Here is a 61,272-nt window from a genome sequence, read left to right on the forward strand (position 1 = left end):
TCACTTGCGTTATCTCCTCTGCGGCACAAATACCCAGGAGGCTTGGTTCGCGGGGAATGGCTTTAGCTGTACCAGCCTCTCCCTGAGAACATTTAAAATGTTAAAAGCTCAGAAGATGACTCCTTTAAGTGCTTTTGCAATCAGAAATCAAAGGGGAGGAGGAAACCTTTTGAAATCAGAACAGGCCTGGGGGCGCCTGGGTGGTTCAGTCTGTTAAGCGTCAGACAGCGGCTCAGGTCACGATCTCACCGGTTGGTGAGTTTGAGCCGGCTCTCTGCTGACAGCTCAGAGCCTGGAGCCTGCTTTAGATTCTGTCTCTCTCTCTCTGCCCCTCCCCTGCTTGCACCCTGCCTCTCTATCTCCCCAAAATAAATAAACACTGAAACATTTTTTTAATTAAATAAAAGATAATAATCAGAATAGGCCAGGAGTGGACCACATGCCCCCCAAAATGCATGAGCGCACACTGATGGGAGGGGATACGTGCACGGGGTTTGGGGTGCGGGGGAACATGTGGCCACTTCTGCTTGGGGAAGGAGGAGGGCCCAGGAAGAGAAGGACAGAAGGAGAACTTTAAACGGCACTTAAGGGGCGCCTGGGTGGCTCTGTCGGTTGAGCGTCCGACTTCGGCTCAGGTCATGATCTCACGGTCCGTGAGTTCGAGCCCCGCCTCAGGCTCTGTGCTGACCACTCAGAGCCTGGAGCCTGTTTCAGATTCTGTGTCTCCCTCTCTCTGACCCTCCCCCGTTCATGCTCTGTCTCAAAAATAAATAATAAAAAAATTTTAAACGGCACTTAAAGATGACGTGGCGTTCACCAGGCCACAGCCAGCCAGCTGTCCAGGGGCCAACCAGACCTCTGTCCTCAGTGCCTGTGCTCATGAAAAAATCCCATCACCGTCAGGGGGAAGGGATCCAAACCCCCGAAACATCGAATGTTAAGAGTGAGAAAACATGGAGGTTTCTTGTTTTCAAATGTTCAAACAGATCTAAGAATTGTGAGGAAGTGAGTAAAACTTGGCCGGGAATTCCTGGCAGGAGGGTGGCGTGGACACTGCTCCCTGGATATCGCTCTCAGCCTTCCCTCCTCCCGTCCCGACAGAACACTCCCGAAATGGCCACCAGAGAAAGGGGAAGATGTGCGTCGGCCCCGGGAACCAGCCATCCACGCGGAGGAAACCAGAACTTTCTGTCAGGGCCAAATAGAAGGCATCTTGAGAGAAGGCAGGCTGCTACCCCATTGGACAGAGGCCACGTGTCCAGGACAAAGTAGGGGATGCTGGCCACCCAGGAAGTGCCCTCACTCAGCAGGCAGGGTGGCCCGAGAGGTGGGGGGGAGAGGGCCACCCCTAAGCTTCCCTCCTACCTCTGCACGCCTGCAGTTTTCTGACCACCCCGAGTGTACTTTGCGTGCCTGGGCTCGTCGCACCTGGGCACAGCCACAGAGAAGCCCTGAGAAGCTACTGGTAGTTCTCCGAAGCAGAAAAGCCTCCTTTTCTGTTCCTTTTCTTCCTGTTGCCAGGAATTCCCCCAAACCTTTGATGAACTCATTTGCAATGGTTAATGGCTTCTTGAGAATTTAAAAATAATACCAGCCCATTTTTTCCCCCTTTTCTGAGAATGCATCCACAGAGGTGGCACAAACTCAACCAGAAGTGGCCGCTTACCTCCTTTCTCTCACACCTCCTGGGCTGCACCATGTCCGACATGATCATTCCCCCTCTGTTCTGTCTATTTTCCTCAATTCCTGTGGCCTGAACCTGGTGACCCTCTGAGAGAGATTCAGGCAGGAACTCTTACCAACCTCCCACTGAATGTGTCTCGGTTCCTTGACTTGAGTCATTGTTGGATAGGCCAAAAAAAAAAAAAAAAAAAAAAGGTATCCCTTTCTTTCCCTCCCCTCATCGGAGACAAAGGTCACAGGAATTAGATAACTGAAGATCAAAACCCCAGGTTTATCACTGACAAAGGGGACTAGAGAGTGTGGCTTTGGCTCCTTAGACACATAGGCTCCCTAGTCATTGACACTTGACCTGGACGGACTTGGCAGGCAGCCCCTGACACTGCCCCCTGCAGGACTAAGCCTGCTATTGCAGGCACAGAGCAGCCCAGGAAACACTGAGAAGGAGCTGAGCCGCAGTCACCAATCAGAGAAGACACTCCTCTGAAGAATGGGACAGACGCCTCCCCTTGTCACCACCCCTAATCTCACCCCCACGTGGAAAATGAAACTGGGGAATAAGTATTCTACCCTGACATCCATACCGGGCAGACTTCCCTCTGTGAGGATGAGGCAAATGAAAGCTCATAGGATCTGGGAAGTTTCTGCAACTCAAAAGATAAATATCCCCGGAAGGGTTCTGTAGAAGCTGCCTCCCTGGGGGAAAATTTTTTTACTGCAGCACAGGTTCAAAAATATATATATCTGAAAAAGAGAAAAAATAATAAAAAATCAAAAAATATATCTGAATATCTGATTTGAATTTTCAATAAGATTCCAGGGCTGGGCACCTGGGTGGCTCAGTCAGTTAAGTGTCGGACTTCGGCTCAGGTCGTGATCTCCCAGTGGGTGAGTTCAAGCCCTGCATCGGGCTCTGTGCTGACGGCTCAGAGCCTGGAACCTGCTTCCGATTCTGTGTCTCCCTCTCTCTCTGCCCCTCCCCTGCTCGCACTCTGTCTCTCTCTCTCTCTCTTAAGAATAAATAAACATTAAAGAAATAAAAATAAAAAAAGATTACGGGGGCTCTGGAAAAGATCTAGAAACTAGAAAAGGTCATAATAACGAGGCAGAAATCTAAGAGCAGGAAGTAAAGCAGGGAGACAGAAACCACAATAGCTGGGTTAAAACCCGTGATGGAGGCTGTAAATAGATGAGACACTGGAGACAATACAATTAACATGGTCCAGGGTCAGACGACAAAGAGATGAAAAGGAAAGGGGCAAGCAGTCAGGCACAGGGGATACAACCTGGAATAATAGGAATTCTGGAGAGAAAAGAATACGTACAACAAAAGTAGTGATCAAAGACCTGGCAGGAGAAAACGTTGCTGATATACAGAAAGAACTCAGTTGGAAGCTGAGCATATGTTCGGAGTCCCGAGCAAAAGTTGACAAGAAGAAGAAGGCCACATTTAGACACACTATGGTGGCATTCTCAAAGTGAAAAATAAAAGTTAAAATTTCTAGAACACAGGCACACGCACACCGCCCTTGGAATGAAATTAAAGACAGATTTTACTTTTCTTCTGAGAATCCGTTGTTCTGGGGTATGTTGTGGGGGGGGGGGGCGGGGGGGCGGTTTAAAAAACACCACATGCAGGGATGCCCGGGTGGTTCAGTCAGTTAAGCGTCTGACTTCAGCTCAGATCATGGTCTCGTGGTCTGTGAGTTCGAGCCCCGCGTCAGGCTCTGTGCCGACAGCTCAGAGCCTGGATCCTGCGTCGGATGCTGTGTCTCCCTCTCTCTCTGCCCCTCCCCCACTCTCACTCTGTCTCTCTTTCTTTCTCAAAAATAAAACAAACATTAAAAAAAGCTTAAGAAACACCACATGCGTGTATTTCTTTTATATTTTAAAAAATAAGCTTAGATGGGGGGAGGGGCAATAAATTAGGATCTTACAGACAAAAGGGGAGAAGAAAAAATAAAAGCCTAAATTACAATGATCTCAAAGTTCTCACGTCATCCAGAGAAGTAAATGTCAATATCTTTTCTTACCTAAACTCATTGCTAGAAATACATTTTTTACTTTTGGGGGGCCTGGGTAGCTCAGTCGATTAGGTGTCCAACTTTGGCTCAGGTCATGACCTCAGGGTTTGTGAGCTCGAGCCCTGCCTGCGTCGGCCTCTGTGCTGACAGCTCAGAGCCTGGAGCCTGCTTCCGATTCTGTGTCTTCCTCTCTCTCTGCCCCTCCCCCACTCATGCTCCTCTCCCTCTCTCTCTCTCTCTCTCTCTTTCTCTCTCTTTCAAAAAAAATATGAAAAAAGAAATACATTGTGCTTTGTAAACCATAGATAAGTATGGAGAAAAGATACAAAAATTCTAAATCTACCTCTTACTTAGATCTTCAGACATTCATGATGCAAAAGTTACCTTCAGTGCACTTCAATATTTTCTATTCTTGTCTCTGTCCTTCTGTGCTTTTTCAAATGCCATCGCAATGTATTAAGTTGAGTGCGTTGTGACCCGGGTTGCAAATCCACTGATGTAGAAAACCTAAAGGAAAAGCCATGCTGTCATTCATGAATGAAGGCCAACAGAAAGACCTTCTTAGGTGCGGAAGTTGTTTAAAAAATAATCCCTCCCGAGTACTTTCCTTGAATAAATCAAAAACTCCTCTTGAAAATGTCTGGTAGGAAACTACAGGAAAAAATCAGATGCAGGAACTCGTGAATGAGAAAAAAAATCCACCTGGAAGCCCTTGCTTCGAGGTCTAGGGAAAGGACAACTTTCATATGTTCTCAGAAGGATTCAGATACTGCAATCTTCTGGTAATGTTTTTTTCAAAAATTGAAATGTACACACTCATTTCACTCTTGCAAATCTATATACAAAAGTAAAGACAGCAGTATAGGAGGAAAGATGAATTAAGATGGTTCTTAGAGCAATGTGTGTAACGGCAAAGTAATTAGCAATGATCAACATGTCCAATAGCTAGTTCATGGTTTCATAAGTGACGGTATATCCATACTAAAGTAGTATACATCGCGTAGCTGTTTGTAATAAATTAGCTATGTACACATTAACCTGGAAGAGTGTCTGTGATGAAATAAACCTAGAACAATGTCTGGGATACAATGATGTTAACAAGCAAGGAGTTGAATCATTTCTGCGTGATCCCATTTCTATAAAACGTAGAGGGGGACCTATTCAGGGCTTACATCTGCATGTATTTACGAGAGCAGAGAGAAAAATGTGGAGGGAAGAAAACAAACTGTCAAAGCTGGTTAATTCTATATTATTCAGCCATAAAAAAAAAAAAAAAGAAAGAAATCTCGCCGTTTGCAACTACGTGAATGGAGTCAGAGGGTATCATGCTAAGCAAAATAACTCAGAGAAAGACAAATACCATATGATTCTGCTCATATGTGGAATTTAAGAAAGAAAACAAACGAGCAGAGGGGAAAAAAGAGAGAGAAACCAAGAAACAGACTCTTAAGCATTGAGAACAAACTGATGGTTACGAGAGGGGAGGTGGGTGGGGGGGGATGGGTGAACCAGGTGATGCGGATTAAGGAAGGCACCTGTCGGGATGAGCACCTGAGCACCAGGTGATGGATGTACATGTTGAATCACTATATTGTACACCTGAAACTAATGTAATACCGCACGTTAACTAACTGAAATTTAAACAAATAAGCAAGGGGTGCCTGGTGGCTCAGTCAATGAAGGCTCTGACTCTTGATTTTGGCTCAGGTCATGATCTCAGGGTTGTAAGATCCAGCCCCGAGGCTGGCTCCTCGCTGGCAGTGCAGAGCCTGCTTGGGATTCCCTCTCCCTCTCTCTCTAAGTTTTTTTAAACTTAAAAAAAAAAAAAAAGAAAGAAAAGAGGGGCACCTGGGTAATTCAGTTGGTTGAGCATCCGACTTCAGCTCAGGTCACAAACTCATGGTTCATGAGTTCAAGCCCCGCATCGGGCTGTGTGCTGACAGCTCAGAGCCTGGAGCCTGCTTCGGATTCTGTGTCTCCCTCTCTCTCTGTCCCTCCCCAACTCATACTGTCTCCCCCTCTCAAAAATAAATAAACATTTAAAAAAAAAAAGAAAAGAAAGAAAGAAGAAAAGGTGGGAGTGAATGGGGGCAAACTGATTTTCCACAACAGGGAGTTAAAATCATAGTTCCCTACAGACAATGATCATTAAATATCACATCCACAACATCTGAAAACCTTCAAGGTAAACGCAAGTAGAATGAACAAAGAACTCTAATTCTTTCCTTCTAAATTATTGAGCATTACAGTAAACGGTCTACACAGCACTAGAAAGGAAATTAACAACAATTTTAAGCGCTGCTTTGGCATGTGGTGAAATGAGGAGGACCTTGAATGGCCTGACCGCCGAGTTCCCCTCCCCACTTTGCTCCTCAAATAAGGTCCCCCAGCCAAAGAGCTCTCCTTATCAGGGGTACCAAGAGCAGGTGCGGCTTATTCCTGAGGAACAAGTTTCAGTTCCCTGCTAGCCTGCATAATTATTCAAACAAGCCAATAATGTTCTCCCACGAAAACCAGGGGTTATCACACCCCTTTGATAGTGTAAAGCCTGCCTTGCACGGCCTGTTGGTACACTCTGTTCCTGAACACAAACCTCCTATGACCCTGCACAGGGTACTGTTTTCCCCTCCCCTGGGCAGTGAGTATATGTGACTAATAAACTGCCCAGAATTGGGCATCATGTGTTCGGCCATCCCAATAACCCTAGGGAAGGAATCCCTCCTTCACCAAAGAGGTGAATAGAAGGCAATTAAAACACAAGAAGATATAAAAACAAACAAACAGAAAAACCCCAGAAAGCTCAAATAAGTTGACAAAAACAATATCAATCCTGGTACTGCTAGGAGAGAAAAGGAAAATAGACTTTCTCAATTCAGAAGAAGGTAGGAAAGGAGGAAAAAAGTGTGGAGAAAATGGAAGGTGAGGAGAAAATATAGCATAATAACGGAAGAAAGTTCAAATAAATCACTCACAGCAATACATATGAATGGATTAAACACACTTAGGAAGATATGGCTTATGAGATTGGATAAAAAATAAAATCTCTATTGTATGTTATGAGTTTTTTCTCCAGCTCTGGAATAATCTCAGCTATCAAACCTTCAATACTATTTCCCTGCCGTTTTCTTCATTCTTTTCCTTTGTAAATCCTATTAGAGGCTCTAGATCTATTCTCCTGTTCTTTGAACTCTTTTCTTTTGAATTTCTCTATTTCTTCTTGCTGAATTTCTATGTATATCCTTCCAAACTATCCTCCAATTCACCAATTTTATTGTTAGCTATATCCAGTCTAAAATTCATCCCATCTTTTGAGATATTTTTTTTATTTCATGACTAAATTTTATCTCTGAGGGGTTTTTTTTGTTGTTTTTGTTTATTTTTTATTTTTTAAAATTTACATCCAAATTAGCATATAGTGCAACAATGATTTCAGGAGTAGATTCCTTAGTGCCCCTTACCCATTTAGCCTGTCCCCTCTCCCACAACCCCTCCAGTAACACTCATGTTTTGTTGTTTAAGAGAGAGAAAGAGCGGGGCGCCTGGGTGGCTCAGTCCGTTAGGCGTCCGACTTCAACTCAGCTCACGATCTCGCGGTCTGTGAGTTCGAGCCCCGCGTCGGGCTCTGGGCTGACCGCTCAGAGCCTGGAGCCTGCTTCCGATTCTGTGTCTCCCTCTCTCTCTGCCCCTCCCCCGTTCATGCTCTGTCTCTCTCTGTCTCAAAAATAAATAAATGTTAAAAAAAATTTCTTTTAAAAAGAGAGAGAAAGAGGGGCGCCTGGGTGGCTCAGTCGGTTAAGCGGCCGACTTCGGCTCAGGTCACGATCTCGCGGTCCGTGAGTTCGAGCCCCGCGTCGGGCTCTGTGCTGACAGCTCAGAGCCTGGAGCTTGTTTCAGATTCTGTGTCTCCCTCTCTCTCTGCCCCTCCCCTGTTCATGCTCTGTCTCTCTCTGTCTCAAAAATAAATAAACGTTAAAAAAAAATAAATTAATTAAAAAAAAGAGAGAGAAAGAGAGAGTGAAAGCAAGCAGGCAAGAGGGGCAAAGGGAGAGAGAAAATCTAACCATGGGATCATGACCTGAGCCAAAATCAACCAACTGAGCCACCCAGATGCCCCTATTTCTGAGACTTATAGTTGCTTATATTTCATTTCATTTTTTTTTAAAGATTTTTTTAGGTAACCTCTACTCAATGTGGGGCTTGAACTTACACCCCAAGGTCAAGAGTCACGTAGTCTCCCGACTGAGCTAGCCAGGTGCCCCACTTATATTTCATTTCTATATGTTCAGTTTATTTTCATCTGCATTGTTTCATAATTTCTTGTTTGTCAAATGATGTCCTCATTTATCTCTCTGAGCATCCTTATTTTCAAGTCTTTGCCAGATTAGTCCGAAAATGAATCTCATCTGTGAGTGCATATTTCAGTTGTTGAGTTGGCTGGTTTATTTAGCATTTGATTTCTTCATGTGCTTTGGAATTTTAGTTTATAGGCTCATTATGGCTGGGAGTTTTTGCTGTGACTTTATGCTATGTTTTTCTCTCTCTCTTCTTTCTTGTCTGGTGGTTTTAGTTTTGTGACTGCATCCACAAGATGATTCCAGAACTGGTCTTGTGACGGCAGCTATGAACTTGTGCTTTTCACCGACTTGGGGGTCTTGCAAACTCAGTCATGGGCTTAGGGGAGGGCTTACCCAATTATTGGCCGTGAAGCTGTCTTTGCTATGCTGCTTCCTCAGGCCCGCAGTTTCGGCCAAAGTCCCTAAGAGCTGGTCAGTTGCCATCCTTTTTTTTTTTTTTTTTTTTATGTGTTTATCTATTTTTGAGACAGAGAGAGACAGAGCGTGAGCAGGAGAGGGGCAGAGAGAGAGGGAGACACAGAAGCAGAAGCAGGCTCCAGGCTCCGAGCTGTCAGCACAGAGCCCGACGCGGGGCTCAAACCCACGGACTGCGAGATCATGACCTGAGCCGAAGTCGGACGCTCCACGGATTGAGCCACCCAGGCGCCCCAGTTGCCATCCTTTTTTTTTTTTTTTTTTAATTTATTTTTTTTAAAGAGAGAGAGTGTGCACAAGCCGGGGAGAGGGGGCAGAGGGAGAGAGAGAGAGAGACAGAGAGACTTAAATAGGCTCCACGCTCAGTGGGGAGCCTGACTCGGGGTTCTTTCCTATGACCCTAGGGTCATGATCTGAGCTGAAATCAAGATTCAGATGCTCAACCACCCAGGCGCCCCCGTTGCCATACTTTTCAGCTGCTTTTGCACAAATCAGGGGCCTTACTCCAGTCCCTGGCTTTAGCCAGAGAGTCTGGCTTTATCCTCTATTTCATGTGCAACATTTTAGCTTCCACTACTCCGTAGGCCCTTGACTTTGGCTCTACTTGCCATCTTGGTTTCCAGTGAGATGTTTATCCTCGTGTTGTGTTTTGTTTGTGTTTTGTTTTTGTTGGTTTGTTTGTGTTAGTCTGTTTATCTTTTTTGTCTCTTGCATGCGTTTGGAACATAGAGAGTATGTCAAAGCATGAACTCTCCAACGTTCCTCCCGTTAACATTTTTGTTTAAGTCACTTGGAGATGGAGTTTCTGCTTCTCACAGTGAAAACGTGCTGGCAGATAGAGTTTGGGGATTAAAGAGATGGGTGTTGAAACCACAACCATGGAAGTACAAGTAATGGGCTTTCGTGTGGGTTTAGTGGGCTGGGCAGGGCTGTGGGTCAAACTAGGAAAAGCCCTTCTGGGCACCTTTTAATTACTGACCAGCTTCGTACAGCGCCTCCACGTGGCATCAAAATGATTTGCAGGAGCAGAATGTTCCAACCAAAGTGCTCTCCTGTTTGGGGGTGGAAACCCAGCTGCCCACCCCCCCCCTTCCTTTTGTGAACTGCATGTGCCCAGCACGGGCTTTTTAGACAACTCAGAAGACCAAGAAAAAGCTAATCCTGCATATGGGCCCTCAACTGGTTAAACAGAAAGATAAGCGATCTGACCCTTTCATTTTTGGAACAATTCATACCGTTGACATACACTGTAAACAAAATAACTGAGAACGAAAAGCAAAAGAGACATAGTGGAGTGTTTAAATCCTTTTCCAGAAAAGAGATTCACGATTTTCAGGACCGGCCCAAAATTTCAGCACAAAATTCTGAACAGACCAATAACCAAGAGGGGGGAAAAAAAAGAAGTTATCAAAGAATTAGCTCCTTGAAGACTCTTGGTTTACATGGCTTTTTGGGGTGTTTTTTTTTTCTGACAAGGCTTTTCTAACATTTAAGGAACAGCAGTGTCTATTGTTGTATAAATTATTTCAAACACAGAATAAGGAAAGAATGTTCCTCGATTTGTGTTGTAAACTGATATAACTCTCAGATTTACCAAAAAATAAAAAGAACAAAGAAAACCATCAACTAGGGTTTTCAAATACAAGTGTCTATAAGCCAGAAAGGAGTATAAGTGGGTGAAGTTGCTTAGGTGTGAAATGACGGGAAAGTGGGGGGTGCTGGAACTAGAGAGAAATTCAAATCCAGACACCTCAGGGGCACCTGGCTGGCTCAGTCGGAAGAGCATATGACCCTTGATCTCAGGGTCGTGAGTTCGAGCCCCGCGTTGGGTGTAGAAATGACTTAAATAAATAAACAAACTCAAAAAAGAAACTCAAAGCCCTGGGCTGCTGAAACAAACAAGTCCCATGAGTCACCAGTCTGCAGCCTCTGGTGTAGGTCGGGCTATGTTGTAACCACAGATGCCAAAATTCTAAAATCAAATACTAGCAAATCCAATTCAACCTATACTACAATTAAAAAAATAATCTGATAAGACCAAGTTACATTTACCCTAAGAGATGTAAAAAAATGTTTTAATATGTGGAAATTGTTTTTTGTTTTTTAAATAACCCATTATCTCAACAGGTCGCCTAAGAAAAACCCACAGGATCATTTCAATAGATGCTGGAACTTATTTCCTGACAAGCAGAAGCCCCGGGACCCAGAGCTGCATTGGCCGTGGGTTGGCAGAAGGTGTCCCAAAGGTAGCATCGTGGGATGAAGCCAGCACCGGGCCCAACAGACAGCCCAGTGAAGTGTCCATCCAAGAGAACCAGACGGAGAAGTGGAAACCAAAAGAAGGCCAGAAGACAGAGCTTGGGGAGATGCTGGGAGGCACAGCCTCCGGGCTTCACCGCAGGGCCCTGCACACCCTCTGGTCCTGAGCCAAGTTTGGACGCTAGCTGTTGAAAATGCATTTGAAAACATTCAGCATCCAGGTCTTATAAATAGCTCCTAAAACCGAGACTAAGGAGAAAGCCTTCACACAAGAAAGACTATGTCATACAAGCAGTCCACTTAAAATGTAAAAAATGTTTTAAAAAAACAAACGTAAAAAATGTTTTTCCTGTTCTGAGTTTTAAGGAGCCATTTTGTATTTTCAAGAATTCTCTACAATAAAAGGAAAAATAAAAGGATGGAAGTTATAGGGGAACCGGAAGAAACGAGGAGACCGTGGGGAACAACGAACCTCGCATTTTCTATGGTCAAATCTAAATCAATCTATGCATGTTATAGCTCAGTAGGAAGTGTCTTAGAAAAATTAGTAAAATCTAAACGGGTATTGAGAGAGTAACCGAAAAGAAAAGCTAAATAAAGACTTCTGCACCTCTGCCTCATACCATAACACAAAACAAATTCCAGGTGGGTTAGGACGTAAATGTAAAAATGTAAGATAAAAATCGGAGGAGAAAATGTATGACACCGAATTCCTCACGAAGGACAGGAGACATCTGCTACACCAGAACGGAAAACGAGAAGCCACAAAACAAGAGAAACATACTTGATCCTCCAAAAAGTTAAATATTTTTAGAAAGGTCTGAAAAAGTCCAAGTGCTGTGATAAATTGAGGGACACTTTCAATTTTTAAAATGATGAAAACCCCTTAAAATGGATAAGAAAAAGGTAAATAATGCAATTGCAATAGATAAACTCAGGAAGACGGTGAAGAGGCTGTTTTGGGAGGAGCAAATCCAAACAGTCAAGAAACCAATTAATACGCACCCCCCAGCAGAGAACTGAAAATTAAAAAAACCAAGGAGGTCACTTCTCAGTTATCAGATTAGCAAAAATTAAAAACAGAGCGCCTGGGTGGCTCAGTCAGTTAAGTGTCTGACTCAGCTCAGGTCAGGATCTCACGGTGCCATGAGTTTGAACCTTGCATGGGACTCCCTGCTGTCAGCATGGAGGCTGCTTCAGATCCTCTGTCTCCCTCTCTCTCTGCCCCTCCCCTCCCTCTCAAAAATAAAGAAACATTAAAAAAAAGATAAAAATCTGCCGCTGAAAGGAAAATTAACACTCTCGGACAGTGCTGTTGGAAATGTGAATTGTCACAGCATTTGGGGAAAGCAAGTTGGCAATGCTATTAAGATTTTAAATTCTTGGGGTGCCTGGGTGGCTCAGTCGGTTAAGCATCTGCCTTCAGCTCAGGTCACGATCTCGTGGTTTGTGGGTTCGAGCCCCCCATCGGGCTCTGTGCTGAGAGCTTGGAGCCTGGAGCCTGCTTCAGATTCTCTCTCTCTCTGCCCCTCCCCTGCTCTCTCTCTCTCTCTTGAAAATGAATAAACATTAAAAAAAAAAAGATTTAAAATTCCTTCCCCCCTCCCCCCCCCAAGCCATTTCTGGGAAACTCTACCATAGAAATAAAAGCATCAATGCATAGGGATATGCATAGAACCAGGTTTACCAAAGCCTTGTTGGTAGTGGTAAAAGCTATAAACCAAGTGAATGCCCATTCAAGAAGCGATGGAGGTAAGATAAGGGCGCCTGGGTGGCTCAGTCGGTTAAGCATCCGACTTCGACTCAGACCTGATCTCACCATTCACGCGTTCAAGCCCCGCATGGGCTCTGTGCTGACAGCTCAGAGCCTGGAGCCTGCTTCAAATTGTGTCTCCCTCTCTCTACCCCTCCCCCACGTGCACTCTGTGTGTCTGTCTCTCTTAAAAATAAACATTAAAAAATTTAAAAAAAGGGGGGGCAGATGGAGGGGTGCCTTGGTGGCTCAGTTGGTTGAGTGTCTGCCTCTTGGTTTTGGTTCAGATCATGATCTTGCAGTCAGGGCATTGATCCCTGAGCTGGGCTCTGCACTGAACCTGAAGCCTGCTTGGGATTCTCTGTCTCTCTCTTCCCCTCCCTCGCTCACACTCTCTCCATCTCTCTCAAAAATAAATAAACTTAAAAAAAAAAAAAGATGGCCCTTAAAAAAAGAAAAAAAAAGAAGGGATGGGATATTATGTAGTCATTTAAAAAAATAATGGGTTAGGGGCACCTGAATGGCTCAGTCATTTGAGTCTTGACTTCAGCTCAGGTCATGATCTCGCAATTCGTGAGTTTGAGCCCCACATCAGACTCGCTGCTGTCAGCACAGAGCCTGCTTCAGATCCTCTGTCCCCCTCTCCCTGCCCCTCCCCCGCTAGCTCTCTCTCACAAACAAATAAAACGTTTAAAAATAAAAATTAAATAAAAAAAGAATGGTTTACACCTGTCTCATCCGACTTGGGGGACTTTCTACTATGTATTTATGGTTAAGGGAAAGAAGCAAAATACAGAGAAGTGAGTGTAATATGATTGAATTTTTTAAATATAATGACACTCCTCCCTCCCCCACCAAAAAAGTCTGTGTGTGTGTGTGTGTGTGTGTGTGTGTGTGTGTGTGTGTGTTATTAGGAGAAAGATGAAAGGAAGGAAATTAGGAAAGAAAGAAAGAAGCAAGGAAGTAAACCAAGCTGTTAACATGGTGGGAAAGTGAGAAAAACCCTTGAAAATATTTGAAAACCATGTAATATGACCCCATCTGTGCAAAGTTATGTACGCATAAAGAGATGGCAGAAAAGAGGGTCACCAAAATATTAATGATGATTATCTTGAGGGATGGGATTGCAGGTGACTTTTACTTTATTCCTTATATTTTTTCTGTGTTTTAAATGTTATACGATGAGTATATATTATTTAAATAAGCAGTGGAAAATAAAGCTATTTTCACAGTGTGTGTGGGGGGGGGGACAGTATTGGCAGGTAGAAGTCCCTAGGGGACCTGATTTAATGAGCACACAAGATCAATATTTAATTAACATATCAATTGCTGGCGTGTCAACTGATGTTTTCCAAAATCCTTGAGGGATAGGTTCTCTTAAGTAGCCAAACTGTCATCTGAAACATTGTTTACAATTCTCCCACTTAACTAACGCTGAAGAATGGAATGATTACAAATACCAAAGGGGCAGGAGATGATTAAAGTAGGTCTTAAATTTAAGTGCCATCAAATACTGGATCTCCTGTACTCAACACAGCTTAGAATTCCCTCATCAGGTTTATCTCCTGGCCACTTGCAACATTTACATTGCTTTAAAAAATATATATAGGGGCACCTGGGTGGCTCAGTGGGTTGAGCATCCGACTTCGGCTCAGGTCATAATCTCAGGGCTGGTGAGTTCCAGCCCCGCATCCGGCTCTGCGCTGACAGCTCGGAGCCTGGAGCCTGCTTTGGATTCTGTGTCTCCTTCTCTCTGCTTCTTCCCCTCTTGCACTCTGTCTCTCTCTCTCTCTCTCTCAAAAATAAATAAACGTTCAAATATATATATATATATATATATATATATATATATATATATATGCATATATTAACCATTTCTTTTTCCAGACCACTCTGTAGTGGATCTTAAAGTCTTTATTTTCAATCCTCCAATTTGGTTTTGCTCTTTTTATTGCTTCGTCCCCACGGTGTTTGGCATTGGCTGGGCATGCACTTTTCGGTGGGCACTGCTTTCTCTCCTCTTGGCCCTCTCTCTGTGGACATGCCAGGTTCAGGGGAGGGCTGTGGGTGTTTAGACCTTGTCTACACTGTGCTTGAACATGCCAGACTCTCAAAAACTGTTAGGGTCAGCTGGTTAAACAGCAAGTTGGGCTTCGCCTCCTCTTTCTTTTGAAACATTTCTTCTTCTTTTTTTTTTTTTAATTTTTTTTTTAACATTCATTTATTTTTGAGACAGAGAGAGGCAGAGCATGAACGGGGGAGGGTCAGAGAGAGGCAGACACAGAATCCAAAACAGGCTCCGGGCTCTGAGCTGTCAGCACAGAGCCCGACGCGGGGCTCGAACTCACGGACGGCGAGATCATGACCTGAGCCGAAGTCGGCCGCTTCACCGACTGAGCCACCCAGGCGCCCCTCTTTTGAAACATTTCTTGAGCACAGCTAGGTGTCCAATGTCAAGCCAAGAATTCAAAGGTGAATGAGGCAGGATCCCAGAGAAATCACGACCCGCTATGTAGTTAGTGCTCAACTGCACAGTGTTGGGGAACCACTTGGTGGGAGGGATGTCACTGATGGGGAGGCAGAAGGAGGCAGGCAACAGCTGCTAGCACTTGGCAAAGAGATCAGATATGCAAAGGTCTAATGGTTCTCCAGGTGTAACCCCAGACTAGCAGCATCGGCATCACCCGGGAACTTGTTGAAAATTCTAAATCTCGGGGCCCCACTCCCGACCTACCAAAGCAGAAATTTCGGGGTGGGAACCTATCATGGTCCTCCAGGAGCATCCGATGAACCCTAGAATTTGAGAACCCCCGGCTCCAGTAGAGGCCTTAAGATCCTTAGGATGAAAAGAAGAGGCAAGAGGAAACGAGGCTCTGTGCAAAGCCTCGGGTGCCAGTCAAGGGGGTTAGACTTTGCCCCGTGGGCGCGGCCCTCCAGGGTTTCTAAGCAGGGGCCTGTGGCGTTTATACACTCTCTCAACTCGGCATTTCTGGGAGCTTTAGCATTCTCGGCGCGCCCAGGGAGGAGAGCTGATCAGCAGGGGGCTGAGTTGCCCCACCTCCCGCGACACCAGGCGGCGAGCAAGACAGAGGTCGGGCCGCAGACCTCTCCGCAAGCCGGTTTGCCATCCTGGAGCAGGTGTGCGCCCACGGGGACCGGGCCACGGACGAAGACCGGGGAGGCACCACCAGGGAGGCGGACCCCGCACGGGCCGGGCCCGCAGCTCTGCGACCCCAGGCTCCGCCCCTGGCCTGCGGGGCGCGGCATTTCTGGCCCGTGGACCCCGCCCCCTGCCCCGCCCCGCCCCGGCGCGCGCCAGGCCCGCCTCCTATGGGGGGGCCCACCGGCTCAGTCCGCGCCCAGGCGCGCGCCCGCGGCCGGGTTGCAGGGCTGGGCGCGCGCCCCGCGTCCCGGGCAGGAAGATGGTGGCGAGCGCGCGGGTGCAGAAGCTGGTGCGGCGCTACAAGCTGGCGATCGCCACGGCGCTGGCCATCCTGCTGCTGCAGGGCCTGGTGGTGTGGAGCTTCAGCGGCCTGGAGGAAGACGAGCCGGGCGAGGTGCTCCGACGGCCGGGCGGGCAGGCGGGCAGGCCGGGCGCGGGGGCGCGCGGGGTCCTGGCGGGGCTGCAGGCGGCCCGGGCCAGGGAAGTGGGGCACCGGCCGCGTGCGTGCTGGCGCGGGCGGCCGCGGGGAGCAGGACATCAGACCCCTGGTGCCCCTTTCCCAGGAGGGCCCCAGGGACTGCGCGCGGAGGCGGTGCGTGACCCGGAGGCCCGGGCCTCGGGCGGGCAGGGGGCCAGGGCGGGAGGAGCGGGTATCGGTGGGGTGGTCTCCGTCCCGGGGAGCTATGAAGGTCAGGCGCGGGGAGCAGGACCGGGAGGCGGGGCCGGGCCCGAGCCTGCTCGGAGGTGGGGAGCCCCAGGCCAAACTTTCTGAAGTTGGGAGGGGGCGGGGGTGTGCGTGTCGTAGGCGGAGGAGCGGGGCCGAGGGACCCCGGGCATCGGCGCCCAGCTGCGCCTGACGGGCTGCCGCCAATGGGGAGGTGGAGCCCTGGGCTGGAACTCAGTACAGCAACTGAGGGAACAGGGAGTGACCCCGAGGAAGAGAACTGGGAGTGTGTCCCCCAGGTGTGGTTTTCTTAGCCTGGGGTCTGAAGAAAAGTCGTGGGTCTTCAGGAGGAGATGGTCGGGAGAAGTGAGCCGATGAGTGGCCTCAGGACATTAGGGAATGGGGGTGGGGGGAGTCAGGGGGGCCTCTAGCCCTTAGGGAATGGGGACGGCATCAGCTGGTTCAGCAGAGACTCAGGCCCGGGAGCAGGGACAAACCTGTCCAGCTCAGTACCCAGGTCCCTGCCTTGAGGGTGTCACTCACTCGTGGCTGGGTTCAGCTGGAGGCCCATACACGTCCCCTCCCAGGGTGTTCAGGAAGGGTCCAGTGGGGTCTGAGGCCATTCTAGAGGGTCCAAACCCTGGTCCTAAGCTGTGGACCAGAGGACAAGGCTTCCCTGCCCCTACCCCCACCCTGTCGGTTCTGGTGCCTCTAGGGCTCTGAGTCAGACACTCTGCTTGGCATCTCCTCTTGGGCCTCTCCACCTGGCAGTCAGAAGGCCAAGAGAGGCTCCATGTTCACTTCCCCTTATGGCATCTCAGTGGTCAGGAAGGCCTGGTATGGAGACTGGGAGAAGGGTTGCCCTTGCCTTTCTGGGGAGAACCAAGAGGCTGGGAGGGTGAAGGAGCTGGAACAGAGTCAGGTGAGACCACAATTCCAAGAGGAGCAGAGGGGGGTGGGGGGGGGGGAAGGCTGGCTCTGTGACACCCAAAGGGAGTGAGCTTGTTCTGTGTGGACCCATAAGTAGGAGGAAGACGAAGAGTGTTTGGGGGTCAGTGTGAGGAGACTGGGCAGATGAGATGTTCCCAGGCGCCCTAGGCTGCTGAGGCAGTTAGGGAACCCTCTGATCCTGGAGTCTGTGAGTAGACACCAGTGACCACTGTGGGGAGGGCTGTGGCACAGCATCAGAAGCTTCTCAGAAACAAATGGCCCTGAGCTGCGTGGCTCTGTGAGTCTCCCAATGGGCTAAGAGATTGTCCAGGCCTCAAATCCCAGCTGCCCTGCCCATAGCCTGGGGCGGAGAACTGAGGAGTAGAGCAGTTGGGGTCCCACCACCCCACCTCCTTCTCCCAGGTTCCTGGTAGAAGCTGACAGGGCTGGACTGGACTGGAACAGAAACGATGCCCGATGACCTAAACGTTGGGCGGTCCAGGCAGCCATTGGTGCTTGGACCCCTTCAGCGGCCACCTCGCTAGAGCTCAAGGCTTTCCAGGCAGCCTAGCATAGAGCTTAGGAAGGTGGGTGCTGAAGTTGTACCGCCCCAGCTCCTCCACGTCCTGTGTGTGTTTCCAGCCTTGCTGCTAAGTGGCAGGGAGACCCCGGGCCAATCACCTAACCTCTTTCCGTGTCCTCATCAGTGCTCCCTCTCGGGAGGGGGTAATAATAGCCCCTCTCTCATTGGGTGATTATGAAGACTAAAAATGAAAATGAAAATGATACCTGGGAAGAACTTGCAGGAGTTCCTGGCACAAGCTAAGCCGTCAGGAAGTAACTCTTGCTATTATCTCAGTGCTACACACTGGGAATAGGGATTCATTAGCCAGCCAGCCATTCAGTCAGTCAACAAACACTTGTTCACTCCTCCTTAGTAGCAGCAGGTGCTGTGCTAATACTGGGGCTACAAAAATAAACAAAGCAGGGGCGCCTGGGTGGCTCAGTCGCTTAAGCATCCGACTTCAGCTCAAGTCATGATCTCACGGTTCGTGAGTTCGAGCCCTGCGTCAGGCTCTGTGCTGACAGCTCAGAGCCTAGAGCCTGCTTCAGATTCTGTTTCTCCCTTTCCCTCTGCTCTTCCCCCACTCTCTCTCTCTCTCTCTCTCTCAAAAATAAATAAAACATTTAAAAAATTAAAAAAAGAAAAAAAAAGAAAGAAAGAAAGGAGACAAGGCCTGGGCCCTGAAGGGCAGACAGAGTGCAGGGAGGGACTGACAGCAGAAAGGAAACTCAGTGTCAAGGGGGTTGGTGGAGCTTGGTGAGGGAAGGCTTTGGCAGGAAGTGGTATGTGAGCTCAAGAAGCCAGTCATCCGAGTTTGGGCAGAGGCCCTGAGGAGAATGGGCTTAGCTGGGTGCCTTCGAGGAATGGGAAGAAGGGTGTGGCCTGCTCCCTGGAGGAAGGTTCAAGAGTTAGTCTGGGGCACATCCTAGAGACCCTTAGGGAGGGCTCCGGGTTTTGCTGTAAGTGAAGTGGGAAGGTATCAGAGGGGTTTCAGCGGCGTTGGAGTCAGATGGTGCCTTTCAGACGCACACTCTGTCCATCTGTGGAGGGGCTAGAATGCAGACCAAGGCTGACCATTACCATCCAAAGAGCCACTTTACGGCTTTAAAAGCTTTCACAAACATGGTCTCACCACTTAACTTTAAACACCGTCTGAGAAGTCTGAAGGTGGTAGGATGTGGGGTAAGCCATTCTGCGTTGTCTGCCTCCCAGGCTCAGAGAAGGATTCCAAGCAGGACTGCAGGGCCAGGAAATGGCAGAGGACTTTGAATGCCTCCTCAGTGGGGAGGAGGCACCTTGGAGGCCAGAATGCATCCAGGTCAGAGGGCGAGTCCCTCCCCCTCAGTAATCAGAGGGGACCCTGACCTCTGGGCTACTGAGGATCGTCCCTTTGGGGGCACAAGTAGGGGCCCCGCTGATGCCCCCATGAACGCTGGTGGGAGGGAGCAGAGGTGGGGGCTGGCTGCCCAGCAGGGGCCCCCTCCCGGTCCTCACTGCTGCCTCTAGGGCCCCCAGCTTCCTCTGGGAGTGACCTTCTCAGGGTCAGCCAGCTCCCTGCTGCAGTGCAGGGCACCAGCCCGCCCATCTCCTCCCACATCCCGTCCCCCACCGCAGCCAGCCTGGCCGTGTGCCCCGTGCCCTGCCCTCTTGACCAGCTTCCTGCCTCGCTGGTGCTGGCTTCCACCCCGAGAGCCCACAGCTGCTCTGCCGTCTCTGTCCACCTGACTTCTGCCCACCGTGCCGCCAGGCCACCCATCACCGGGTCGACATACACTCAGCGCCACGGAACTGCTTTCTCCTTTCCTGGGGGCTGCCCAGGCCAGGGCGCCCTCCCCACCCTACCCGTCGCTCTTGTAGCGTCTCCTCAGACGGGGACAGACGCCCGGAGCTCTCATGGGGCACCTCTCAAGAGATCAGAGGGCCGGCTGGGTGCCGTGCATGGAGAGTGCGGGCGCCTGGGTGGAGGAGCGGGGCGCGGACCCTGCCATGCGAGGTGCCTGCCGTGTTTTGACAGGGGAGGGGAGAAAGGGCCTAGGGAGGGGAGGGGCAGGGAACACTCACTCAACCCAGCGTCCAAAATGTCTGAGCGCCTTTGCGCCTCTCCTGACTTCCTCCAGTGATAGTAACAGCGGTAATAATAAGGATGTCAGGAGCTACTGAATGCTGAGCCTGTCTCAAGAACTTTATTTTCATTCATTCCTCCATTCGACAAATATTTTGGGAGTGTCTGCCTTTGCCAGACATGCTTCTGGGCGCTGGAAGGCACTGGTTGAGGAAACAACAAAAGCCCTGTCCTCGTGGAGGTTGCGTTCCTATGAGCGGAGAGACACGGGAAAACACGATATGGATACATTATAGGATAAGAGAAGGAAGTAAGTGCTGTGGGGAGGGTAAAGTGGAGGCTGAGGGAGAGCTGGAGTTGAAATGCAGCGGTCAGGATGGGCCTTGCTGAGAAGATGCCATCTGAGCAAAGAATTGAAGGGGGCAAGGTATGAGCTATGGAGACATCTGTGGGGGGGGGGGGGAGGCATTCCAGGCACAGGGGACAGTGTGTGGCCAGTGGCGTGGAGGGACAGCGGGAAGGCCACTGTGGTTGGAGGAGAGTGGGCGTGAAGAGAGGTTAGTAGGAGATGAGGTCAGAGGGGGAGGGTGGTGGGAGGGACAGCCAGACCGCAGCTCTTGTGGCCTCTGAGGGCTCCTGGAGGGGCTTTGGGGTTTCACGCTCGGTGGGGAGGCCAGGGGTGGTTTGGAGCAGGGGGTTGGCGAGACGGGGCTTGTTTTAACAGGAACACTGGCTACTACCGCGATGGGAACAGACCATCGGGAAACCAGAGTAGGAGCAGGGGGACCAGGGACACCGGCCAGGGAGGCCGTGGAAACCCCGGGAGGGCACCTGGCGGCTGAGTGGGGAGGGTGCTGCGGACCAGCAGGTGATGCTGCTGAAAGGCCAGGCCAGAAAAGGCCTGTGGCCTGTGCGGTACTGCTGGGGGCTGGGGGGACCCACAGAGGGGTCACAAGGGAGCAGCGGAGGGCCGGTGGAGACGGCTCCTTCCAGCACACTCTCTTGTGCTCTATCTCACGCTCACACCTCCCTCCCCCCTTTAGAGCTGAGGGACCTGCTCAGAGGAGGTAGGTGGCCAGGGGGACAGTCACACAGTGCCTCCTGCTCTTCCCACGTCTCAGCTGCCAGACAGCAGCCAGGTGTCCTACTCTACCAGACGCTGGGAGGCGGGGCTGGTGTGACAGTGTCTCACCTGGGAGCTCTGCCTGCCGGAGGAACCTGACCCTCGGGGGCAAATGGGGTGTTTGCACGAGGGGGCTTGGAGCTGGATCACAAAGGATGGGTGGGATGGGGTGCAGGGATGGGGGGGTGGAGTAGGGGACAGAGGGAGCTGGGAAGAGAGTGCCAGTCTGAGAAGAGGCAGGGGAGCCAGGAAGCAGGGTGAGGTGGCCTGGACAGATTTCCCTCCGGGAGAGAACCCACCGAGAGGAGCAGTGAGGGGCCGGCCTCCAGCTGCGGGCGCCTTGAGGCTCGGCCTCAGCCCTCCGGCCAGTGACGGCATGGGGCAGTGGTCCACGCCATTCGCATTAGCTGGCCACGGCTCCCTCCGAGCTGCGCCGTTGTCTGAAGCCCTTCCTTCTGCCCCCCTCCTAACACCGGAGTCAGGCCTGCTCGGTGGTCTGACGGCTTTGCCGGCCCAGCTCCGGCTCCCGCCCCCGCATCACCCACGGGTCTTACCCCCCAGGGAAAGTCACACACTCTGACTCCCTCTTGGTCTCTGCCTCCCAGAGAGCCCAACGAATACGGTGCCCCCCCCCCCCCCACCAGGCACGGTCCATTCACTCGCACGGCCTCCACACTCCCACGGGGAAACGCTGTAGTTGGCGGGATGCTTTCTTCCTGTCTCTTCCGAGCCAGGCCTGTGTGGGACCCTGGCGTCCTCTGCCGGGCCCGCCCACCCTTCTTTTGTGACATACGCGGACATCGTATTTGCTGGGAAAGAGGGTGGTATTTGATGCCCAAGCACAGGGGGGACGCACAGATGCCCTGTGGTCTGGGCATGTGGGGACAGGGGTGCAATGGTGCCGTGGACGTAGGATGGCACTTCTTCGGCCAGCTGGTCGGAGAAGCCCCTCGGCGGACATTGTTGCTCGTGCAGAGTCCTCCCGTGAAGAGCACTCACTGGGTGCAGGGTGGCAGGGGCCAGCAGGGAGCTAAGGGAGCAGGAGGAGGGTGACCGTCCCCGTGACCTGTGTTTGCCTGTCTCTTACAGAAAGGAAGGCAGAGAAAGCCGCGGCCGCTGGACCCCAGCGAGGGCTCCAAGGACACAGACAGTTCAGCTGGGCGGCGGGGCAGCGCGGGCAGAAGACATGGGCGCTGGCGGGGTCGCGCTGAGAGCCCCAGCATGCCCGTGGCCAAGGTGGTACGGGCCGTGACCAGCCGGCACAGAGCCAACCGCCGGGTCCCGCCAGCCCCACCTCCGGAGGCCCCAGGCCGCCAGAACCTCAGTGGGGCAGCAGCCGGGGAGGCGCTGGTCGGGGCAGCTGGTTTCCCGCCGCACGGAGACACGGGGAGCGTGGAGGGCGCCTCCCAGCCCACGGACAACGGCTTCTCCCCCAAGTGTGAGATTGTGGGCAAGGACGCGCTGTCTGCCCTGGCCCGGGCCAGCTCCAAGCAGTGCCAGCAGGAGATCGCCAACGTGGTATGCCTGCACCAGGCCGGGAGCCTCATGCCCAAGGCTGTGCCCCGGCACTGCCAGCTGGCTGGTAAGAGTACGAGACAGGCACGGGCGCAGGGGTGGCAGGGTCTTCACCTCATTTCTCAGAGGAAGAAGGCTCAGAGGGGCTCACCTCCCTGGCTAAGCCGGTGACAACCTGTGCTGAGTGGCAGAGGCAGCGCTGGGACCAGGGAGCGGCGGGCGGGCGGTCCCTCTTCCCATCTCGCCCCCGCCCCGTGGCCTGGGGAGGGGCCTCACTGATGCCCCTGGTCTCTCCTCTCAGGGAAGATGAGCCCCGGCATCCAGTGGGACGAAGTCCGGGCCCAGCAGCCCGTGGACGGTCCCCCGGTCCGAATCGCCTACATGCTGGTGGTTCACGGCCGTGCCATCCGCCAGCTAAAGCGTCTCCTCAAGGCTGTCTACCATGAGCAGCATTTCTTTTACATCCACGTAGACAAGGTACTGTTGGGGGGGGGGGCGGGGCGGGGGGGTAACCACACAGGCATCTGAGCGAGCGGCACCAAGACCCAGAAGGTCACAGATGGACAGGGTCTCCAAAGCTGCTCAGGTGGCCCAGAGAGAGGGGAGCAGGCCTAGAACCTGGGGAATGGCCGGCACAAGGCGACATAGCCAGTTAGGAGCTGAGTCCTGCCCGGTGCTCTCTCCGTTCCACGTCACTTGTCCCCGGGGGTGGGGTGGGATGGGGTGGGGGAGGCTGTGATACCGGGGGTCCCCTATGGCTACTGAGTCTCGCCCACCTGCCCCCAGCGTTCCAACTACCTGCACCGCGAGGTGGTAGAGCTGGCCCGGCGGTACGATAATGTGCGGGTGACGCCCTGGCGCATGGTCACCATTTGGGGCGGGGCCAGCCTGCTGAGGATGTATCTGCGCAGCATGCGGGACCTGCTGGAGGTGCCCGGCTGGGCCTGGGACTTCTTCATCAACCTCAGTGCCACCGACTACCCGACCAGGTGTGGGGCAGTGCTCTGAATCCCGCAGAGCAGAGGGCGGCCCTTGGGGGTGCTTGGGGTAGGAGGGGCCTGATAGACTCCTTCCCTTCCCCCCCCACACCCAGCCTCATTCCGGTCCCTGGACCACAGCCATGTGTTCGGAGAGGGGCTGGTGAAAGGTGATGTCAGGACTGAGAGTGACAAGGGACCAGGGAGCAGGCAGAGGCCCGGACCTGGGTGCTAGCTGAGAGGGCAAGGGGCGGAGGGAGGCTGCGGGTGCCCCCACCCCGGAGCATCATCCGGGGGCAGGGCCAGTGGCTAGGACAGCTCTCCATGAGGCAGGGAGGGGTGGGGAGGGAAGGCAGAGGGTGCTGAGGGGGCTGTGCCCCGGGCCTGAGCCAGGCCCCCTACCCACACCGCCCACGCCCCTTCCCTTCTCTAGGACGAACGAGGAGCTGGTGGCTTTCCTGTCTAAGAACCGGGACAAGAACTTCCTCAAGTCACATGGCCGGGACAACTCCAGGTGAGGGGGCGGGGTGGCGGGGGGGGGGGGGGGCCGGCCAGGGGGCTCATCAGAGCCCCTCCCACACACGGCCGGTTTGCAAAGCCTGCAAACCAACCACAGACTGAGGCCCACTGGTCCCAAGGTGCCCGAGCGAGCTCGTCTGCCACCCGCAGGTTCATCAAGAAACAGGGCCTAGACCGGCTCTTCCATGAATGTGACTCGCACATGTGGCGCCTGGGCGAGCGGCAGATCCCGGCGGGCATCGTGGTGGATGGCGGCTCCGACTGGTTCGTGCTGACGCGCGGCTTTGTGGAGTACGTGGTATACACGGACGACCCGCTGGTGGCCCAGTTGCGCCAGTTCTACACCTACACGCTGCTCCCTGCGGAGGTGGGTGGCCCAGGTCCCCGGCGAGGCCAGGGAGGCTGCGTGACGGGGTGCCCAAGGCTCACCCTCCACCCTGCCCTGCCCACCTCCCCCCCCCCCCCCCCCCCACAGTCCTTCTTCCACACGGTGCTGGAGAACAGCCCAGCCTGCGAGAGCCTCGTGGACAACAACCTGCGGGTCACCAACTGGAACCGCAGGCTGGGCTGCAAGTGCCAGTACAAGCACATCGTGGACTGGTGCGGCTGCTCCCCCAACGACTTCAAGCCACAGGACTTCCTCCGGCTGCAGGTGCTTCCCCGTGGCCCCTGCCCCAGCCTCTCTGCGCGCTTCCCAGGGTCGGAAGGGATTCAGGGTGAGCCCACCCGAGCATCTGGGGGGGGCCTCCCCTGGAGCAGCGCCTGGGGCTCCAGGGGGCTTCCCGCAGCAGCAGGAAGGGCCCCAAGAGGCCGGGGAGGGCCCCCACTCCAGCCACGCTATCTGAAGGGGCCTCCGGACCCCTTCACCCTCCTTACCTCTCCTGCTGCAGCAAGTCTCCAGACCCACCTTCTTCGCCCGGAAGTTTGAGTCGACTGTGAACCAGGAGGTACTGGAAATCCTGGACTTCCACCTGTATGGCAGCTACCCCCCGGGCACGCCGGCCCTCAAGGCCTACTGGGAGAACACGTACGACGCGGCCGACGGCCCCAGTGGGCTCAGCGATGTGATGCTCACCGCTTACAACGCCTTTGTCCGCCTCAGCCTGCGCCATGCTGCCGCCGCTGCACCCCCGCTGGCCACCCCCCTCTGCAGGTGAGGCCTCCTTTTGACATAGCTCAGGTCCTCAGGGTGCCCCGTGGGGAGGTCAGTCAGAAAGCGACAGCCCCCGCCCCAGGGAGCCCCCAGTCTGAGGCAGGGAGAAAGGCAAGAGCCAGGCATGCAGGTGCTGGGGGCGTGAGATTTGGGGCGAAGGAAGCGCCTGGGGACGGGACTCCCCAGAGCCCCCTCCCTGGGACTCCAGGCCAGTCGGGTGTGCTGATGGCATCTCCCTTTCTCCCTGCTGGAACCTTCTTAGGTTTGAGCCCAGGGGCTTGCCGTCCAGCGTGCACCTGTATTTCTATGACGACCATTTCCAGGGCTACCTGGTGACGCAGCCGGTGCAACCCTCAGCCCAGGGGCCGGCAGAGACGCTTGAGATGTGGCTGATGCCCCAGGGGTCGCTGAAGCTGTTGGGGCGCAGTGACCAGGCCAGCCGGCTCCAGAGTTTGGAGGTGGGACAGGTCCTCCCCCTTGCTTTCTCCCGACCCCCAGCAAGACTCAGGGTAGTGGGAAGAGAGGGACAGACCTCAAGGGAGGGAGAAGGACTGGGCTGGGCCTCTCAGGACTGAGTCCATGGGCTCTTTCCCCGTGATGGAACCCTGGTGATGCCCTGCGCTCATGCCTGTGTCTCCCCCGCATGCGCACACTGAGAAGCACCTCCCCACTTGGGGTGTGCCGAGGACGTGCAGTGAGCACGGAGGGGACCGTAGCTGCTCTACGACACGAGCCCAGGCTTCAGAAACTACAGTGATTTTCTTCTGGAGGGACTTTGATATTCCGTTAGACGTTTGAGTGTCCTCTTGTTCTTAGAGGCCTTGGCTTTGTGTGGAGATGGTCTCTGGGCAGGACCTCAAACTTCATCTCTGCCTTACCGCCCCCACCACTGCAGAGCAAGCCAGGACAGGAGTGTAGAACAAATCCGAGAGCTGAGAAAGATACTGAGGAAATCCTAGTCCAAGCCCTTCGTTTTGCAAATGGGGAAACTGAGGCCCAGAAAGATACAGTGCCTGGCCTGAGGTCACACAGAGAGTTAGAGGCAGCATCAGAGTAGAGAGGACTTGCTCCCCAGGCTCCTGCCCAGCTGCCTCCCTCCCTACAGGTCGGCACCGAGTGGGACCCCAAGGAGCGTCTTTTCCGGAACTTTGGGGGGTTGCTGGGGCCGCTGGACGAGCCTGTGGCCATGCAGCGCTGGGCCCGGGGCCCCAACCTCACGGCCACCGTGGTGTGGATTGACCCCACCTACGTGGTGGCCACATCTTACGACATCGCGGTAGACGCGGACACCGAGGTCACGCAGTATAAGCCCCCACTGAGCCGGCCCCTGCGGCCAGGGGCCTGGACTGTTCGACTGCTTCAATTCTGGGAACCCCTGGGCGAGACCCGCTTCCTCGTGCTGCCCTTGACCTTCAACCGCAAACTACCTCTCAGGAAGGGTAAGGATCTAGGCCCAGAAGCCAGATAGAATAGGATTTGCCTGGCAGGTGACCCCGAAAAGCTGACCACCAGAGCTGACCCTCGAGTAGGGAAAGAGGCAGGGTTGGGGCCCTGATGGTCTGGCCCTCAGTGTCCCCGCACTGAGGTAGGGTAGAGAGGCAAGCTTTGGAGTCAGGCAGACTTGGCTGTGAGGTGTAGCTGACACTTAACTTGGTCCTTTATCCTTGGCGAATTATTTGGCCTCCTGAGCCCCAGTCTTACTACGTGTAAGGTAGGAGTGGTACAACTATTGGAGACCTCCTGGGTGTGTGCAACACAAGTCCCCTCAAACTAGCTCAAGTACAAAGGGAAAATTGTTGGAAGAATGCAGGGCTGTCCCCCAGAACCCAGGAAACATCTCGGGTTTCACCGGGAACCGGAGGTGCTTTGTCTGTCTCTGTGGGGCCATCTTGTCCCTCATCCTGCCCCGTCTGTGTGGCAGCCTCAGGCTCTGGCTTCTCAGTACATGATACGTGGCCTCTCAGCGCAGCAGAAACTAACCAGGGCCTCTTGGGGCCCCCGCTCCTCATTCTTGGGACGGCAGATCCGATTGGCCCTCAGTCCGTTGTGTGGCTGGGTGGGCAGGGTCACGTGGCCCACCCCCCACTTGGCTGAGGCTAAGTGAGCAGGCTCTGAACACAGGCAGAGACTGCAGGTTCCCTCGAGAGGGGCCTAGTACAGCCACCGCTCGGGAGATGTGAGGGATGAGTATGTGGGTGAAAATAGCCCGTATCCAGTAGGTGAGCAGGTGCTCAATGGGTAGGTAGAGGTTCCCTTCCTCCGGCTACATCTTATCACAGAGAAAGTGGGTCAGAGCAGGGGTAATCTAGAGAAGGAAGGGTGGGGGGCGCTGTGGCAGATCCAGAGCAGACAAGCCGCACCCCTGCTCTCCTGGGACTCCCAGCCTGATGCAGGAGATGGGGACAGATGGAGGCCGCTGTTGGAGCTGAGCCTTGATGGACTGGAATTTCATAGACAGAGAAGGGCTGTCCTAAGCTGAGGTGTCTGGTGCACAAGGGGAACAGAGAGTCGCAGGAGTAGGATGTAAGGAGCGGTGGGAAGGGAGGCTGGACAAGCGAGCTGGGCCCCAGAGCTGAGGGCCTGAGTGGGGGGCCGTTCATGGCTCTGGGAGCCACTGGAGGTGGTTGAGAAGGGGCACAGGGGACACAGACCAGACCATTACAGGAATGTCACCTTATCATCCGTCATGCCTTGAACCCACCGTTCTACTTAATCCCCAAGTCGGGGATTCAGAGATGACTGCCGTGATTTTATAAAACTAACAGTTTTACAGGCACAGAAGGTTCGGCAGATGAGCCCGAGGTCATAGGTCACTCAGCCGTACGTGACTCAGTTGAGACAGAAGCGGGGGTGCCCAGACCTGAATCTCAAGAGTCTGGCCTTCGTGGCCTCAGTTGGGCAGGACATGCTTACCACCTATTCTGTGCCCCGCCCTCCCCCCTCCCCCTCCCCCCCCCCCCCCCCCCCCCGCCAGATGACGCCAGCTGGCTGCACGCCGGGCCACCTCACAACGAGTATATGGAGCAGAGTTTCCAGGGCCTCAGCGGCATCCTGAACCTGCCTCAGCCAGAGCCCGCGGAGGAGGCCGCCCGCCGGCACGCGGAGCTCACGGGCCCGGCACTCGAGGCCTGGACAGATGGGGAGCTGAGTGGCTTCTGGTCTGTGGCCGGACTGTGTGCCATGGGCCCCTCCACCTGCCCCTCCCTGGAGCTCTGCAGACTGACCAGCTGGAGTTCTGTTTTCCCCGACCCCAAATCAGAGCTGGGGCCCGTCAAAGCAGACGGGCGACTCAGGTAGCAGGGCCCCAGCCAGCACCTCCGGATGACCCCGGGGGAAATTGCACCTTACAGACAGCGGAGGGATGTCCCCTCCCTACAGGCAAGAACCAGAGGCCCAGGCAGCACACCCACGCCAGCCATCACGAACCCGCGCGGGCGGCAGCGAAGGTGGGCATCATACTTCCTGCTAATGGATTTGCTGGGGACCAGAGGTTGGCAGGAGTGTGGGGAGAAGGGCTCCAGCTTCCACGCCCCACTCTTCCTCACTTTTCCTTCTAGGTTTCTTGGGTTTTTTTGTGTGTGTTTTTGTTTTTGTTTTTGTTTTTAACGGGTGGTAGGGGGAGGAACTGGAAACGAAATTGTGCAATAGGGCTCAGGGCAGCTCCAGGAAGTGGGCCATGGCTCTGGGGAGCAGGGGCCTGACGAGCCCATCTGTTGTTGTTCTGGAGGAGGCTGGGCCTGCCTCACTCTCCAGGGCGTCGTCTCCCAGCCGGGGCCTGTGGTGCTCGTGGCTGAGGCTCTACAGGGGTGCAAGTGCCATGCCAGGCTCTGAGGCCCAGAGAACAGGTGATTCGGGGGAGCGCTGCAGAGCTGGACTCTAGCGGGACAGCCTCTCCTCTTGTAGCCAGGGGACTGTGGAAGAAGGGGTGGGGCTGGTTCCAGGGCTTTCCAGCATGTCCTGCCCCTTGATGGGCAACACAGGGCACCAGGGCCTGCTGAGACCAATGCAAAGTCTCCCAGGTACCCAGAACTGCAAGCAGGGCCTGGGCTCCCGCCCGGGAGGGCGAGCCCTCACAAGCAGTGTGGGAAGAAGGCTCTGTCAGGGCTCTCAGAAGAACCTAGAACAGCATTGTGCCTGACGCTCAGTGTGAAGTCTGAAATATGCAACAGAAGAAATATATCTCTATCTCTCTAAGTCGAGCCTCTGTGTTTTTCCTCCTGGGTGTCGGGAAGCCATCACTGTCGGGCCTTGGAAACGTCTTCGCTGGTATATCTTGGCAGCCGTGAGAAGGTGGAGGTCCCATTTGCCTAGAGTGGGAACGGTTTAAGAATCCAAGAGCCAGAAGGGATACAAGAACCCATCTGAAGCAGCTCCCTCTTTTTCTGGGGGCTAAGCAGGCCCAGAGAGGCTTGGGAGACTTGCACATTGCCACCCAGTAGGCCGGCACAAAAGTCAGTTCAGTTCTCATGGGTCCTGACCCAGCGCTTCCCTGCAGATGCTGGCTTCTTTGCCGTTGGCATAATGAGGACCCATCCCACAAGCCCTCCTCACTCTCCTGCCCAGCTCTGAGTTATGGAGCATCCTTGAGAATGGAGGCAGCCCCAGCCACGCCTGATCGTTACTGTTGGAGCTTTAGGGGCAAGAGCAATGGCGGCTTGGGGCCGTGGCCACGGCCCTAAGACCTGGGAGGGCCAGGCTGGAAAGGTCTGTCCAGCCTCCCTCCTCTGCCCAAGGCTTTTCTCCCTCCAACTCTCCCTCCGTTGTCAGCAAGGGCTCCGTATCAGCCCCTCACACCTTACTTAATGCAGGCGCGAGGGTTTCTCAGACCTTTAAAACCGTCCTAACATCACGCCTGGGGACAAAGGGCTCAGTTCCTGCCTAGGCGGCCTCACGCCCAGTTTTCCTAGTTGCCAGGAGAGGGCACCCCTGCCTGCCAGGAACAGCCCTGGGGTTGTGCTTGCAGCCCGAGTGCTGACCCTGCAGGTGGCGTCCTGTGGCATCCTCCCAACCTGTGAGGCAGGAACTTTTATTACCAGCATGTAGCATGTAGCACATTAGGAAACTGGAATGACGAGCCCACAGCTATCAGGTGGTGGCAGCAAGCCTCACAGACGCCTGCCTCCTGCCTCCAAACCACTCACTACACCCTGCTGTCCTTAGGGCGGCGAACCAGGAAGGAGCCCATAGTAGGATCTCCCAGGAAATAGTGCTCGGGTTAGGGGCTAGGATGACTTTCTTTCCGGCTGCTTTTTTTGTGAACATCTGAAACTCCCCTCCGATTCTCTAGAATTTTTTTTTTTTTTCTTTTCACATCGACTCTCAGGTCGATAAAAAGAAAAATTGCTAACTGGGCCCAGCCTGTTACACACAGGCAGTAAGGGTCAGAACATGAGACTCTGCTGGCTGAGGACTTGCCGTCCAGTGGGCAGGTTTCACCCGGGCTGTGCTGCTGTTAGGCTTAGTGCAACAGTTTCCAAAGTCTTGTCTCTTTAACTTGGGGGGGCGTGAGCGCCATCTCGGCCCCTGCCACACTCACCCCATCACACCAGGCCCTCTGTTACTTATTACTCTGGACTGTCCCCGGGTGTGGGCGTTCTGAGTTTGCACTTTTAGCCTAGTGGCCTGGCATCCTGACTGAGGGTTCAGAGTTCATTGGTGTGAGGAGGGAACCCAGGGAAAGTATGGGCCCAAAGCTCCCCGAGTAGATTGTTTATTTTGAGAGAGAGCGCGAGAGACTGTGCCTGTGCGCACAGGCGGGGGAAGGTCAGAGAGGAGAGACAGAATCCCAAGCAGGCTCCACACCTTCAGAGCAGAGACCGATGCAGAGACCAATGCGGGGCTCAAACTCATGAACCCTAAGATCCTGACCTGAGCAGTCACCCCTCCCCCAGGAGACTCTAATGTGCAGGCCAGCTCCACCCGCACTGCTCTGGCGGGCCTGCTTTGGCCTCCTGAGCTGGAAGCATTGCAGGACCTGGGCTGGTTCAGAAGGCAGCTCTCCTCTCCTCTCCTCTCTGCTGTGCAAACCACTGAGGCAAGAGCGAGTGCAGCTTCTCCGCCGTGTTCCTCACCCCCATCTGTCTGTAGGGTGAGCTCAACCTGGAGGCTTGGGCTTTTTGAGGCTTCTTTGAAATTCTCTCCTGGTGGGGCCCCTGGGGTCAAGATCAGGATTCAGGGCAGGCAGGATGTGGACGGGGTGGGGGTGGGGGTCTTCTGGGGCAGGCTGGACCCCTAGGCTGCTGGCATAATTCCTTTGGAAGGAGGGGGGAGATCCCTCGCAGAGAGGCTTTTGTATTTTGTGGCCCATGCCCGGTTTCCAGAGCAACCGTGGACGCCTCGGTTCCCTTAGAGGCAGGAGCAGAGACCAGAGGACAGCCAGTTGGCACCCGGAGCCCAGATACCTGGGCCAATGGGAAGTGGCGGGCCAGAGTTCCTGCGAGGCGATCTGGAACGGAGGAGTACAGAGGTCTGGGCCAGTTGGAGCTCCCCTGGCTGGCCATGGGGTGTAGAAGAAGCTGAGCCCATTCCTGCCAAAACCCCTTCTGAAGGTTGTAGAGGGGACTTGGTGGCTGCCAGGTCCACAGAGGGGAGCGCCCTTTGTGGGACAGGAGGTCCTGGCACCGTACTGGCAGGACCAGCAGGGGCAGACCTGCTCACAGATACCCTGCCTGGAATGCAGTTGCTTCTCTGGGCCAGAGTTCCTGGGCTGGGGGTGGCCTGGTGACAGAGCAGTCCTGTGGCCCTGCCGACTGTCTTCAAGGTGGCTCAAGGCCGACGCCCTGTCTTGGCACCCCTCTGCCACTGCTGTTCTGCATGCAGAGACCACCATGGGCACTAGCCTCCTTCCTCGTCCTAGTTGTGGCCACTGGTGAGTACCTACTACTGTCCTGAGTCCCAGGGTTGGATCAGATGTACCCTTGACCCCTCACCGTAGGCCAGAAGCCCAGCCTCTTCATCTATAGGGTCACCTAGGGCAAGCCACTTGGGAAGAATGCTGCGTATGGCTAGTCCCTTCCCTGCCGAGTTCTGAGATGCCACAGTCTGCCATAGTGGAGAAGGGACTGGGCACTGGGGTCAGAGTTCAGGCTCTGGAGTCCTCCCCTTTCCCTTCAGACTCACAGCTCCTAAGGGTGCCACAAGTTCCTTCTCCTCAAGTTTGTCCCTCTCTAAACTCCTTACACACATCACTTCCCCGAACTGAAGAAAGAGACAGGATAAAGCTACATCGCTCTCCTAAATAAATCTCTGCCCGCAGGGGGTTGATGCGGCAGCAAAAAGGGAGCTGCCCGCATCCCAGTCTCCCCTGCCTGTCAAGCTGATGTCAGACTGGCCAGCTCCACCCTACTAAACTTCTGGAGCGGGATTCCAATGTGAGGAGGTGAGGTGGGCCTGTGCGTGCCAGGTCCAGGCTGGACCCTTGACCTGTGCCCCTGGGGACGGGGGGAGAGGTAGCGTTATGGACTCTGCACTCCCAGCCTGGGTTCCCTTGGGGCCAGAGCATCAGCATGGAAAAGGTTAATAACATTGTCAGCATCCTGCCTGGTTATTGTTAAGTGGGACCCAGTGCTGGGAGCTGCTGGTGAGGACAATGGTCTCATCCCAGCTCTACAAGCAACTGGAGGCCCACCCTCTCCCTAGTTCCCAGGGGAAAGCCCAGAGCGCTGCCTTCACTGGAGAGAGGTGGTGACTACAGTCAGGCTGCTCCCCAGGGACAGGATACCGTATGGGAGCCTAGGTACAGACAGCAAAAGGAATTGTCTGACCTGCAACCTCCCCAGGGCAGGAGGAGGAGGCTCTCTCTGACTCTCAAAGGTCATCAGAGCCGGCTGCCAGACCATGTGAGAATGAGCTAGTGGTCAGAGAGGACTGGGATCTCTACACTGGGTGCATCTCTGAAATGCAGAGGATTGAGCTCTGTGCCTTGGCCTGGAGACAACTAGAGGGGAGAGAGCCATAGGGACAGAAGGGGTTGGGCTCTGCTCTCTTGCTTGCTGACCCCAAATCCTGAATTTACTCAGTCATCCTTCATGCTCCCCAGGACGGCCACCCTCCCTGCTTCCATACCACGGGACACCCTAGGGAAGTCCAGGCAGTGGGAAGCTGCTGAGATTCCCAGGGGACACACGTGAGGGAGGATCCTTGGGGCTGTCAGCCGGGAGTCAGCAAGGAGATGTTCGGGGGGGGGGGGGGCAAGGGAGGGAAAGGGAAGGGAGGCTGAAGTCAGGCCAGGGGCTTAGGGTGGCTAGGGATGGGATGATGCCTAGAGACTTCTGGGAGCGTAGGCCGAGTGGTACCCCAATCTCAGACTCACCCTGGGGAAGAAGGTCTGGATGGGAGCTAAAGGGTCATGTGTGCCTGCCTGCCCCCCTTCAGCTTTTCTTGGTCACAGGGCTATTCTGTGCGTGGCTTCCCAGCAGCTACCAGCTGCCCCTGTGGCAGCTGGCTCGCCTGCCCAGCTATGAGAGTATTCGAAAGAAGACCCAGCAGCAGCAGGTTCACCAGCTGATTGCACGGCGCTTCGGGATCTGGGCCTGCAGAGAGGCGAATGTTCGGCATTCCTAACCTTGGGCACCTTGGACAACTGAGCTTTAGTTCATATTACTCTGATACATAATGCCCAGTTAGAGCCCAGGATGAGGAAGGGGTCACTGGTGGAGAGCCCCAGGCTTTGAGAGGAGGCCCCACTTCACGTCTTCGGGTGGAGGGAAGGATGGCAGAACCCAGCCTGGGGGGGGGGGGGGGGTCCTGCCCTGGGATTCAGAACAGGCTCCTGCCGAAGGGATTCTGTGCAGCCAACAGCTCCACGACTCAGCTTGTCTCCAGGAAGGAACATCGCTAGGGGAGAGGAGACACAGAAAGCTGAAGCCAAAAGAAAGGAAGTGTGTACAGGCGGGCGGAGAGGCTGGTGTGTCAGGGAATGGCTAAAGCCTTTACGCTCCTATCCCTCAGCTGTCACCAAGCTGAGGAGGCGAGGCCCTCAGGTCACTGCCTGCACCACGACCAAACTGCGGCTCTGCTCATCCACCCCATGAAGCGACACCTGCTCTGCTCAGGGAAACACCAGTTTCCCTGTGTAGGAGGTGTAGGAGGAACACCCTCTTCCATCCTGCCCCTTTCTGCTTTTCCAGAGGACTGGCAGGGACGGTGCTGAGCCTACAGAGACACCTCCAGCCATCTCCCCCAGCTGGGCCTTGGTACGTGACCCCCACAAGAAGGAAGCCAAAGTGAACCTCAACAAACCCTAGACCACCTCTGCCAAGGATCTGCAGGAGGTGGAGAATCTGGGGTCGTGTCCTGAGAAAATAAGGTGACAAGTTCAAGGCAGACCTTCTTAGGTTGGGAGGCTTCTGTGCCCCGGTCCCTGAAGCTCCTGCCTGCAGGGCTGAGAGTCCTTGGAAGGAAGCCACTGGACTCTACAGGCCCTGCTGGGGCTGCAGCTCAAACTGCCCACCCCCAACAGCCAAGACAGCCCTCTGCCCCAGCTGAGACTCTTCCTGGCCTTGCCACTCGAAGCCAAGCGTCTAAGGTCTTGGGCTGGACTGACAGTGAAGGCCCCAGCCCACTCCAGGCCCAGATTGAGTTCCTAAAGCCAGATCCTTTGCTGTTTATGGTTTGTGATAGATCAAGAACCAGAAAACGATGTGAGGTGGGCGTGTCTTTCCCCAGGAGATGGAAAGCAGCCCATTTATCACCCATTCTGCTTCATCACTGAAAGGACCTGGGTATTCCAGGGTAGATGGGGACTTTCTACGCTGGACCCACAGAGTCAGACAGGGGTTGGCCATGTGGCCACTCCTGGGGCTGCAGCCCCAGCTCCCTCCAAATATGGCTCCAGGAGAGGACATGACCATGTTGCTTCCTTTACAGCCCCTCCCCCACACCCCCACCCCCCCAGGATCCAGCCTGGGATGGGTTCCTGGGGGAGAAGGAGCAGTAACACCCTCAAGCACAAGCTCTCCTCCTCCTTCCCCTCGGGGAGATGGCTCTAAAGCAATCCCTTCTCAAACACACTCCCCTCTTCTCTTTTCCTCACTCTGGCAGGCCGCTTCTCTGCTTTCAGGGTGCTCCGTGGTGCACACTACAGAACGTGGGTAAGGGCCAAAAGACCAGTAAGCAGCGCCATCCAGGTTTATCCCCACACAGCACAGACTCATGACTCCAGCACACTTTATTTCTGGCCCCAGGTCAGGTCTCCCAAAAGCCAGTCACTTCAGAGTCTTCTGCAATCACCACCAAACAGACGTCCTCAGCAGACCTTGTCGTGCCAACCCTTGACTTCTGCCGCTGCCATCCTCTCCTGTCACCTGGGCTCCAGTCTCTGTCCAGCGGCCTCGACCAGGAGTTCAAAGCATAGCCACCAGTTTGAAGGTGCCCTCAGGCTTGGTAGGAACCACATGGACAAAAGTCTTATAGAGCACAGCACCCTTGGGCAGCCTGGTGACCAGGTCCACAGCCTCCGCATTGCTGGGACTGGGCACATAGACCTCCTTAGTGTAGCGGACTATCCCCTCCTCCAGGGCATAGAGGTACTTCTTCTTCCCCAGCCCCACCTGCAACACAAAGACCCAGTCAGCTGGACCGACGGCCAGGTGGTCCATCCCAGGGCTTCAGAACAAACTTCTCGTAAGGATTCAGGCCCTGGGCCCAAACGGGAGATCAGAAAGCTCTATCCTGGGTTCCCTTTCCTACTGCTTGGCACTTCCTTGACTTCTACTTCTTTACCGACCCTGGGACAGAAGGGGGAAAACAAATACTCCGACAGCCAATCCACGGGGTTGCTCCGTCCCCGAAGGCTGGTATCTGGACCCGTGTCCGTGCAGCTGGCCAGAAGCCACACCAGACAAATCCCCGAACCCCAGGCCCGAGGAAACTGCCCCTAATCACTGCCCCTGGGAGCTTGCCTCGCTTAAAATGAAAAAGCACTGGAGTTGTCAGAGTAAACACACGTTTGCCATATTTTCATCCAAACAGTGATCTCTAAAGTTCAGGCTTTACGGGAAGGACGGAGCAAGGCCATATCTATGGCAACACGTACACTAACATAACAGCAGTACCAATGGTATCCGCTGATATGTGCATCAACTCGGTTAACCCTCACCTGCCAGGGCAGCTGTTTATTTCTAGCTGTTCTTTGGGCGAAGACTATGAGCAGAGAATAAACTAAATAAACTACGAGTTGCATACACGGTTTGTAAACTGTACGTATTTCGGCATTTTTCTTTAAGAGCTTGAGATTGGCAACACGGTACTCGGTATTTCTCTGATTAAAGGAATGAGCCCTGGAGCGAGAGTGCCTGGTTCAAATCCCAGCACGACTACCTACTATCGTGTGACCCGGACGAGTTGTGTTACTTCACTGTGTCTGGGTTTTCTCATCTGCAAAACGGGGGTGATGTTAACTGCTTTATGGGGTCAACTCGAGGAATTAAATGAGTTCATCATTAAGAGCTCAGAATACTGCCTAGCCCAAAACATGTTAGCTTTTGTTATTGTCGCTGTTATTACTTTGGCAAGTCCCAAGAGTTAACACAGCCACACAGCCAATGTCTCAAGTTCTAAAAGACAAAGCTACTGCAAGGACAATCAATTCACATACAAATTAGCATTTCTGACGTAAGTATTGGCTACTATCAGTCTTTTGGCGCCTCCTAAAATTGCCAAAAAAGGGGCGGTAGGGGAAACGGATTCCAAAGGAAACCAAACCAACATTTAAGATAACGTGAAGAGTCTCGTACCGATCTGCATTGACAAAGATCTTTCCTACGTCAGAAAGTAATCCCAGCTTGCTGAAGCTGAAATCCCTGCCTGCTGTAGACCTGATTTCTTGCATGTCCGCTGTATTTATTAAATCCAAACTATCTTTTTCAGCCATCTATTAACTTCGTGCAAAAGAGCGGTTAGAAAGAAAGAAAAAGGAATACACTGGAATTAGCTCCCCCAGATTCAAAAAATATCTCAAATCACTAAGCGTCTCCTCCTCTAACAGGTGGGGGTTAGAAAGGAGACCCGAGAGAACCAAGCTGCTGCTACACAAGGCAAGGCACAGTGACCGGGAGTCAGGCATCCCTGGCATGAACCCCAGCTCTGTCACGTGGACCCCTCCACTCTCTAAGTCTCTGGCATCTTACCTGGACAATGGAGGTGCCATCTACCGCATCACAGGGATGGGCTAAGGGTGAAACGAGATAATGCAGGCCCAGCAAACAAAATGATGATTGGCATTTGATAAGTACCCAATAAACGCAACTGTCTTGTTATTTACTATCATGCTTAGGAGCACAGAGAGGTGGTCCTGGGAAAGAAAAAAGGGGAAAGGGCCAAGGAGCAACTCACATGGGCGCCCGGGTGCCAACGGAAGTGGCGCTGAGTCGCAAGGATGTTGCCGGCATGAACGTAGTGATCTAAAAGAGAAGTCCACAAGCACACTGACTCTGGGCCCCAGTGCTGGGGCAGCACAGCTAACTGCTGGGAAAACACACCGGCCCTCGCTTTCCTGGACCAAGTGCCGCACGCCGACCTCTAAGCCTGACCCTGGACAAAGTCAATTTCTTCATGCAGCAGCAGCCCCGGGTCTCCCTCTGCCAGTTTTCTCTCTCCAGTCACGTGGCCCAGGTTCACAGCTATCTGCTCTTCCTCAGGACCCCCTCCCCGCCCCAGGTCTTCTCTGCATCTGGAATCTGGAACCAAGTACTCTGGCGAGCTAAGTGCAGAGCAGAGGACCAGGAGTGTGCGTGGTTTTCCTGTTCTGCAAAGGAATGCTGGGGACAGCACGGGAGGGGGCAGGTGGGAAGTGGAAGCCAAGGCACACCCTCACCCTCCATTTTCTTGAGGCCAAAGCGTTTGCCTGGTGACTTTCCACCCAGGTTTTTGGAGCTGCCGCCTGTCTTCTTGGATGCATGTCTGACGGCAAGAGACGCAGTCTGAGGGGGGCCCAGCAGGGTTGTAACTGCAGACAGAACAGAAAAGTTGTTCAGAGAGGCTCCCAATCACTCCTCCTCTGCCTCAATGGGCCATCTGCTAAGCTGAGAGGTGACAGGGGGGCAGTGGCAGGGGAGGGGAGGAAGATATGTGAGCAGAAATGCCACTTGACTGTGTTGGTTTTCAGGGAGTGTCTGCAAGTCCTTGGCCTTCTCCCACGCAGGGGACAAGTCGTTCCTTGTATTGTCCAGGGTGTATGCACTCATGCGAAGAGTGTGTGTGGCCAGGGGAGGTGGTGGGTAGTGAAATATTCACGGAAGATAAATAAACACCATGTGCCCTGGGTCCTGACACATTCAGTCCTGTTGAGGAGAGACAAACACCACAGAAAGGTAAGCCATCAAGAGGACACCACAGAGCTGCTGGCTTCAGCCTCACTCACCACATGTCGTCAAAGCTCCAGGCACTGTGGAGGGGCCAGACCACAGGGCCCAGCAACAGGACACCCAGACAGAGGGTCCTGCTTTGGCCTCACCCACCACTTTCTCAGCCATCCACCCATCTACTGCACACCAGATACATGTAAACAAAAAAAAGGGCAGCTTCTCTGAGGGTGGCTCCTACAGGCTCCCAGCCATTTCAGAAGGCTAGATTCTCTTGGGCAAGCCTATCCAGCACAGGTCCTAGCCAAGACTGACACCCTGCCCTTGACAACCTGACCTCCCCATACGCATTCCGAAATGCTCAACGGCATTTACTTTTGCAAAAGGAAGTGAACTAAAATTCACACTAACCAAGCTAGAAGCCCCTTGCTATATGACAAGCACAGGGCTGGCAGTCCTTGCTCTCAGGTCTCCGGACACAGCCAGGGCTATGCCAGAGTCTTTAGAGAAGTCTTGTGAGTCCCCGGAGCCTTCAAGTTCAGTGCTCCTGAAACCAGGTTTCTGAAGTTTTAACGAGCACAGAGAGTAGCTGGGGCAAAGGACCAGATATAAATACTCAGAAAGACATGTTATAATACCCAGCACCGGGATCTATCTACCTTTAAACCTATTTGTTTATTCATCCTCTTATTAAGCTGAAGAATGGGGCTTTTGTTTTACCTACATTTTCTCTTTCCTAAATCTTTGCCTTTCAGCCTACTCCCCATCCTTCACCTCAAAGTAAATGATGCGACTACCTATGCAGTTGCTCAGGAAGAAATCAAGACCTTGCAGATCGCTTCCCTTGGCTCATCTCACATATCCAGCTCACCAGCAAACAAACTCTGGGCTCTATCTCCCAAACAGATCTTAAAAACCACCCACCATTTCCCTCCAAGTTCACTGACACTAGCATCTTGGGGAAATCCTCTCTCATCAAGGCTCCCATTTCAGCTTCCCATCTGGTTTCCTCATTTCCACTCTTAACCCTCTTTAAATTCACGTAAGAGCAGCTGTTTGCTTCTCAAAATGTAACACTGGCGTGAGTCACTCTCCTGCCCCTCATTCTCTGACAGGGCTAGGCCTCCTATCGTGCTTTGGGTCTTAACTTAGATGTCACCTCCTGAAAGGCCTTCCCTAATCACCAACCCCCCGCGCCCAGAAAAGACACCCCCCACACACGTATTTTTGCTTTCCTTAACAGCACGTGTCACAATTTAAAACCATTTTGTGTTCGTGCTTATTATGTATTGGCTTCTCCACTAGAAAGAACCCGTCCGGGGGACAGAGACTGTCTTCATCTTCTCTGCTGAGATCCCCAACACCGAACCACAGTCTAGCACAGAGACCGAGCGGGTTATTGCGGGGGGGGGGGGGGGGGAACCAATGTACAGTATTTATAGATGAAGGGATCCAAATACACCAGGGAGTGGAAGCGAGGTGCCCAAGTCACCAAGCGCCAGGGAAGCTGTACTGGCGCGCCCGGCAAAGGAAGAACACGTGCTCCCCCAAACCATCCACCACCCACTGCCGGCCGCCCGAGACGTGTCACGTGACCGGTGACAGTCGCCCCTCGAAGCTCGTGGGCCCTCCCACACGCCCGACTCCGCGCCCAGTGTCCTCCGCAGAGAACGGCCTCCACCCCCAGGCTCCCTGCAGGGCCCCCGCTCCGCCGGCACCCCTCGCCCCGCAACAGCCGCGGCGTCCCGTTACCGGCCGCCCGCGTCCTCAGCGCCAGCGCCGCCGACGCCATATTTGCCGTACATTCGCTTCCGGTCTTAGAGACCTGCTTCCGCTACCGGGCGATCTACTTCCGGGGTCTTCGCGGCCGTTGAAAAAGTGGCGCGGGGAGTGGCGGGGGAGCGTCGCTGTGCTGGCGCGGCGGGCGGCGAGCGGGGGCCTGCCTCCTGAGCACCGCTCTGCAGGGCCTGGGTGACCAGGGCATCGGGGGCTGTGCCGCGCGGTGCGGACGAGCCGGGCGCGTCTGGCAGGCAGCCTCGTTTTGCCGGACGAATGCGAGACCCAGGGAGGGGACCGGGAGGAGGTCCCTCTGGAGGCATTCAGCGTGTTTACTGAGTGCTTAGCGTGTGTGCCTCGTGCTGTACCGAACGCTGTAGACGCACGATTTTACTCCTCAACAATGTTACCACGTAGGTATTGTTATCATCCCTATTTTGCTACATTGGAAAGCGAGGCTGGGGAAGGTTAGGTGGCTCATTCGGGGGTCACACCTACAGTGTTAGTGAGTGTTTATTCAAAGATACGGATTCTTGGGGCGCCTGGGTGGCGCAGTCGGTTAGGCGTCCGACTTCAGCCAGGTCACGATCTCGCGGTCCGTGAGTTCGAGCCCCGCGTCAGGCTCTGGGCTGATGGCTCGGAGCCTGGAGCCTGTTTCCGATTCTGTGTCTCCCTCTCTCTCTGCCCCTCCCCCGTTCATGCTCTGTCTCTCTCTGTCCCAAAAATAAATAAAAAATGTTGAAAAAAAAAATTAAAAACAAAAACAAAAAACAAAGATACGGATTCTTGTACCCGACCCAACAGTTGCACTCCTAGGTGTATGTGCAAGAGGGTTGAAAACACGCTCCCACGAAAACGTGGAGATGGATGTTCGCGGCAGCATTGTTCATAATGGGCAAAACCCAGAAGCGAACCAAATATCCAAGAAAGGATGCCTTGATAACCTGCATGTCAAACGCAGAGATCAACCAGGGGTGGTGTTGAGTCTTGGCGTTAAAATTTTCTCATGGTAGGGGCGCCTCGGTGGCTCAGTTGGTTAAGCGTCCGACTTCGGCTGGGGTCATGATTTTGCGGGTCATGATCTTGCGGTTCGTGAGTTCAAGCCCGGCGTCAGGCTCTGTGCTGACAGCTCAGAGCCTGGAGCCTGTTTCAGATTCTGTGTCTCCCTCTCTCTCTCTGACCCTCCCCCGTTCATGTTCTGTCTCTCTCTGTCTCAAAAGTAAATAAAAAAAGCGTTGAAAAAAAAAATTAAAAAAAATTTTTTTTTCTCATGGTAATCTCCACTTTGTTTATAGGTCGCCTTGACCTAGAAGGGATTTGAGGCGTCCCATTCGGCTACAGACAGCTGAGTTCCAGGTTGAATGTGTTGGGACCGCATCCTGTCTTTTCTGTTTCTCTAGATACCGTGCGTATTTCCGTAAAGTTGGGCCACAGAACGTGTCCAATGGACTGAATTCGGTGCTAGTCTGTGTCTCATCTCTTTTTTTCCTTTTAGGGAATTAATTTGATAGCGCCTATCGATGGCTCTAATGAAGTCATCACTGTCGCTGGAGTCCAGTGAGAGTGACTCTGAAGAGTTGCCAACGTTTGCCTTTCTGAAGCAGGAAGCGTCTTCAACGAAGAGGGGGCAGCCTCAGAGGGAGAAGATTGTTATGGTTGATACCTCGGATTCTGAGGCCTCCCGTCCTCCATCACCAAAGTTGAAAGATACACCACCTGTCCCAGACATAGCGGAACCTGTCCCACAAACGGAGCCAGTCAGGGTGCTAAGCAGTGGAAGTGAGGATGAGGAAGAATTAATCCCCCTGGCCCAGAGGCTTACATGTAAGTTTCTGACCCGCAAGCAGCTGAGCCCTGAGGACGCTAGCTCCCCGATTCAAACTGTGTGGGGTCATCGGAGTACTGAAGGAGCATCGTGCGGCTGGAAAAAACAGTCCTTTCCAAAGGTCCCTGGTGCCTCCTTCCGTGGCACCTCAGAGAGATGTTCATCAAGTAACAGGGACCCTGTGGGAGACCGTCTGTGCCATCAGCTTCCAGCCTTCCAAGCCACCTGCCCTGTGCGGAGCGACAGCTTGACAGCGACCAAAACAAATGCTGAAGCCCCCCCACTTCAGAAGAGAACCAAGCATGGTCAGAAGGTCCAGAGGAGAGGCTCACGGGGATGCCAGCCGCGGGGACAAGCAAGCCAGAAGGAGAGTACCCTGAGACAACAGGAAAGGCAGAAGAAGGTGGCCCTGGTGAACAGGCTGAAAGCTCAGAGGCCCGAGGAATGCTTAAGGCACATCATTGTGGGGCTGGATCCAGGTGCTCCTGGCAACTGTCTTCATCCTGTGCTGGGCCCTTCCTGCTCCTGGGCCACCCACTGATAGCGCCTTTCCTGTCGTCTGTTGCAGTGCTCTTACAGATGGAAGGCGGAGGCCAGCTCCTCGGGGCGCTGCAGTCCATGGAGTGCCGCTGTGTGATTGAGGCACAGGCCGTGCCTTGCAGCATCACCTGGAGGAGAAGGGCCGGGCTAGCTGAGGTAGCAGCTTTCTGGCTGACGTCTCTCCTCCCCTCTTCGAGCCACCCGATACTTGTGCTTTTATTGTTAAGAATATTAGGCAAGGTCCCAGCAGGAAAACAGAAGGCACACTCAGGATAATTTGAGGAAGATTTAATAATAAAGGATCCATTTTTTAAAGCGTAGGCAGGCTACAAGGAAATGACAAGGGACGACACAGTACCTCAAGGTAATAATAACACCGTTAACTCAGGATTTCTCCACCTCAGGTACGGTCGGCATTTCAGGTCGGATAATTCTCTGTTGTGGGGGCTGTCCTGTGCACTGTAGAACGTTGAACGGCATCCCTGGCCTCTATCCACCAGATGCCAGTTAGCATACTCCCGGGCATGACAATCAAAAACGTCTCTAGATGGTGCCAAACATCCCTTGTGGGAAAAACTCACCCCTGGTTGAGAACCACTGACATGTTTCTTACCATACCTCGGCCTGAATGGATGAAGGGGAGAAGTGGTTATCAGAATCCAGGAGAGAGAAATGTAGACAGCACCCACCTTGAGAGAGGCTTGACCTCCAGTAGAGGAAGGTAGCAAACCCTAAGTGACCCCATCTCGAGGGAGCCAGGGAAATATCTCGACTTCGCTCCTCCCTCCCTCCCTCCCTCCAATCTCCTCCTGGGTTCCCCGCCAACCTTTGCACCAGACAGCCTGGTGATGCGGCCTCCTGCAGGGAGCAGAGTGGGGAAGGAGGGAGAGGGGATCCATGGGGGGCAGAGAGAAGGTAATTCTCACAGGATTTCTACTTCTCTCTAGCTGGGCTTTGGGAATGGGTGGGCTTGTGCTTGAATCTCAGCCCCAGGCCTTTATGGCTATGAGCCTAGGCAAATTATTTCATCTTCTTGTGCCTCATGTGTAAAATGAGGACACCGTTACATCCTTTTGGGTGCCCCGTGTCGTGGGGACTAAGATAACCAAGCACCGGCCCGTAGCAGGCACACAGCAAATGTTCCTTCCTTGGCCCGGGCTCCCAGGTTACTACAGCTGCTGTGCCTTCCACTCATCTGGTCTGTGAATCCACAATACTCCACCCCTCATTTAAGAGTTTCTAGATGAAAACGTTAAGATTTTTTCCTCTTGGGTCACCTGGCTGGCTCAGTCAGTAGAGCACTTGACTCGTGATCTTGGGGTCATGAGTTCAAGCCCCACTTAGGGTGTGGAGCCTGCTTAAAAATATTTTTCCTCGCATTTGGCTCTCATTTGCTCAATAATTTAGGGCAATTGCATACTTTTTTTTTCTTAATTGATTTTATTTCTTTTGAGAGAGAGAGAGAGCACACACAGGAGGGGCAGAGAGAAAGAGAGAATCCCAAGCAGGCTCCGCACTGTCCGTACAGAGGCTGACCCAGGACTCGAACTCACGAACCGTGAGATTGTGACTTGAGCTGAAATCAAGGTTCAGATGCTTAACTGACTGAGCCACCCAGGCGCCCCTAATTGCACACTTTTTAATTTGGGTTGTTAGCAAATCTTTATATCCATGTCGCAGCTTAACCTTTCAAGGCACTTCCACATTCTCCCTCATGTGTCAGTCGCGGTCACCCCAGTCACCCCGCACAGAGCGAGTTCTTACCCCCACATCACAGGCGGGGGGAGGCAGGTCAGAGGAGCACAGCTGAGCGGGAACTAGAACCCACAGCTCCTCCCACTGCACTTTGCTCTGTTCTAGGCCTTGGCTTTTCTTTCCAGGGACCCAGTCAGAAAACTGCACTGGCCCCGCTCCCGGTCACTGTGTGACACTGGATTGTTGGCCCTGGTGAAGAGAAGGTGCTCTCCCAGGCGGAAGTTCCCCTGTGGCTCTTACCTCTGTCACACAAAACCTGTGTGTGTGTAAGGGCCACTCAGCTCCCAGTCAGCATCTACCCTCAAGGAGCAAGTTACTTATTTGTACCAACCCCTCTGGAAGAGTTTCCTTCCCCTCCACCCCCCTATCCAAAGCGCCCAGAAACATTGGCAGTTCTCAGCATTTCCACACCTTTTACTCACCGCCTCAGATGCAGTATGCCAAGGTCGAGCAGGGGAGGACTGGGAGGGACAGGATCACGGGTTACCGTTTCTGGACACCACGGCTTCATTCCAGAAGAATACTGCACAAGTGGGCTCGGCTGATGGGAATAAGTTCATCACCCAGAAGGCCTGGGTCTCTCTCACGGGTGCTGAGCGACTGCTGAGCTGCCCCTCTCTGCTGGGTCCCGGGTCCTTTGGCAGGATGGAGAGGAAGGCTGGGTGGAGGAACCGATGGTCCTGGTGCTGCTCCTGGCAGAGGCGTTTGTGTCCATGGTCTACAAGTTCAAGCAGGTGGGCAGAGACGAGTGTCCCGCGAGGCACGGGACAGAGGGCCGACTCTAGGGAACAGACGTTAACACAGCGTCTGCCTTCGCGCAGGGAAGCCTGGGTGACTCTGAGAAAGGGAAGGAAACACTCCGGAGCTTCGTAACTGACACCACAGCGAGGACAGCTGGGAAGGCTCTGTCCCTGGTGATTGTGGACCAGGAGAAATGCTTCAGGTTTGAATTTGTCCTCGAGACAGCCTGAAAAGGGGCAGCTCTTGGGCCGTCGGGGTGCACTTACTCATCCCAGATCTGGGTCCTCCCTGGCAAGCCCTGTGGGACCCTCTGGTCTGGTCTTTTCACCCCTTTCCTGCCTGAGCTCAGCCCGGAGCTGCTGCTCTTTGACCTCCCCCCGCCCCCCATTCCAGCGCTCCCCATCTTCCAAGAAGAAGGAAACCGGGAGTGGCAAACAGAGAACAGGCCAAGGAGAAGAAGCGGAGACAACCAGAGGCCAGCGCAGGGCAAATGGTGTCCAGGGTAGACGTGGAAGAGGTAAGAACTCGGTGTTGCCTGAGTCGGGCTGGGCTCTCACTCTCCCCTAACCCAGTTTGCTGTGGATAAGGAACAAAGTGCCTGCTGGACACGACTCTCTGCCTTGGCACCGAGTAGGAGAGAAGGGGCTAAAACAGGGAGCCAAGGCGCTGGGGTGCAGCTTCGGCGGGTGTGAGAGGGCAACTTCGACGAGGCCGAGTCCCTCTGCCCTTCCAGCCCATCCCGCTTTTGGGTGTCTAGGCATTGGTGGATCTGCAGCTATACACCGAAGCCCAGGCCCGAATCGTGCAGAGCTGGAAAGAGCTGGCCGACTTCGCCTGTGCATTTACAAAGGCTGTGGCCGAGGCGCCCTTCAAGTGAGTGCCCCCAGCAAGTCTCCACCCCACCGCCGGGCCTGGTTCTGTGCGGATGTCCTCTTCCCCTGGGGTCTGCTGCCGGCTCATTGTCGGTCAAGCTGGCGGTGGAAGGAGCAGACCTTGTGCTGGGGATTCTCATGAGGAGCCCTCAAGCCTTGCGCCTGTAAAATGTTCTGCTTTAGCTCATGTGTAAGTTCGTGGCCTGCAGGCTGCCCTGGGTCACCAGTAAGCCAAGTTGCCAGGTTTCATTACATGGCAGGTCACAGTGTAATAAGCCCTCATGAAACAAACTTTTAGCCTACTTAGTTCTAGGAGTGTTCATGGTCGGAATTTAGAGTTAGTAAAAGACCTCAGAGACAATTCAGGCCAAGTCCCTCCTCATTCTATACCTGAGGGAACTGAGGCCTTAAGAGAGTGCCTTGTCTAAGCTCCTAGCAAGTTAGAACTGGACCAGGTTCCCCGATTGCCTGACACCCAGTCCCTTGTGTGTCTGTCCTTGTGCACACTGCTATCTGGTCGACACAACCCAGTTTCAGCATGTGAAACAATCTGGTACTTTCCTGGTGTTTTCTCTCTTAATGGAAAGGACTAGGTGTTGTTTTTAAGGGAACCAGCAACTAGCGGTGTTTGGGAACAAAGCACTCAAATAGGCCAGATACAACATTGTGCCTGCCTCTTGGGGGGGTCAGTGGAAGGAGGGAGGGTTTTTAAGTTCCCAGCCGAGGGGACAGGTGGAGTGACTGACTCATGACTCTTCAACTGCTATTCACAGGAAGCTTCGAGATCAAACCAGTTTCTCTTTCTGCCTGGAGAGTGACTGGGCGGGAGGGGCAAAGGTTGACCGAGCTGGCAGGGGGCTCGCGCTGGTCTGGAGGAGACAGATTCAGCAGCTGAACAGAGTCAGCCTGGACATGGCCAGTGCCATTGTGGACACCTATCCCTCCCCGCAGCGTCTGGTCCAGGTATGCTGCTGCAGGGGTCACCCCCCACCTGGCACCCCGTGGCCTCGGTGGACTCCCAGGCGGCTTCCTTGGAGCACACCGGTGGTCCACAGTGTGGGCCTGCTAAAAGCAGTTAACACTGACCCGGGGAGGACAGGTTCTCCTCCCCAACACCCTAGCTTACTGCCCCCTTATGGATGCACAAGGGTGACTGGATGGTACAGTATTGAGAGGTCACTTGCCACTTGCAGGCTTACAGGCGGTGTTTTTCGGAGCAAGAGCGCCAGAATTTGCTTGCGGACATACAGGTTCGCCGTGGGGAAGGTGTGACCTCCACCTCCCGCCGTGTTGGACCAGAGCTCTCCAGGCGGATCTACCTTCAGATGACCACTCTGCAGCCAGCTCTCTCTTTAGACAGTGCAGACTGATGCCAGCCCTCGGGGACAAGGATGACAAAGAAAGTTTGCATCTCCTCCGCCTTTGGCCACAGGAAGAGACCAGACACGCCTCCTTGAAGCACAAGCCTGGGTCGGACCACAGGCTGTTCCCTGGGCGCCCTTATCTGCAGAAGTCTCCCTGTCAGCTTGGGACAGATGGCTGAGATACTTGTGTTTACCTTCACAAGCCTTTAATTTTCCTCTCCTAGCAAAAACCCAGCTGCCGTGCACAAATCACCCCTCCCCCAGCCAGCCCTCAACCCTCAAAACACAAAGAAACAAAGACAGACCACTCAGACACATATTTAATAATTGTAGAAATCCAGAAGAACCTCAGCATCAAATCTCGAGATCATGAGTGAACTTCCCTCAGCGGGTTGACTTGACTAGGGCCGGGTGTGCCCTGCCTTCCTACACCCACTGAAGCCGCCTCAACCAGCCCCTGTGTGGGGACTTCCATATCCTCTTAATCTCATGTCACGTACTATTTAGTTTCAATAAAGCATTTGTACCAATGGCTCTGGAGCTTGGAGGAAGACTAAGGAATGTGTAGTGATTCTGAGTAAGGTATGGGCTTTTGCAGCAGAGCTATCTGGGGAGGGAGAAAGGAACAAGTCACTTCTTCCAATAGGATGGTCATAAGTGGCCATCCTATCCAAATGAGCCACTAAGGCTAAAAACCCTGGACCTCACTCTGTCTCTGAACCATGACAGGTTCTTGTTCCCCTGAGGGAGAGACAAGAAGCTCGTAACTGGGACCTTTCAGTGAATGAGCACCATGATGACCATTTCTTTTCCCTTCATCCGGCTTTTGTGAAAAAGAGAGGCCAAGGAGGCCACAGAGCAAGCAGAGGCATAATCTGGGAGACAAGAGGATGGACAGTCCTGCCCGTCTGTGCCGGTCATTAGGAAGTGCACCACTTTTAAACTCCGTGGTGCCACTCGCTTCCCTTCATTGCAGAGGTGGTTCTAGGTCTCGACCCAAACAATTCTAGACGTCCATCTCCATGAAACTTTGGAATTTTCAGGTTGACTTTGACTTACTTTGTCGCACCAACTACCAACAGCTGCCCGAGACAATATGGCTTTGCAATGGTCCACCTCGTTGTTTACTGGCAATCAGGGAGTTAATGCTCTAAAACTGAGGCAAGGAGCCTGGGCCGTCCCCATTTTGCGAAAGCCACATGAGCCGGGGGCAGGGCTCTACCGGAGCTGCCAGGACCCTCATGGCTATGAGATTTCTATTTGTGGGACATGAAGCTTGCCTACCGTCAAAGATTTTACACCCCAGCTGAGAGACACTCAGTTCTGGTGTGACTTCTGTTCTCTCCTGACATTATTATGGAAGCAAAATGACAGGATACTGGAGCAGGAGTTCAGTTCTGCCTCAACTAGCTGGGAGACCATAGGCAAGTCACCGAAGGCCTCAGTTTCCCTGTCTGCAAGTGTTCTATTGGACTGGGTGGTCCTGAAGTCCCTTTCACAGCCTGAGGTTTTATATGGTCATTAAAAATGTCTGAGGTCCTTAAGAAAATAGGTATCCCCCCCCCCACCCCTCCCAATTTAGGCTAGATTTGCCGAGTATGGTGTTCCCGTAGTCCCCAATCACACTGCCTCCTGATCTGCCCTGGCTGCCCAGGGAGGAATGAAAGAAAGGGTTTGTGACATACAAAAGTATAAATGTAGTGACAGCTGACCTGACCGTTTAGTAGAAACGAGCCTTGCCTTTACACAGCTTTGTAGAACAACTAGAAAAGGCCGTTTTTCCCTCTCCCCACCCCAAGCCTATTCCTTTAGGCATGCAGGTAACTGTCCCCACGTCTCACTTCTTATTCCGCCAGGGGACCCTGACCAAGGAACGGAGAAGTCCTACAAAGAGGGGATCTCAAGTACCAATCGGCAGCCATTTGATGATGGCAGGTAGGTCGGACGCTAAAAAGAGGTTGTGTCCAGCAGAACCCAATTCCATAGGAATCCAAGCTCCAAGGCTGGGAGGCAGCAGGTGTGGAGGACAGGCTCACTGCTGAGAATCGGCCTGCAGCACCCACTGCAGGATGTCGTGGCTGCGCAGACCCCGGACCGCGTTGTCGTAGATGGTGTTCACGCTGGTGCACAGGGGCTGCCGCTGCAGCTCTGTCACCCGACAGGCGACCAGCCCGCCGGCCACACACAGCAGCAGCAGCAGCAGCAGCTTCAGCACGGCCCAGGACCTGGTGTGTTTCCGGGGGGGTGGCTTGCGGGGGCGAGAGCCGGACTTTGATTCTGGAGGGACAGAGTCACAGCGGACAAGAACGTTCAGTCAGTGGGAGACGACCCGTACTCTACCCATTGAGGCAGATCCGCCAGAACCCCCTCCTCAAAGGCAAACTCCCAGGCCCTGACGAGAGGACTTTTTAAGGCCATCTGAGTTCTTGAAACCCTCTGCTTATGCAGAGCCCGAAACAGAAGTCCTCCTCCAGTGGATCTCAAGAGGATACACTCAGAACGAGGAGTCATTCCGGGCGCCTCACGGAGCTCAGTCCCCAGAGTCCCTCGGGATCAGGGGAGGGGCTTTTCAGGGGGCAACAAGCACAGTTAGAATGCTGCTTCAATGCTAGAGTGAGTATATATATTACATTTCTAATTTTTTTAAAAAAATTGGTTTTGAGGGGTGCTTGAGGAGCTCAGTCGGGTGAGTGTCTGACTTCGGCTCAGGTCATGATCTCATGGTTTGTGAGTTCAAGCCCCACACTGGGGTCTGTGCTGACAGCTCGGAGCCTGGAGCCTGCTTCGGATTCTGTGTCTTGCTCTCTCTCTGCCCCTCCCCCATTCATGCTCTGTCTCTGTTTCTCTCAAAAATAAACATTTTTTTTTAAATTTTTTTTAACGTTTATTTTTGAGACAGAGAGAGACAGAGCATGAACGGGGGAGGAGCAGAGAGAGAGGGAGACACAGAATCGGAAGCAGGCTCCAGGCTCTGGGCCATCAGCCCAGGCCCAACGTGGGGCTCGAACTCACGGACCGTGAGATCGTGACCTGAGCTGAAGTCGGACACTCAACCGACTGAGCCACCCAGGCGCCCCTCAAAAATAAACATTTTAAAAAATAATAAAATTTTTGAAATGCTTTAAAAAAATAAATACAATAAAATAAAAACCGGTTTTGAGATTAAAAAAAAAAATTTTTTTTAGTGTTTATTTATCTTTGAAAAAGAGAGACAACGCGCACTCGCGCGGGGGAGGGGCAGGGAGAGAGACAGAATCTGAAGTAGGCTCCAGGCTCTGAGCTGTCAGCACAGAGCCCGGTGCGGCGCTTGAACTCACGAGGTGAGACCGTGACCTGAGCCGAAGTTGGCCACTTAATCGACTGAGCCACTCAGGCGCCCCTGGTTTTGAGATTTTTAGCCAAAACTTTTAAAAACTTGACTGAGCACCCACATGCCAAGAACTGCATGATCCCGTCACATAGGTTTTCTTGCTTAAAGCTGTCGCTACCCTGTGAGGAGGTGGAATCCTCGTTTTACACAAGGAAACAGAACGGGGGCCAGGCAACCTGCTCCAGGCCAGCGAGGGAGAGCCGCAGCCGGGCCCCACGCCTTCACCCTCCCTACAGAATTCCTTCCCCGGCTCAGGGGCCTCTCCCCTCACAGGCCCCATTGGCCCAGAAGGTGTACAATCCTCCCCTATATATGGAGCCATGTCCCTACACAAATCCAACTGGAAGTATATTCAGGCAAAACACTGTGTTTTTTATACAGCATGGCTCCCTGAAGGCAGCAAAACGATTCCTCTGGTGTTCAAGCAAAAAGAGGGCGCTCTGTTCCGACTTGGAGAGAAAACCAGAGGTAGTGCTGGCATCTCTGAGACGGTACCGTGCACTCAGAATGCCCAAGTGCACTTCACAGATGATGCGAGGAACTTTTAAGGGTAATGTGACCACATGCAATCTTCGCTTTATGGCGATTTTGCCATCCAACCCTTACAAGAAGGAAGGGCAGCTCCCTATTCTGGGAACGCTCTAAGCCATGGCTCACCAAACACCTGCACGTAAGCACCTGCTCCCCAGGACAGCCCCCCCGACCCCCTGTAGGCAAACCCTCCACGTGACTCCCAGGACTGAGAGCATGCTGGATCTGACCAGGTCTGCAGCCTCGCTCACTGCCCCCTCAGTGCCCCCGCGGCACCCCCGCCGGAACCCTGCAACTGCGAAAACATACTCGGAGCCTGATTTGCTTCCTTCTTCGGCTTCTTCTCCTGCTCCCGCTTGGCTGCTTTGAGGGCGTCGTACTCCTTTCTCCGGCGCTCCTTCTCTTCCGCCTTCTCCCGCTTCCGCAGCTCCCGCTCCTGCGCCTCCTTAGCTCGCTGCTTGGCCTCCCGCTTCTTCTCGGCCTCTGCAGGAAAATCCACCCCAAGATGACTTCTCACCCACAAACCTGCAAGAGTGCTTTCCTGAGTGACTAAAAGCACGGGCTTGGCCTTTCCCTTATGCCACAGGTCACTGAAGCAGTCCTAAGGAGACAGCTATCTTCCTGCTCTCCAGGAAGTAAGCCCTCCCTCAAATACAGTAAACTGCTCTCAGGGTTTGCTGGATGGATTATTGAAAGGTTCCCAGCCCCGTGCAGTGGAGAGATTAGGGTAATGTAACAAGGGTACATGAGGAAGGCACGGGTGACGAGCCTGGTGATTCAGAAAGCACAGAGGGACACCCTTATTATACAACTTGGCTGTCAAGAGAAGAAACCATGATTCTATGGGATTCCTGTCTTCCCAAGCTTCAGAAGGGAACGTAGCATGGGAAGGGCAAGTAAGAAGACAAAGTGAGCACTCAAGTTCACAGTTAGACACGATGGAAATGTTTTCCTGAGAAAGCAAGACTAATCATTTGTCAGAGGGAACCTCTAGGCTCCCACTCAGGAATCTGTGACACATTCTGATTTACTTCACGGTTCAAGTACGTTTACATCCAATGCCCAGCTTACAAATTACTGGGTTCTAAAAATGCACTTCCAGATTAGTTATTTGGAAGCCTGAAGTACATTTTTCCAAAGCCAGAATGCCACAAATTAGGGAGTTAAATGTCTTTCTGGGCTTAAAAGCCCATCTGACCCATAATGTAGCCGAATTGTAGTGTGCGAAGTACTGGAGCTTTCCACTGCTTTTCTGTGTACAAACAAGCTCCAAGTTCCAGCTGGGCAACGACAATGCCAAGAGCACATTCTACCCCACCCGGAGAGAACATGTGGAGGCAGGAAGTCAAGCAGCAGTGGTCCAAGGAAATACAGCATCACAGCAGCCACGCATGTGAGAAGGCCCGGTGTCACTCAGGCTCTTTCAGGATCTGCCCATGACCAGTACTAAGCACGTCCTCCCCCCTCCAAACACGGAATCCTCCAGTAAGGGGGCTCAGACATCTGCCAGTCAACGGAGCGCCCGCCGTGCGCCAAACCTTGCGCTAAGTGCTTGAGATACAGCAGTGAAGACAAATCGGGTTCCAGCACCTAAGACCTTCTAGAGACGGAGACAAACGAGTGAACAAACAGAAAAAAGACAACGACATGCGCCTCAAAGAGAGTAACAGAGACTGTGATGGAGTGACGGGAGGGATGCTGCCCAAGTCTGGGTGGTTCGGAAGGGGTTACGGTAAAGCTACGGCAACATCTGAGCAGACAAGGACATGAACCCAGCCGCGTAAAGACCCGAAGAAGAAACCAGGCACAGCCCCTGCAGTAAGACCGGACTTAGCGTGTTCGAGCAACAGTAGCGGCTCGTGTGGCTGAAGTTAACAGCGTTCTCTCCCCTGGGTGCCGGACACAGCTGGAGAAGCAAGCAGGCCTGGGGCCATGGTGGGCCCGGTCGTCTGTGGAGCTAAGTTTGAATTTCATCCTAAATTCAATCAGGAGCCATTAGAGCGTCTTAAGCAAATAGCAGCATCACCGACTTATGTCGTAAAGGGATCCCTGTGGCTGCCGTGCGGAAGGGGCACCAGCGTGGAGACAGGCCACGGAGCTGGGAGGGGTCTACAGCGCGGAGGCTGAATTACAGTAGGGCCCGGGGGTGGAGGAACCATCACACACGGGCCTTGCTGACACACTGGATGCTGGGGAACTGAAGACAGACGTCCGGACATCTTTCCAGTTTCAGGCTTGAATAACTACAGGGATGGTGACAGTCTAGTCCAGGGGACCCCCGGGAGGGCTCGCAGGGGACTGACCGTCTCGGCCACGCTCAAGTTGAGCTGCCTCTTAACCCTCCCAGCCGGCTGCCGGACTCTCGAGCTCAGCGGAGAAGCCAGGACTGGACACAGATGACACCATACACCACCATGCTACTCCTCACGATGCTTCCACGGACCCCGGCTCCTGACCCGTGGGAGCCAGCGGCAGGGCGAGGACGGGAAGATGGCTGGCGGAGGGACGGCACCTACCTCGTTCTACTTCCAGCCGCCGCTGCCTCTCTCGCTCCTGGTCAGCCTGCACGGCCTTCATGTGCTGTAACACCTGCAAAGGGGGAGCGGAGATCTGTACTAGCCCAAGCCGGGGGCTCCACGGCACACGCGTCTGCTCAGGAGGCTCAAAAGCACGACGGCTCCTTTTAGGTGAGCACAGCCCTGCGGCAGCGCGGAGCTAACGGAGGCCATCCTGTCTTCGTCTCCTACCTTACTAAGCCGGCCTTAGCTGGAGAAGGGCCAGCTGAGCCCAGGCCACGAAAGCTGTGAGCAAACACGTTTGTGAAACCCACTGCCGACTGGAGCGTGGAAGGAGTCCTGCTCTTTACAGTCCCTGTCACACGCACGATCTCACGTGTGCCCCAGGCAACTCTTGGTGGTGGGCAGGACGGCACTTCCACCGAGACTTTCTGACTTCCTGACCTCCCTCCCTCGGCCACCTTACAAAGTTCCGCTCTTCCCTGTCCTCGGGAGGCCTCTTACCTACGTCAGACGTAATGCTAGTTTCCCTAAGGGTGGCGACTACCGTCCCATCTGCGGGCTAGACACTCAGTATGTGTTTGATGAACGACTGACTGGATCCCCACCTCAAAAGGAAGAAAGCCAAGGCTGACGGGGGGTGATCTGTCCACCTCGCGTGGCTGGAAGGTAGCACAGCTCAGAGGACTGGTCTTCTGAGCTCCTGGGCCTGAGCTTGTCCCACTCAGGGCAGCACACAAACTAAGGAAGCCTCTAGGAGGAAGCCAAGAGCCATTTGGCCCATACACCGCTCAAAGCCGTGGCTCCCAGAGCCCCTCAAATCCTCGTCCAGTCAGTCGTGGACAGCCCCTGACAAAAACAGCCCCAGAGATTCTCACTACGGGCATGGTTAGGGGAGGAGGTAAAAGACTTTATTTTTTCAGGCTGTGTTTTTAGAAGCTATCCCTTGTTTGTAGAGGAGAGTGAAAGCTTAGAGCCCAGCACAATCCTAACGCTACCACTTACGGACCCTGTGACCTTAGCAAGTGACTCAACCTCTCAGGCTCCCTGCAAGAGCCTGCTTTGAAGCCACAAGGAACCCTGTCCTGAGCAACCCAGGCCTTGAACCTGCTGCAACCTCTCAGAAGGGAGTCAGTCTTACTAAAAAAAAATGGCCACTCAACAAGGAGTGCAGGATCTGCAGGAAGGTCAAGCCTGATGGTGGGAGGCAGCCCAAGTTCAAAGTCCCTGTCTCACTCTGAATTCCAAATACTAAGTAAGCACCAACCATTCAGGGGGTTTTAAGGGGTGTACAGGTCGCTAAATAAAGAGCTGAGAGGTTTAAGAGACCTCCCTTTTTCCCCAGGCCCTAATACATCAGGAGTTAGCTGAAAACAGCCAGTTCAGAAAAAGGAGCGACTCCTCTGGTGCAGACCGTGAGCCCCGAGGGTGGATTTTGTCCACCGGTCCCAGTCCACGTTTTCTGATAAGCACTTGATGAATGCTTTCCAGCTAACAAATTATTTTTAAAAGGTGCTGTACTACGCACCAGGCTTATCAGTGACTACAGCTGACCCATGCAGCCACAAGGTCAGGGCTGGTGAGATCTACGCTATCTCCCAGGGACAACTGACCTCGTTCTGGCTGGCCCAAGCCACGCTACTACAACGCCTAAAGGTGTGCCAGAGACTGCTCTGGGCAGCAGTGCCGGGGAGCGCGGCTCTAGTTACCATATCCACAACGCAATGTGCTACCTGGAGCTCCGTCTGGAAGTATGTGCTAACACTAAAGACCTCTGTGCTCAACAGAAGTTATCCTTGTAGAGTACGAGCAATTTCACGAGGTTTCACATATTACTAGTTGAATGAATAAAGGGAGAAATGAAACGTGTGTGTACTGGGCATTTCTCAGGTCAGAGAAATGGAAGTCATATCTACTTCCCGGGGTTATGAGGAGCATGAGGTGAAATACAAAGCATGCAGGACAAAGGGAGAGTCATCCCTTACAGCTATCGTTCTTCCTCAGAACACACATCACTCCTAAAGCGCCAGGAGTTCACCGATCACTTGTACTGTTCTCAGCTAAGGGCAAGCTGTTGCCGTGGCTACCTGGCTGCACTGACCTTGTACTTGGATCTCCTGTGCCAGTGGATGACAGAGATGATGAGACTCTCTCAGAAGCCCTGAGCTAATGACAAGACAAGGCCATTATTCTTGAGCCTCACCTAGAGACCCGCACCCCCCACCCCCCCACCGTGCCCACATCTCACTGACATCAATTCTAGGATTTAAATCTAAAGCGTTTAAAGTCTATTCTGTTCATCAAGCCTCCTCAACATGCCCAAGTAAGTCATCTGGTGCTCAGCTGAAGCAGCAGCAATCTGTTCTAAAGCTGGAGGGAAGAGGGACTGTGGCTGGAGTGTGAGAGATGCGTGGTGTCGTTCTTAAGAAGCAGCACAAGGCCCCCTCAGGGTTGCTGGCTGTGTCTGCTTCCGTGCCGCCTTTGGTTCCTCGCTCCTCTATCAGATGACTTGACTGAAATAAATCAGATCTGCCCAGGACGTGTCTGCCTATCGGTACAGCATCCTAATGTTGACACCGTTATCAAAATTCCTATAACCACCGCGACTTAGGCCACAGCCCCTACCCTTCTTGTCCCATTTGAACAACTGTCAATAGTGTAATGTGGGATCGGGCAAGGTCCTGGTTTCTTAAATGTTTATTTATTTTGAGAGAGACAGAGAGAGAGAGAGAGACAGAAAGAGAACGCACGAGAGAGCAAGTGCGTGAGCGAGTGGGGGAGGAGCAGAGAGGGAGTGAGAGAATCCCAAGCAGGCGCTGCGCTGACACATGGGGCTCGATCTCACAAACCAAGAAATCATAACCTGAGCCAAAATCAAGAGTCGGATGCTTAACTGACTGAGCCACCCAGGCGCCCCAAGGTCCTGGTTTCTTAAGAACGGAAGTTTTGCAGCAGAGAAGACAGTCTTGTTCTGCTACTTGTAACGTCAACATAGAAACAAAGGTCCCTCTGCCTGACAGGCTCATAGCAGCCGTATTTCACTGGGACCTCAGTGCTCGAATCAACACACAGCTACAGGTGCCCTGGGAGGGAAAAACAAGAGGAGGCAGAGGCTAGTCCCCGGGGAATGGCAGAGGCGACCCGGGGGAGCTTCGTGCTTACCTTGTTGGCACACTGCTTACACTGCTTCTCATCCAAGCAATCCCCTGCCACTTTGGCCAGGACAGGATCCAGGGGGTTATCCTTCAGGTCCAGCCACTTCAGGCTCTGAAGGGATAGAACAGAGAGGCTGGCTAAGCCCAAGTTCACAAGAGAGTCCCTCAAGGCGAGCAAAATGAGCAGGAAGAAAGCCCCTGTGTGTTCCAGCTGCAGGGAAAGCCGTGCGAGGCAGCACCAACAAGGTGGCATTTCCGCCAGCCTTCCTCACAGCCATGCTCCATCGGCCCCCGAGCCCCGTGCCTCACCCGACCGTGGAACGCTGCCTCGTGAACCGTTACCTTGAGCTGAGCAAAGCTGACGGGCAGGGTCACCAGCTTGTTGTTGAGGAGATCCAGGTGCTGGAGGTTGACCAGACGGCCAAAGTCGGCCGGCAGCTGCTGCAGTCTGTTCTTACTCAGGTCCAGCTTCACCAGGTGTGTGAGGCCACAGAAATCCGACTAGGACCCGAAGAGACAGCGCCTAAGCCTCGGGCGCACACTCTGGTGTAGCCACTGCAGAAGCCCGCGAGCCAGAGGCACCGACGTGTAAACCCTGACCCCACCTGCCACCGGCTGTTCCACCCTGGATGAAGTGCGGCTAACACTCAGCCCCTCTGGTGCCAAGCAGTGAGAAGTACGTGGAAAAGGACGTAGCACAAAGTGGGCACAAAATAAGTGTGTTCCCTCATGCTCTGTTCTCGCTGCGACTGGAGCCATGAGGGGGGTCCCTCCTGTGCCCTCACAGCACCCTGTGTTCGCCTTTCACAGGAGCTGTCGAAACACAACGGAACCATCCGCCTTCCTGGAAAGATGATGCGCCCCTTAAGCAGTCAGTGTCACTCTTTGTTCTTCACGGCACCTAGCACAGTACCCACCTGAAATCAAGCTCCGGCCTCGGCTAAGAGACACTACTCATGCTCTCCGGGGACCTGAAACCACCAGTGATTCTGTACTGCCGAGGAAGGCACAAACAACTGAGTTCAGACCGAAAAGAGCACCAGGGGCTGCTGGAGTGACTCCCGACAAAGTGTGCAGCAGCATCAGGCTGCACGGAACTGCCACCATCCTGTCATTAGACATGGAATACTTCCTAGGGGCAGCGGGACCTCAGCTGCTTTTTCAGTGTGAAAAAACGGTTCCTGATGAGCCGCAGGAAGACGCCGCGGATAATGAGCGAGGCCCGGGAGAATACTGAGAGGGGAACAGACTAATGATCCGATGAATAACCTGCCAACTTCTGAGACTCGGTCCCTGAGCCGGAGCCCAGTGGAGTACGTCAGGGAGTGACACGGCCAGAGTGATGGATGGAAAAGGCAACGAGGAAGGAGCACCGCTCTGGAGGAGAATGGCTATCACCCCGGAGAGGCTGAAGGGCTGAACCACTCCAGGGCCTAGACGGGTATAAAGGATGGTGAACTGAAGAAATCTCGAAGCATATGAAAGAGGAGAACTGGGAGAAGTTGTGCAAGAAAAATCAAAAGGATCTGACCACAGACTGGCTGTGTTGAACAAAAAAAGTGTCTCGAGTAATTCAAGGGTTGGGAGAATAATATGGTAGTCCCCCAAAACCACACTTTTTTCCTGTTCCCCATCAAAAGGAGGCTGTTCATAAACAGCTTTCTCCCTGCGCTGCACAGCAACTTCCGGAATGGCTTCTAATCTCCTCTACCCAATAGAGAGGTAAACTGTTCTTCAAAGGAATAAAATAAGGCAGAAAAAAAGATGAGCCCAATAAGTGATTCAGCCAGCACTCTGCTGCCTTTAGTGTTTCGTGGCCCGACTTTCCCACTGTTCTGAAGAATGAAGCCTTGCTTCCCTTCTTGCTGAGACAATCCACCCCACCTCACCCACCCCCCAGCATGCTCCGATTCAGTCACAGCCTGTCTGCAGGGCCTGTCCTGAAATTGCGCCTTATGACCTAACTCCTCTAAACAAGAAGGAGAGGGGTGCCTGGGTGGCTCAGTCAGTTGAGCATCTGACTTCGGCTCAGGTCACGATCTCAGTTCATGAGTTTGAGCCCCGCGTCAGGCTCTGTGCTGACAGCTCAGAGCCTGGAGCCTGCTTCAGATTCTGTGTCTCCCTCTCTCTCTGCCCCTCCCCCACTTGCACTGTCTCTCTCCCCCTCTCTCTCTCAAAAATAAACAAACATTAAAGAAATGGGAAAAAAAAAAACCAAACAAGAAGGAGAAGCGGCATCAGGGATCTAGAAGGAACTGTGCTTGCTTGCCGCTCTTACCGGTAGACTAGTCAGTTTATTGCAGGACAGATCCAGTATGGTGGCCTTTGGGAGGGCAACCTAGGAAAAGGAACAAGAACAAAATGTCAGACCAGCACATGGAATGATTCAGTGACATCTGCTAATGAGGCAATTTCCAGAGAAAATTCCCACAACTAGGAAAGGCCTTTAAAAATCGGCACTGAAATATAACGTAGTAAGAGCAACAGCTGCGTGCATCAGCACTTGCTACCTGGCGAGTATTTTACATTACAGTCTTAATCCTCATAACCCTAGAAGATGGGAACTATTATCACCATTTGATAAATGAGGAGGTCTAGGCATAAAGATTAACTAGCTTGCCAAGGGCACTCAAGAGATTAAGCAATGAAACTGGAAATCTGTTCTAACTTCCGCACTACAGAGCCAAGTGCAATTCGTTAAAGGCAGTGGGGAAAACGTAGGTCATCCCAAGTAATGCTAGGGTGGGGGGTGCAGGTAGGAAACCCGGCGGGAAAAGCGGGGACTAAGATCTAACTCTACCCTGGCAACAATCCAGCCGTGTAACCTTCTGGGACCTCAGGCCTCAGTTTCCTGAGTGGGAGCCTGGGAAGAGCGGGGTGGTGGGGTGGGCGGCAGCGCCCGGATTCCAGCCAGTTTAAGCTGGAATTTGGGAAGAGCCCTCGCCGACCCCGCAGTGACACTTCGCAGAGTTCAAGGAAGGACGCCTCAGGGCTGGGACAGCCGGCTGGGATGGCCGGCTTCCTAGAAATGCACGGTTCTGGGCCACACCCAGGTCTACCCAGAGGCCTACTTCTCGGCCGAGTCATTCATTCATTTGTTCATTCATTCTCCCAATGCAGCCAGCAACCACACCGTGGGCGCCTACTTTGAGTCAAGCACGGAGCTGAGCGCTGCGAAAGCCCCCAGACGAGGGGAGATTCACTCCCGACCCGTAAAAAGCTCAGGGCCGAACAAGCAGCTCCTTCTCATCTTCTGGAACTGCGCCAAAGTGACACGTGTACATCCAAGGAAGAAAACTGGGGGCAGGGGTGGGCGCCCGAGGACCGAGTCCCACTCCTCCCACCTGGTTTTAAGACCTGGAAACTGAGGCGTGGGAAAGGAGGCGGCCCGCGCAGGGGCCAGCGCCAGTCTCGGGTGGGCACCTGTGCCCCGCGGGACTGTACTGACCAGCTCCTTGATGGGGACCTCATTCAGGTCGCTGAGGCTCAGGTCCAGCTCGTTGCCGTCCAGCTTGTCGCGGAGGTTCCCGCCCTTGCTACCGGCCTTGGTCATGGTGACGCCGGCTGAGCGGTGCCGGCTCCGGGGCTCCGACGGGCAGGAGAGGCGCTGAGAAGCCGCTCGTCGGTTCAGCGGACTCGCACCCAACCGACAACGCCTGCGTCCGCCGCCGCCGCAGGTGCGAGACGCCGCCGTCCGCCCGACCGCCCGCTGCACTCTGAGCCCCGCGCCCCGCTCCCACCGGTGCAGCCGCGACGACGACCACTTCCGTGTCCACGTCACCTTCCGCGGCCACTGAGACGGGCGGGGCCAGAGCGGCCCGAGTGTGCGCGAGACCGCCATCTGGCGCTTAGGAGAGCGCACTGCAGTCGCCTCCACATCCGGAAGGGTGGGGTTCAAAGCCTTGAGTTCTGCTGCCCGGCGAAGCCGCCGCTTCCCCCCCCCCCTCCCCCCCATCCCGGGGCCCTTGGTAGGCCACTGTCGCTGGCAACGCCAGGAGGCGAAAGGGCACGGGCCTGGGTGCCAGAAGACCTGGGTTGCATCCCAAACTGACCTCACCAAATCACCCCCGTTCCCCTGGATTAGGAGCTGAAACCTCATGTCCTTCAAAATTGCTCCCTGCCCTCTTTAATTTAATCCCCAAATCATTATCACTCGGAAAATTCGAGCCTCGGAATCTCTCTTCTCTCCTCTTCCCTGCCCCAGTCCTTGTCTAGGCCGCCGTTAGCTCGTGCCTGGATTTCTCTTGAGTCTCTCTCCCCTCCACCTCTACCCAGCTGCCCAGATCTTGCTAAAAATCTAGCCAAATCTTTCCTCTGCCTAAAACCCTTCCAACCTTGGCTACCTCTAGGATATGGACCCTCTCTTTTCT

At 53.7% G+C, this 61,272-nt stretch overlaps 4 protein-coding genes and 1 long non-coding RNA gene across 8 annotated transcripts; 3 read left to right on the forward strand and 2 right to left on the reverse strand.

Annotated features, from left to right (window-relative positions):
* The first annotated feature begins 15,839 nt into the window (after positions 1–15,839).
* On the forward strand, positions 15,840–29,350 carry XYLT2 (xylosyltransferase 2). The gene is made up of 11 exons (XM_058704335.1): positions 15,840–16,042; positions 22,082–22,574; positions 22,809–22,984; positions 23,294–23,496; positions 23,918–23,998; positions 24,154–24,370; positions 24,479–24,655; positions 24,894–25,156; positions 25,419–25,614; positions 26,262–26,595; positions 28,131–29,350. Exons 1-11 carry the CDS (start codon positions 15,908–15,910, stop codon positions 28,451–28,453), a joined length of 2,598 nt encoding a protein of 865 aa, XP_058560318.1. The 5' UTR covers positions 15,840–15,907; the 3' UTR covers positions 28,454–29,350.
* Positions 29,351–31,402: 2,052 nt separating this feature from the next.
* LOC131497773 (uncharacterized) lies at positions 31,403–35,195 on the forward strand. Its single transcript, XR_009255135.1, has 3 exons — positions 31,403–32,534; positions 33,195–33,281; positions 33,546–35,195. It is a non-coding gene; the product is annotated as an uncharacterized LOC131497773 (long non-coding RNA).
* A 111-nt stretch (positions 35,196–35,306) lies between these two features.
* Positions 35,307–40,336, reverse strand: MRPL27 (mitochondrial ribosomal protein L27). Of its 2 annotated transcripts, none has more exons than XM_058704342.1 (4): positions 40,210–40,336; positions 37,971–38,102; positions 37,490–37,557; positions 35,307–35,706 (listed from the first exon to the last, which is right to left on the reverse strand). In XM_058704342.1, the coding sequence occupies exons 1-4, from the start codon at positions 40,247–40,249 to the stop codon at positions 35,500–35,502; spliced, it is 447 nt and encodes a 148-aa protein (XP_058560325.1). In that variant the 5' UTR covers positions 40,250–40,336; the 3' UTR covers positions 35,307–35,499. The 2 variants fall into 2 exon arrangements, with proteins under 2 accessions (XP_058560325.1, XP_058560324.1); XM_058704341.1 differs by lacking the exon at positions 40,210–40,336 and adding an exon at positions 38,517–40,016.
* A 56-nt stretch (positions 40,337–40,392) lies between these two features.
* EME1 (essential meiotic structure-specific endonuclease 1) lies at positions 40,393–47,864 on the forward strand. 3 transcript variants are annotated; one of them, XM_058704337.1, is made up of 10 exons: positions 40,394–40,646; positions 41,529–41,638; positions 41,729–42,537; positions 42,627–42,754; positions 44,998–45,087; positions 45,175–45,296; positions 45,488–45,611; positions 45,852–45,967; positions 46,740–46,929; positions 47,160–47,864. In XM_058704337.1, exons 3-10 carry the CDS (start codon positions 41,754–41,756, stop codon positions 47,334–47,336), a joined length of 1,731 nt encoding a protein of 576 aa, XP_058560320.1. In that variant the 5' UTR covers positions 40,394–40,646; positions 41,529–41,638; positions 41,729–41,753; the 3' UTR covers positions 47,337–47,864. The 3 variants fall into 3 exon arrangements, with proteins under 3 accessions (XP_058560321.1, XP_058560320.1, XP_058560319.1); XM_058704336.1 differs by lacking the exon at positions 41,529–41,638; XM_058704338.1 differs by lacking the exons at positions 41,529–41,638; positions 44,998–45,087 and having other exon boundaries at positions 40,393–40,646.
* Positions 47,633–60,678, reverse strand: LRRC59 (leucine rich repeat containing 59). Its single transcript, XM_058704339.1, has 7 exons — positions 60,351–60,678; positions 59,181–59,240; positions 57,245–57,403; positions 56,910–57,014; positions 53,748–53,820; positions 51,541–51,714; positions 47,633–49,607 (listed from the first exon to the last, which is right to left on the reverse strand). The coding sequence occupies exons 1-7, from the start codon at positions 60,453–60,455 to the stop codon at positions 49,363–49,365; spliced, it is 921 nt and encodes a 306-aa protein (XP_058560322.1). The 5' UTR covers positions 60,456–60,678; the 3' UTR covers positions 47,633–49,362.
* Between the last annotated feature and the right edge of the window lie 594 nt (positions 60,679–61,272).

Source organism: Neofelis nebulosa, chromosome 16 (genome assembly GCF_028018385.1).
Source record: "Neofelis nebulosa isolate mNeoNeb1 chromosome 16, mNeoNeb1.pri, whole genome shotgun sequence".
Classification (NCBI taxonomy): Eukaryota; Metazoa; Chordata; class Mammalia; order Carnivora; family Felidae; genus Neofelis; species Neofelis nebulosa.

Bases quoted from the DNA above. Each gene is read 5' to 3' on its own strand.
- XYLT2 (XM_058704335.1), top strand. From the start codon at position 15,908: ATGGTGGCGAGCGCGCGGGTGCAGAAGCTGGTGCGGCGCTACAAGCTG. The intron at 22,985-23,293 runs GTACTGTTGGGG...ACCTGCCCCCAG, and splicing joins TTTACATCCACGTAGACAAG to CGTTCCAACTACCTGCACCG. The intron at 25,157-25,418 runs GTGAGGCCTCCT...GAACCTTCTTAG, and splicing joins CTGGCCACCCCCCTCTGCAG to GTTTGAGCCCAGGGGCTTGC.
- MRPL27 (XM_058704341.1), bottom strand. From the start codon at position 38,628: ATGGCTGAGAAAGTGGTGGGTGAGGCCAAAGCAGGACCCTCTGTCTGG. The intron at 38,103-38,516 runs GTGAGTGAGGCT...TTCTGTCTGCAG, and splicing joins TGGAGCTTTGACGACATGTG to TTACAACCCTGCTGGGCCCC. The intron at 37,558-37,970 runs GTGAGGGTGTGC...CTTCTCTTTTAG, and splicing joins TGGCCTCAAGAAAATGGAGG to ATCACTACGTTCATGCCGGC.
- EME1 (XM_058704337.1), top strand. From the start codon at position 41,754: ATGGCTCTAATGAAGTCATCACTGTCGCTGGAGTCCAGTGAGAGTGAC. The intron at 42,538-42,626 runs GTGCTCCTGGCA...CGTCTGTTGCAG, and splicing joins CATTGTGGGGCTGGATCCAG to TGCTCTTACAGATGGAAGGC. The intron at 45,968-46,739 runs GTGAGTGCCCCC...TGCTATTCACAG, and splicing joins GTGGCCGAGGCGCCCTTCAA to GAAGCTTCGAGATCAAACCA.
- LRRC59 (XM_058704339.1), bottom strand. From the start codon at position 60,455: ATGACCAAGGCCGGTAGCAAGGGCGGGAACCTCCGCGACAAGCTGGAC. The intron at 59,241-60,350 runs GTCAGTACAGTC...TCCTTTTCCTAG, and splicing joins AGGTCCCCATCAAGGAGCTG to GTTGCCCTCCCAAAGGCCAC. The intron at 53,821-56,909 runs GTAAGCACGAAG...CCCCCTTTGCAG, and splicing joins GTAAGCAGTGTGCCAACAAG to GTGTTACAGCACATGAAGGC.